Source organism: Falco rusticolus, chromosome 6 (assembly GCF_015220075.1).
Source record: "Falco rusticolus isolate bFalRus1 chromosome 6, bFalRus1.pri, whole genome shotgun sequence".
In the NCBI taxonomy this organism is placed as follows: domain Eukaryota; kingdom Metazoa; phylum Chordata; class Aves; order Falconiformes; family Falconidae; genus Falco; species Falco rusticolus.
The window spans coordinates 55529780-55601868 of NC_051192.1; positions in this window are offsets into that span (position 1 = coordinate 55529780).

A 72089-nucleotide genomic window follows, 5' to 3' on the forward strand; every position below is an offset into this window, starting at 1 on the left:
TATAATATTGGTGTCTGGTAATGTTGTAAGGTTTCTTCTGTTTTCCTGAAGCGTTCAGTAGGACTGATGGCATGACTGCATTGCTTATTGGTTGCACTGAAAAGTACACATAAAAATACTTTCCTGAAATGAAATTATTTTGGATTTTTATAGGAGTGCTCACGTAATTACTATCTCATCAGGGAGACCCTTGTTATTTTGTGCTGTTTTTTTAGCCACTATAGCATATCTGTCATCAATTTTGCAGCAAATTAAATACATTAATCTGGAAGATGCCGATGATCATAATAAATTCATCTTCAGTCTCCTGGTCAAGGAGCTCAGGACTTTACAAATCATAAGTACTATGTGCCAGAGTCCTAGTTCTTTATGTTTAGATTTCTCCTGAGGGTCCACTTTTGCATGAGAGATTGCCTGGATCTGCTTGAGACATGGATTTTAGGTTAAATTCATTTTCCACTGCATGTTAAAGAAGAATGGTCAGACCATTTAAGTTGCCATCATACAGGTGACCAGGAGTCAAAGTGTGCTGTGTACTCCGTGATCAGATGCAGGAGGGTGAAGTAGGAGCTCCAAATACCTCTGGAAAATAAGAGTATATGCTTAGTTGAAAACTACGCCAGGGAACGATGGCAAGGGTGTTTTGTTATTTCAAGGAGACCTCTTGATCCTTGAGATCAGATATAAGTAGAAAGAAATCACTGTAACGGCACTGGTAAAATAAAAAAAATATGATATTCATAGCTGCAGATGGACAGAAAATCACCTTCCCACAGGTGGATCTGGCCAGGCCTGTGCCAGCCATGGTGTCTGAAGTTATATAGGAGGGTTTTTTTGCTGAGTTTCGCCTCTTAGTAGGATTTTGGTCTTATCATTGATTTAGACATACACAAATATTTATATGAATTGTGTTGTCATATGAGACTTTAGTTTCTAGATATGAACTGGAATCCAATGATACTACTAATAATGATAAAGACAGTTATTCTTAAATGTGAAAATTATCAGATTATCTTCTCCTTAGAGCTCTTGGCCCTTAACAGCTGATATATATATATAAACTGACTATGCTAAGAAAGAAAAGCACCATATACTGTTCTGTTTGTAGAAAATACACTGGATAATTTCTAACCCTCATCTCTGAAAGAGCTGGGACATGAAATTAAAGGCCCAGGAGCAAGTATTTTGAACAAATCTGGGAAGATAAACCTAACACCTTATTTGAGAATAGCAAATTATCATCTATATTTAAGAAGGGATAAGAGGGAAGTGATCTAAGCCACCACAAGCTTGTTGATCTAATATATCCATTATACAGAAGGTTTTAGAATTATTTCTTTAAAAAATACAGAAAGGATGGTAAGTAGAATATAAAATAATGCAGAAAGCTAGGGTAGCAAAAATAAATCATGCCAGGCACTCTATTGAAATAGATTTGATAGTCAAATGAAAATATGGTAGCTTTAATATATATATGGATTTCAGCAAAGTATTTGTCATAGTGCCAGAAAGAAAATAAAGAGTTATGATAGCAAGTGAAGAACGGTAGAATAGAGGGCATTTGTTGGAATTGTAATAAACAGGGAAAATATTGAGCAGAAAGAAGTTATCAGTGGCATTTAGGATTTCATTAGTTCCCTTAGCAAAGAAGTGGGGGAGATATTGATAAAATTTACTGACATTGTGAGTTTTGGAGTCATCATTAATACAGAAGAATATTTTTCTATTGTACAGAAAGGAAGAGATGAGAGATGGCCCTGAGGACTAGAATAACAAGGATGGGATGAAATTCAGAAGTATAAAATACAAAGCCATGCACTGTTGAAATAATAACAACAATTTTGCTGTAAACTGGGATTTCATAATAACAACAATTTTGCTGTAAACTGGGATTTCATGAGCTTGTAATGATAGAGGGATAGAACCTGTAGAACTGACTGATCACAGACCAACTATCACCAATATGATGTAGCCAAGAAAAGAAAGCAAAGACCATCCTTGGATGTCCCAAATAAAATAATCCCTGTATCCCACAGGAGTAAAACTCAAATTAGATTAAGTGCAGAGTAGGGTATGTAGGAATGACTAGGAGACTGAAACAGCTTGGCTTATTAGCCTTGCAAAATGAAGGCTAAGTAGGATTATGCTAGTTTTCTGTAAATATATCAGTGATGATAAACATCCAAGAGGAGAAAGGCTACACAGTGCACGAATAAATGGAAATAAACTGGAACTGAATAAAATTTATGTTGGAAATTAAAAGAAGGTTTCTGAGAACCAGGTGTCTGGAAGAGCGTTCAATACAAAAGCAGCAAAAAGCTTAATTAATTTTAAAGTTTGATTAGTTTATGAAATGGGATGTATAACATAATTGCTTGAAAAGCAGAGACTGAACTCATTAATCTATGAAGTCCCTCACAGTACCATGTTTGTATTTGTGCTGAAGATGATGTGGGGTTTATGACATTTGATAATAATCCATTTGCATTTTTAATGGGAACAATCATGGCTGTATGGCCACATAGCTGATGTCCTTTCTTGCAGTACATTGAAATAATTCACAAAAAAATTAAAAGCAGCCTGGTCTGCTGGGTGCACACAATTTGTCATTTAGTCACTGGTTTGTGCTTCATTGTCATCATCAGGCTTTCCCTATCACAGAGATATTTTTATGGACAAATAAGTTAAAGCAAGAATGACAATATGCAAAAGAGATCAGCAAATAGAAGGCCTTTCTCCTCCTTTCTTTTAGTGTTTGGTTAAGGAGCATGTCACTGTGATCAGCACTCTTGATAAAGTATGTAAATGTTTAGAGCCTGCTATTTCTGAGCTATTACTTGTGTAGTCTTATCATAACAGCAATCTGATAGAAAGTGATAGGGAATAGTTCCCAGGAGGAGAAAGCTTAGAATGACTTTTTGGTTCAAATAGCACCATGACATTGTTAGTTCTGGCTTAATAACTGTGATGTGGTTTTTGCTTTCAGGTCACTGAGGTGTCTTCAACCTTGCTGACTTGTGGGGTTTTTTGTTTGTTTTTTTTTTAATAATGTTAAAGATTCCAAACTGTGCTCATGATTATTTTAGCATTTAAACAATATGGTTACCTCATGTATCCTCAAGATTCATGTAATAAGAAGTTCCTATTAATATTTTGAAGTTGCTACTTAAGAAGTAAAACAGGTTTGTGTCACAGGGAAAAATTTCCAGTTCAAGTGGTTTTAATCAAATCAGGATCAAAGCAGTTTATTTATTTATTAATACCACATAACTAACCAACATTAAATGAACTATACATTCAGGATCAGTATTGACAATACAAGGATAAAGTGCAATAATAAACACTGTTAAAAATAGCTAAATATCCAGCTAAAAATTTCTAAATGCTCTTCTGTAACTAAGCTTAAACATTTTTTAACTACACCCAAATATGCACAGGCTCATATTTACATCCACACATTCACATCCTTCACAGTTGTGTGGGTTTCTGGCACATACACTCTCTCTGGGGTTTGTAGTCCCTACTTGCATCCCCCTCCTGTTGGAGATGTGGATGCTTCAGCTGTACATGGGTCCATGATGCAATCCCCAATGTACATGTGGGGAAGAAATACAGGTCACACACGCACACCCAAGGGTCCCTGCATGCTACCCCCAGCTGCCCTTTGTTGGCCAGGTGCAGGCTTCTCCTGGCATTCCACGGAAGGACGCTCAGCCTGGCCTGTGTAGGGCAGTAATGCCATGGGGTGACCTCTGACAGGACCAAGTGAGATTTTGACTGCTTTTCTATTTCCCTCTCTCTGTCTCTCACTCACTGTTCCTCCCTACTGTTAAAAAAGTTATACTTTTTAATACCTTTTTTTCAAGCTGGTGGGGATTTTTGGGTGGTTTTTTTGTTGTGGGGTTTGGTTGTTTCCCCCCACCCCCGAACTGCTTTTGCCATTAAACCAGGTAATGATCATCTTCCATTTTAGCTTTACCAGCCTGAGACAAATGCTACTCAGGCAGCTTTGGGTATTTCAGCTACAGACCCTGTTGCGCTCACATTCCTGCTTTAACACAGTTTTTTAACCAGACTTTCCTTGGAAGGGCCAAACAAGCTCCCCTAGAGATTATAATTGCAATGCTAAATCATAAAGCCCTCCTTAATGTGTGTCTGTCATAAGCAGCCTGAATTTCATAATAGAGTTGAGTACAAACCCAGAATATTAGGTGCATCATGCTATTCTGAATTCTAGAAATGAATGTCATAAACAATCAGGGAAAATATTATGACTGAAACAGAGCTGCTTCTATAAAAGTCTGAATAACAAATGATCTGTTAGACAAGTATTGGAGTTCCAAACGTGGAAAGACAGAGTGCTGTTTTTTCTTGTAGTTTACACTTGAAATTCTGTGATATGAGAATTTACCAGTCACTCAGTCAATTAGTCAAAAGTTACTTATGTTTTCTGTCTGACAGACAGAAAAGTCTGACAAAAGTATGTTCTTTAAATTAGACTCCTTTTAAGAATAAGGTTAAGCACCCAGAATCTAATCTGCACTTCTCAAATCTTTATGGCATCGTCTATAAAGAACAAAACAAAACAAAACAAATTGATGAAGAATCATAGAAAAGTTTACTAGAACTTATGTTATTTTTTTTTTTCCTGATACTGAAAACTCTTCCTGACCTTTCAGACTGGGACTAAGAGGGTGATCCTGAATGATCATTTAAGAGAACACTTAGTCATTACCCCTTTTTTTACCATCTTTAGAGTTCTGGAAGAGGTCCGCTGTTAGACTACAGAAGAAGATATCTTCTTGTGAACAGGTTAAATACCTAACATCAGCACATTAAGCTCTAACAGAGCAGCACACATACACTCTTGAAGATGAACCTACAGCTGCACACCAATCTACTAAGAACAGCTAATTCCTCCCCCTAGGAACATTCTCCGCTACTACTACTGAGGAGCAAAAAGACTGTTAGCACTTTCTAAGCAGTTCCTTGTTTTTCTTAGACTACGTGAGTCATCTCTATGTCTGTATGTTCTTGCTTGCAATAGAAATGATAATACCCACCCAATTTAGCACCAGGGATAAGCCAGTCAAATAACTTTTCTGTTCTGCAAAGGGTTCTAGAAACTGGTGTTCCATTCCTATATTGTTCCTACGTTATTTAACAGGCAGCCCCTTGTCTGTGCCACATAATCATTTATCATTACAATAAGCTTTATGCTTATGTCCAGTCCTTTAATGCTATTTGAAGTTCTGCAGTCTTTTTATATGTTTAAGTCCTACTGAGATCAGGTGAAAAGCTGAGAGAGTCAATATTTATTCCTCCTCATTATTTTGTATAAAGTCATTCAGGTTAGAACTGTAACCTGGCATCTGTCTACCTGCCAAATTATGTCCTTCCTGAACTGATATAATAATTTGTGATTAAGTTTTAAGACCTTAGAGACTTAACAATTGAACAGAGACAAGGAGCAAGATGCTCATAAGTCAGTAGTGATTTGGGGTATGTAGCTCAAGACTTTTGTTTTCCAGGAGGACCAAGTTTCCAGTTCATAGAAATTTGTCCTGAAGGGGTTGCAGTTCTTAGCACTTCTTTTGCTAATAAGTTGGAGAAAGTGCTGTGCACCTCTCCTCAGCAAGTGATGTTGAAGGTTAAAGCTAGGTCTGTAGTAGCGCTGTTTAAGAAGAGAATCACACTTCAGATGGGAAGCCCAGTGCAGCTGTTCTCTCTCAACCTGTTCCCACTTAGGGTGTTTGATATCCTGCTTGAACTGAGGATTGAATCAAGACTGAAGATTTGAATTAAAAATCAAGATTGAAAATCAACCTAATTAAAATGTCTGAGAATAAATGTGCATTCAAAAGTGTGTTAAGATCACATGCTCTGGCCCTTTTGAACTTATTGGGGATGTTATGCTGTACTTTTGAACTTATTGGGATGTTATGCTGTACTTTGGGTATCATGAGTACTTATACATGTAAATATATATATAACTGGTCTCACTGGAGGCAATAGCAGGCTTTTTCATTGGTATTAGTAGGAATAAAATGATTATTTTCTTTTACATTTATTTCAATATCCTCCTATTTTACCTGCTTCTTGCCCTAGCCGTAGAGTCTGGATTCTGATGATGAGGTGCTCTACATTGCTGGTGCAGTGCTGCCACAGAGGGAAGGCTCTTCTGCTGGGGCCATTAGCTATTCCTGGGATACAAACTGAAATTAAACACAATCAGGCACAATTATTGCCATATCCTTTGTAAGATACATGCATATTGCCTGAAAATGATTAATAAGTTGCTGTATTAGGACAAAGTAGCCTGATGTGAGGGAAAGATAAATCTAAACCCAGAAAAAAATACTTTGAAGTTACATAGTTTGACCTCTCTAACAATATGAAATTTAGGGTTTTTTAGTTCTCTTGGCTCAAGACTAATGCATTACCTTTTCCAGAAGCTGAGACCAAAAGCACTCAGTCACACACCCATCAATGAACAGATACCAAGAGGAGAGTTGCCACATAAGGACTTCTGGTGTAGGTCTCTGTTTGCAGCAATAGTGTTCCCACATCTACTGGAATATTAATTAATGTTAGATGAAGACAATGTATAGCTCACCCTTAATATACTACATCATACTGTAAGAAGTTTATGACATTCTTTCCTCTTTCTTCTTATACATTAATAATAAATTAAATTTTGTTTAAGAAAACAAGATAACAAAGTGAAGAAATATTTTTTCCTAAATGACTCCCTTTAATTCTCTTCTACGATTACTTCTGATATGTGTTAAGGAACAAAGTCTGTCTACATTGGTTACAAAATCCTTTTGGGGTGCCCAGCTGAAAACCATTCATGTAGGAAAATAGAATAATTAATCTAAAAGATAAATGTAAAATGAATGGATCAAGTAGAGAATATGTGCATTTTTTCTGATGAAAAATCAATCTTTCCTGTGACATTTGCATAGAAATGGCCTGAATATGTATATTTGGGAATATAATCCATACTGTTCAGCATGGAATGTTTTATTAATCATAGTTCTTAAAGACAGTGAACATGGGAGGGGATAGATCAGGAAATAAATAATACATACAACAGAAATGGCCCTGAGATGAGTGGCTCTTCCCTTTATAAATATTACAAGCTTCCCACAGTCCCCCAGGTAAGAAAACAGTATTCAACAAGTTTAATGTTGAGCATCAACAAAAGAAGAGCATTTTAATTTAACATGGGAGGTAGTTCCAAATCTATCTTGGCTATCCTGAGAAGTGTATTACAGCTCTAATATAGTTATATAGCAAATTCTGGTATATTTTTATCCTTCATTACTGGAAACTGACTCATGCAGTAACAGCTTCATATCATATTATCAGGGATGAAATTATCTGACTTTGTATGAATCATTGATATCAAATTAAAAACTGACAGCAATGAATTTTGTACCATACTGCGACTTGATACAATAATGGTGCAAATAATATCTGAAATTAAGACCTAGTTCCCGCTCAGCAAAAGATGATTTCATAAGGGGTGGAGAATACTTTTTAATTCCTGTATTCTTCTTTGGAAAACTGTGGTGGGTTGACCTTGGCTGGATGCCAGGTGCTCACCAAGCTGCTCTATCGCTCCCTTCCTCAGCAGGACAGGGAAGGGAGAAAATAAGATGGAAAAAACCCTTGTGGGTCAAGATAAGGACCCACGAGTTTAATGAAGCAGCAGCAAAAGTTGTGTGCACAGAAGAGAGGGAAAACAAAATATGCTATTCTCTACTTCCCATCAGCAGGCGATGTTTGGCCACTTCCCGGGAAGCAGGGCTGCAGTACACGTAGCAGTTGCTCCCCACCCCCCACTTCCTCTTAGCTTTTAAATCTGAGCAGCAGTCATACGGTATGGAATATCCCACTGGTCACTTTGGGTCAGCTGTCCTGGCTCTGTCCCCTCCCAAGACCTTGCCCACCCCCAGCCTATGGGTGAGGGCCAGGGGGACAGTTGGAGAGACAGCCTTGGTGCTGTGCAAGCGCTGCTGGGCAGTAGCCACACACTGGTGTGTTACCTTCACCTTTCTAGCTACTGATGTGTTTTGGTATTGGGTCTGGCTGAGCCTCGTAGCAGCCCCCACAGCGCTGTGGGGCTGCTACGAGGCTCAGCCAGACCCAATACCAAAACACATCCCTTTTCCAAATAAATGCTTTTTTGAACATAAACACATTTATTTAAATTAAGTCAAAAGCAAAGTGTGCAAAAATGTTGAAGAGCCCCGATGTGGTCCCAACTCTCCCCCCACTGACACTGTAGGGTCAGTGCCTAATTGAGGTGTTCTGAATCATGCTGCCAGGGTCTTGAATGTACATTTAAGCATTGCAGTAACATCTAGAGTAGCTGGCCTAAATCTCTTCCCCAGAGGCTAGCACTAATTGTGTGAACATAAGAACACTGTTATTGGGTCAGGGCAAAAATCCAGCTAGCTCCTTCTCCAAAACTGACCAACATCAGATGCATAGGGAGGCATGTAAGAACAGGGCAACATATGGTGACATCTCCCTGGTACACTCCTTTGCCAGCAGTGACTTATGCCTCTGGGTCTTCCTGAATGAAAGGTGATGCCTTTGCATTTAATAGAATCCTGTCAATTTTATTTCATTAATTTGTCTCATCACTTTTGAATCCAGATAAGCTTTAGGCATCCATGATGTCTTGTAGCAGCCACACATATAAGAACATAACTCTATGGCTTGATCTTAATCTGTTACTTGCTAGTTTCATTTGATGGTGTTAGCATAGATGAGATAGTTTCTATTCATTTCACCCACTCTGTGTTACTGCTCTTTTATAGCCATCTGCCGTATCCTTTCCTCAGTGACTTCTCCAAAATGAGGAGTGTTATTACCTTTAGCTTTTCACTATCATTGTCCCTCTTATTGTCCATCTCTGTATCTTTCCCAGTACTCTGTGTTCTTTTGGAGACAAGGGAACACCGAACTGTATTAAAGACACCTGAGGGATTTAAACAGTGGCATTACAATATTTTCCGTTTTGTTTTCTATTCCTTTACAAGTAATTCTTAATTCTGCCTGCTTTTGGCATCCATTAAATACTGAGCTAATAGTTTCATAGAGCTACCTGCTGTAACTTCACTATCTCTTTCCAGAACAGTAATAGCTGGTTCAGAATCTGTCACTGTGAAAGCAAGATCTCTTTGAATGCATAGTGAAGATTTCTCTCCCACAACTCTGCTTGCCTGTCACATCATTTTTACTAGTGAAGCAAAACATGGACAGAACTGCTTTTGCAGCAGACACAGCCCTACAGATTATAAGATAAATATCTTCTCTCAGTGGCAGGGTCTGTTCCTTTGGAGCCTGAAGAGTCAGAGAGGAAGATCCAAAATGAACTTTTTGCATCTGAAACAAAGTATGTCAAATGACTGAATGCACCTTTGTGGCAGAGAGATGGGAAAGGTAAACAAGGAGGAGCTGCTAAATCATTGAGATCTAGAGAACAGTAGCCTATCCATAGCTATTGTATCAAAGGAACAGGGAGTCACCAGAGGAGAAGGGGCAGAGGTAGCCTGTTTAGACTTGCTGAACCAAGAGAAAGAGGCAGAGCACTGAAAATGTGTTCTTACCGTTACTCTACATTCTCACAAAGGGAAGCTGTACATATTGCTAGTCTGATCCTGGAGACCTTACAAAGTGGGAGAGGTATTGCAAGTGTGGAGCTGCATGTGGCATGACGAAGCCACTCTTCTCTTGCCAGCACAAGCCTGTTATTCAGGTGTAATGACTTTCTTTAGATATGTTGATCAGATATGAAATATGAGCATCTTCTAAATACAAAGAGAGGGTGAGGAAGCCTTTTATGGCACAAGACAAAAGAACATTTGATGAGGGTGGTACAGACTGTTACCAGGACAGCTTATCCATGATAAGGGTAGAGGGTGATTTCACAATGATATTCCTGGGAAGATTTACAATATATTTACTCGGTGGAGTATTGAAAACTGTCACTGGAAGTGATCTTCCAACCTCCAGGCAGGTCTTTTTCACCTAAATTCCACAACTAAAGAATTTTAGTATCTAAAATTCCACAACTGAAGAATTTAGTACCAAGAAATTCAGCCCACATGTCTTTGTACAGGTTCAGTTTCAAATTAAGACATTTAAACAAAGGCATAGACATATGTGCTTAGCTCATACTATAGTCATAGTGGAGGATAGTGAATGATCCCTGTCAGTGACCAAGTAGGTACATGCTGAAGCTACCCAAATATAGGCACATGGTGCCATATGAGATGCCCTCAAGTGTTCACGACACCATCACTGGACTGGTAGATTTGACAGGGACTTCTGGGAACTAGCTGGAGGCCAGGTAAGATACTCTTCGGTGCCTAAAATAAATCCTCCACCATATGCTTAGGATATTGAATCCCAGTCTTAACCCATATGGTGTGAGGAGATTGGATAACGACAGTGTATCATTCAAATGCTTGAAGAGATCTGTTGAATCACAACTGAGGTGTGTTCATTTTCCTGCTTGGCCACTAGTCACCACTCCTCAGGCCTTGGATCTAATGTAGGTCCTGTGTGTTGTATCTACCAACCTTGGGTGAATGTTTTGCATAGAATCATTTTGATTGGAAAAGCAATTCAAGGTCATCCATTCCAACTATTAACCCAACGCTGCGAAGTCCACCACTAAACCATGTCCTTAAGCACTGCGTCTATGCAGTTTTTAAACACCTCCAGGGATGGTGATTCCACCACCTCCTGGGACAGTGTGTTCCAATGCTTGGCCACCCTTTCAGTGAATAAATTCTTCCTGATATTCGATATAAACCTCCCTTGGTGCAACTTGAGGCCGTTTCCTCTTGTTCTGTCGCTTGTTATCTGGAGGAAGAGACCAACCCCTACCTAGGCATGTATTAGTCTTTCTCAAATGGTGTTTTGTGCCTGTGTGCAGGAAACTGAATTGCACCCCTAGTCACTTGTCAGAGGAATCTCCCCCAAAATCCAATGACTGTATTGACTGTGTCTCTATTGATTATGTGGCAACTTAGACACATAGCTCACCTGCTGACACATTCCTTTAGACATCTGTATTTGATGTCTTCATTTTGCACTGAATCCACCCCTCTGGTCTGTCTTCCTGCATATCAGTGTTTTCTTTTTACTGCTTTTTGCAGGTGACTTCCTTTTACACCAGTGACACAACTGCAGCATACGCATTACTTCTCTGCAGAGAACGGCATTCACAGCAGTGTATGTATTGTGATGTTAGCCTTAAATTTAGTCTGAGATAGGAGGCACATCTCAGCTATAGCTGATGTTCAACAGCTAATTCTGCATAACTCAGTAGACAGAAAAAACATGCTGCATATGGGCTTCTGCCAGCTTCTGGAAGATGGCACACACACACATGCACATCGAGTAAACCCACATGCTGCTGACATTCTGCCAATTCAGTTTTGAGATCCCGTCTTCCCGCAACTTTTCTTAAATTATAATGTGCTGCTCAGAGAGTCAGATGCAGGTTTATACATTACGGTGACCCTGTCTGGCAAGATCAGGACTTTTAGGGCATGCAACACATCAGTGTGTGGTCTCGGCAGCCTTCATCTGATGGTATTTCCAAGGACCCTCCAGCAGACTTGAGAGCTGGATCCTTCCAGGAGAGTTTTCCTTGCAAATCCAGGGCTGGGCACGAGGAGGGAGGTAGAGTTTACATTTTTATGAGTCCTGTTAGCACTGGTTAGGTTTTCTATTATTTCATCAATCCTTTCAGAATCCCTTTCTCTATCCTTTCTTTTTCAGTTCCATCAGCACACGAAATAGCAGGATGCTAAATGGGTGCCTTGGGTCTGGGCTGGTTTCTTTTTCTTCCTCCTCTCCTGTTTATCTCTCTAATGTTGACACTAATCTAGTGCAAGTAGTTGCTTCATTTACACACATAAAAAATTATCAGATTGTGAATTAGGTAGAAAAGTAGGGATATTGTTCAGAAAATTACCTTCTATTTCAGCAGCTCTGTTGACTCCCACATTTACTGTGGATTAAAATTCATGCTACCCGGAAAGGCAATTTTCTTTTTTAGTCTTGTGACTCTTCCTGCTAATAACAAACATATTCAGATGTATGCTGAAAAGCAAACCAAACACTCAACTTACTCCAAGTTGCTTGTTTGGAACGAGTGCCTTCCCAAAATTTGTCGAGAAGAAAAATAGTTTTCTTATTGCCAAATCTGAAGTAGCTGTTCTACTTTTTTGCAGGGTTTCTGCTTATGAAGATTTTCTTGTAGGTACATTCCTCTGAATAATTGTCTATTTTAGGTTCAAAAAGGAAAAACAGACAAAATCCCCTAGAGGTCTGCTTAGACAAACTGAGCTGGTTGTGCACAGTACCTAGCACCATCAGAACATCCCAGTGAAAATACAAAGACTGATAAATATGAGCATCCCATCAAGGGCCTTATTAGTGACCCAGTCCAGAGCTGAAGGCAAGGGAAGACTTATGGTGTAAATTTTTTTCCAATGTGACAGATGCACAGGTGAGGTTTGGGGCAGACAGTATCTCAAGGATGCAGCAAATGTCATCTCCCCAAATCCAGCTGAGTGCATGGTATGCTGATGCTACCTTGTCACCCTACAGAGCCAGACCTCAGCCATGTCTTCACCTGTGTCTGTGTTCAGATACGGTGTTGCCTTGTTCTACACCACAGTAGGAGAGAAAAACTACAGCCCTGCAGTTTTTCTGGAGATGCAGATCTTCATACAGCAAATTCAAGAGAATAAGGGAAATTAGTACTTGTGTGTTTTAGCAAGGGATCAGTAAGTTGAATCTGCAACAGGGAAATCCAGTACCATGTGTGGTACCCAGTAACCCTTTTCACTCAAAACTGCTCCAGTTGTAATCCTGCCTGTATGTGCCTGTTGCATACAAGCTTGGCAGAGAGAGACAGAGAAGCACCACACAAAAGGAGAAACAGGGAAGATGCTGTTTGTGGGAATCATAACTCCCTATCTGTTTCTTACTTGAAGTTGTACAACTGGGAACACCCTGTATTCAGGATAGATATCCTGAGCTTTAAAAATGACATGAATAAATGTTTCACCTCTACTCATTTGCCTGGCTTTGTGTGCTCCTCAAGAATAACGACAAAAGGAAATGTTCCAAAAAGCATTGCTTATGAGGATTTCTCTGGGGTTCCAAGGTGTCTGATGCTCCCCAAAATGAGGATGCGTGATTAATTTTTGTTGCTAAGAAAAGCTATCCTTTTAACTTGCTTTTATTTTCTGGCAAGTCAGCTAAGGGGTAAAAAAAATAATAGAGCTGGTGGGATAAAGCCTCAGCAGAGTAAAATCCATTATATCTAAAAAGAAACATGGAAAGATCAAAGAGGGAGCTAAACGTGTCCTGAAGTACTTCAAAAGGTGGCTCACTTAGGAAGTATTGATCATCTCAGGATAGAAGTGGAAAATTGGCCAGCTGTTGTAGAGATGGAAAAGCAGCAAGTCTTTTAGTCTATATGTAGGTTTATGTGCTGATAAACATTATAGCTATTTGCAGCTATGGAAATTAGGGTATGAGTTAGACATTACCTTACCAGTGGTGTTTTCAATTGCAATCCATTTCATTCCGAGTTGAAGATTTTAGCTCTGTTAGTGTTCCTAAATACAGAGTTCCTTTGTTTTCTAATAAAGTACAGGTTTCTGCATTTCATTTATGCCAAAATTTGTAACAAGTTTAAAGAGAACAAGTTTCTGCTCTTGAATATGAAGGACAAAACTAGGACTGTAAGAGGTAACCAGTAAAACACAGTTTGTAAAAAACTGCAGGTTTTATATATATGTATATAGAGAGGTACATACATAAACACATAAAAATAACCAAGTATAAGTTGCATGTTATATATCTAATGTAATATTTGATATTTGATATATGATATAATGTAATTATACATAATATAGTGTAAGAGTATTTGCCCTGAATTAAAACAGAAGAAAAAAAGAAAAGAAAAAGAAAGGAAAAAAAAGTAAATTACAAAAAGAAGGAAAAAAAAAAAAAAAAAGGTGAGGAGCCTAGAGACCTGTCAGTTTGATTTTTCCCAGTGGAAAAATGGAATATTTGTTCACAAAATAAATTTAAATTAAAAAAAAAAGTCAGTTTTGCAAGAAGGGCATGTTCTATCAGAAAATCCTCTGACTGAATGTTCCCAACTAGCTTCACTGACATTTTGTATCTGCTGTGGAGGCAGCATAAAAGAAGTGCAAAACATGCACTCTCTGATGATATGAGAGTCTATGGCTGGGAATTTAAGGCATTGCTCAAGTACTGCTAGTACTTGCTACCTTTTTAATGGTCTATGTGTTTGTTCTGCCCCTTATTTTTAAATTTACCACACTCCACAGCATGTATGAATACACCTCTCTATCTCCCACTTAAAGGTGTGACTGACACTGTGGAAACTGTATGATTTGGACAAACAAAACCCAGTTTAAACAGGATCAGGAAGCCAGAAGAGGAGCCACTGTCAAGGGGATGATAAGGACTCCCAAAGACCACACAGAGGCTAAACTTCCACAAATGGAAACATGAAGCCCTGACACAAAAGTATCCAAGAAAAAAAGTCTGATAGTCTAAGAGAAGAGTGTGCACAAGAGTTTCTATGCAAAGGTGTCTGGTTAATGCATAAAATAAATAAGATGACCTGTTTAAGGCTTTTGTGCTGTGTACTTCCAAACATGAGCTTGAGCAATCGTAAGAATAGGCTGAGTGACTTCAGTGAGTGGAATATTGCTTCTGACCTGAGCAGCAGCTTGAGGAGATTCTTTAAAAAAAAAAAGATTTTTTGCACTTTAGAAGACTATTTGAAGTGATGCATTTGGATTATCTGGTTAAGTAAATATGGGGTTTCTATGTCAAGCATTCATAAATATTCTCTTTCTCTTTTATCTTTTAATACACTTTCTTTTATATAGAACCCAGAGTAAAATCAAAAATGTCAGAAGAATTACTTTTATTTTTTAGCACTGAAAGTAAAGATAAACTCAGGTCCCATTTACTTTAACAAAACATGGAAGCCAATTTTTTGTCTTAGATAAGTACATGAAATGCTCATGATTTTTCAGGTGCATGCCCTTGACTGCAGAGTTAACCCAGTAATATTAATGAGAAAAGAATGAACACAGTGCCAATAGAAAAACCATAGCAGCTTTAGCCATTTAATGTAAGCAAGAAAGAGCACAATCCTGATCCCAGTGGAGTTAATGGATTTTTACAGGATTAGGTTCTTAATTCCAATGGAGCTGAATGAGCAAGAAAGACATGATGCACTTTGGGCTGTCTTGACGACATTAGTAGTCATCCCTGTGGAGATGGTGTGTACATATATTTTTTATATATATACACACAAACACACACATATACATAAACACATGTGTGTGTGTGTGTGTGTGTGTACTTACAGAAAGAATCCCTTTGGTGAGAACTAGGAACTTTATTCTTCTCTCTGCAAATATTTGGTAAGATAGAATCTAATCTGAAAACTCTCAGGCAGCTCCTTGGTTTGGATATTCCATATATATAGCTTTGACAGTTTAAATGGGAAATTTTTGGTTTATAATATGTGGCATTTTAAAAAGATTAAAGCTTTCCACAACAGCTTTATTAAGAAAATAACCAGTGGCAAGTGTTGAGCTACTTTTTAATGTTTCCCATAATAATGTCATTAAAGCAATATTTAATTAAAATCCAGTTAGTGTATGATGATAAAACACTATTTTCAATACTGAATTTAGATTATTACTTTTCCAAGTTTCTTTTTAGCATGAAGGCAGTTAGAGTCAGCATGCTATTCTACAGTGGAAAAGAATTCTTTTTTTTTTTTTTCACTTTAGAAGACTAATTTTTTGAAGTGATGGATTTGGATTATCTGGTTCAGAAAATGTGAGGTTTATATGTTAAACATTCACCAATATTTTCTTTTGCTTTTAAAAGTCTTTAAATTTCAAACTAAAATTAGGCAGCAACAGACCTGAAGTTTTGTGGCTGTGGGAAGAAACTTCTCATATTCAGGACAATGTGTTTAGCATCTTTCAGGTCTATAAAATGGTAATTCTGCTAGCCATTGTTGTTATTTATTATGTTTTATTGCATTTCACACAGCCTCATGAGCCCATTCTGATAGAGTTATGTACTGCTGGAAGACAGTCTACCTTTGGAAAGGCTCGTATTCTAAATAGCACAATAAATGAAATCAACATACAGGGAATTTGAGCAGAGGAATAACATGCAGAAAACTAAATTTATAGGCTCAGTATTATGTTGATCATGTGAGACAGAAAAACTGAGTGCTGACCTCTATTTTCCAGAATGTTTCTGGATTTTGCATAAAAAAGCAATTGTCTAAAAACTGTAAACATCCCAGGGAAGAAATGTTTTCCTCATGTTTGCAGGTGAATGTCCTGCTAAACAAGGTACAGTGCTGCTCTTGCTCTCTCCTTTTGTCTCAGGACAAAGGTGTTACCTCCTGTTCTTCACTTTTCTTTTCAAATACGGTCTTTAGCTTTTATATTTCCTATTTTCAGTCTCAGAGAGAGAAAGGCATTCCAATACAGGGAATAGCCACACCAAAAAGGAGAGAGTCAACAGGAGGCAGACAGCACAACCCCAGAGGAAAGCTTGGTCAGCTCCTTCCCCTCTGCCTGTGCAGTAAGGTGCATTGTAACTGAATTCAAACAGGCATCTATCAATATGGTTTTCTTAAAGATGCCTGGCGGAATCATACACAATACCTCTCTCTGAATAATGCATTCCTACTCAAAAAAGCCTGGATGTCTTTTCTGGAGAGAGGCAATTCAGCAGATTTAGTTACACTTTCTACATTCCACTTCTCCATTAAGATAACAAGGGAACACGCTTTCACGATTTACAGTTTTCCAATGATCTATATGAACTATTGGTCTACACTTCAGCTTTAGTTTTCTTCATCCTCAATCGGCCAGTGTGAAATCTGCAAACTTTCTACAATCACATCTCATTTGTCAGTCTCTGTCCCATGCTGGAGAGTTCGATGGCTGGTTTCTGCTGCCCCAGAAGCCCTTCACAGCTCTAACTGTGCTGGTGCAGCTAAAGGTGATGTGATCTATCAAGGACACATGTTACATACGCTATTCCCATTATATGGCTGTCAGGTCTGAAAAACTTTAGCTGCAACTCATCTATGTATTAAGTCACTGGCAGATGCCAGCAGGAGGTCTGGAAGCTCTGCTGAACTTCTAAGCAGGAGGTCAGCCTGTCTGTGTTCACTGCTTTTTTAGGACTTATTCAAATGCCATTGCTTCCTTTACCTTCTTTTTTTCTTCTCATTAGAAATCATTGAGGAAACAACCTCAATAGAAAACTACTAGTGTCATTTGGTATCGCCTAGAAAAAATGTAACATATAAGTAAAATGATTGACCATTGTATAAAAGTCACAGAATCAAAAAATGGTTGAGGCTGGAAAGGACCTCTTGAGGTCTTCTGCTCTTGAGATCCACTCCTTCCTGCTCAACCACAGTAAACAAGAGCAAGCTGCCCAGCACTGTGTCCAGTCAGGTTTTCCCAACTCCAAAGATGTCTCCAAGGACAGAGACTGCACAATCTGTCTGGGCAACCTGTTCTAGCACTTGATCATGCTCACCATAATCAGAAAAAGTGCTTTCTTCTGTTCAGGTGGGATTTTCTGGTTTTTAATTTGTGCCCATTGTCTATTGTCCTGTCTGCAGGTACTACTGAGAAGGGTCTGAGTCACTTTACTTCATATCCTTCCCATTAGCTATTTAAACACATCAATAAGATCCCTCCTGAGCCTTCTTTTCTCCAGGCTGAACTATCCCAGCTCTCTCAGCCTCTCCTGATATGAAAGATGCCCTGGTTTCTTAATAATCATTGTGTCCCTGTGATGGATTTGGTCCAATAATTCTGTATGTTTCTTGCACTGAGCAGCTCAGAACTGGACACAGCACTCCAGATGTAGCCTCTCCAGTGCTGAGCAGACGGGGTGGATCACCTCCATCAACCTGCTGGCAACACTCCTCCTAATGCAGCCCAGGAAGCTGTTGGTGTATTATTTTTTCTGCAGGGATGCACTGCTGGCTCATGGTCAGCTTGTTGCCCACCAGGACCTCAATCCCCTTCTCCACAGGCCTGCTTTCCAGCCAGCTGGCTTCCTGGGTACTGGTGCCTGAGATTATTTCTCCCAAGATGCAAAAGGACTAGCGGTTAGCCAACCATAACTTGGGAATACTCTCAGACTGAACAACTGAGATAATTTCGTTAACATTTTTCTTCATACTCAAGACCAGTGCAACTCCAGAAGTTACCACTTCTAATATTTTCAGTGATGGATCACCAAGGAGGTTCTGGAAATTTCCTACTAAAGATACCATGGTAGAATTCAAATTCGTCATCTACCTGGACTTGTGCAAAGCATTTGACACTGCCCCACACAACATGGTTGTCTCAAAATTGAAGAGACATGGATTTGACACTTGGACCACTGGGTGGATAAGGAATTAGCTGGATGGTTGCACTGAGACTTGTGGTCAACAGCTTGACGTCCAAGTGGAGACCAGTCATGAATGGCATTCCTCAGGGGTGGGTGCACCCTCAGCAGGTTTGCTGATGACACCAAGCTATGTGGTGCACCTGACATGTTGGAGGGAAGGGATGCCATCCAGAGGGACCTTAGAGAGGTGGGCCCGTGCGAACCTCATGAACTTTTACCAGGCCAAGTGCAAGGTCCTGCATGTGGATCAGGACAATCCCAAGCATGAATAGAGGTTGGGCAGTGAATGGATTGAGAGCAGCCCTGAGGAGATAGTCTTGTGGGTGTTGGTTGATAAGAAGCATAACTTGGCCCGGCAATGTACATTTGCAGTCCAGAAAGCCAACCGTGTCCTGGGCTGCATCAAAAGAAGCGCAACCAGCAGGTCAAAGTAAGTAACTCTCCTTCTCTACTTCACTATGGTGAGACCTCACCTGGAGTACTGCACCCAGCTCTGGGACCCTCAGCACAAGGAAGACATGGACCTTTTAAAGTAGGTCCAGAGGAGGGCCATGAACATAATCAGAGGGCTGGAACACCTCTCCTGTGAGGACAGGCTAAGAGAGTTGGGGTTGTTCAGCCAGCAGAAGAGAAGGCTCCAGGGAGATCTTACAGTAGCCTTCCAGTACCTAAAAGGGGCCTTCAAGAAAGCTGGAGGGGACTTTTTATAAGGGCAGGTGGTGATAGGACAAGTGGCAATGGCTTTAAACTGAAAGAGGGTGGATTCAGATTAGATTTAAGCACGAAATTCTTTCACTATGAGGATGTTGAGGCACTGGCACAGGCTGCCCAGAGAAGTTGTGAATTCCCCATCCCTGGCAGTGTTCAAGGTCATATTAGATGGGGCTTTGAGCAACCTGGTCTAGTGGAAAGTGTCCCTGCCCATGGCAGCAGGGCTGGAACTAGGTGATCTTTAAGGTCCCTTCCAGCCCCAACCCATTCTGTAGAACCATTCTATGCTTCTATTCCAGATAACTACACAGTAAATGTATCAAATTAATATAACTCAAATTAAAAAAGTGTTTGTTAGTTCTCCATGATGGTTAGGTGGATTGTGAATGATTTTTCCTACATCTCCAAGACACTGACCCACAATAACTGTTCTCTTTTAAGATCTTGATGCAGGGATTTTTCTTTCTGCTTTGCGTACTACTTACCAGTTTTGATATTGGTATTATTTGTACTCCTGGAAAAGTAGTTGTGTAGATGAAATGCAAGTAGGAAGAAAAGACACATGCTTCATTCTCTTCTCATGCCAGTATAGTATTATTCATTTCAATGGATTTTGTTCTGAGCCACTGCAGTTTAAATAAGAGTTAAAAGAAATGTGTAATCTATCTAAAGTGTGGTAAACTGGTATATGGTGTTTGATGCCATGAATACAGACAGGAAAAAGAGTTGAAAATTGTAAACTTTTTGGAAAAGGCATTGTATCTTCCTTTAATTTGTGTAGACTTTTATTTGTTTCTGATGGGAGGTTAAGCTATGTAAGGAATGCAGTAGTGGGCTCTAAATCACCTTTTAGGAAGCCTATTGACTGTTGTTCTTAGAGTAGTTGGTAATTTACTTCCTTGTCTTCAGGTGGATTGGTAGTTCAGTGCTGCAGCTCTTGATTTGCTCTTCCTTGCAAGAAAGAGCAAGAAGTATAAAGAAGGAGTCTCTGGCAAGCAGTTCACTGCTGTTCTAGTTCTTTGTGTCTTATTGTTAGCAAAAGTAGCATGACCTTACATAATGTGACACATGATAGAAGTAATGTGACAAGACATATCAGACAGGCGGTGCTGCACATGAGATATATGACACATCTCATCTGAAACAAACATTGCACTTAGCAAAGATAGTACTTTAAAAGGCACTCTTCTCTCTACCCTTCAGACTGTTGATATAAGGGTTATTACAGAGACTAAACCTCCGTCCTGAATAACACCAGAAGTCCAACAGATTGCTGAAGCTAATGTTTAAAATTAGAAGATTAAGATTAGAGATAAAACTAAACACAACTCTGTTAAACTGTGTGGTCTGAAGGAGAAGATGGTAGGATTTTTCTCCCCATTGACTGTCAGATCAATTATACAACTAATAGCACAAGGCAACAGCTGTCAATTGGAAATAACAGAAGTGAGATTTCATTACTTTGGGTCATTGTGGTTGGAAAACACTTGCAAAACCTGGAGTTCTGTGAATTGGTAAAGAAACACATGGGAAATTTTACCACATATTGTACTACATGCTTATCAACCATAGTTAAAATTTGTTCAAAGTTTATTAATGTATATTTGCAAAGATGCTGTAGTCTCAGTTTTTAGCACAAGCACAATAGATAACTAAATAAAGTACAATAAATAGATTGATATTACATGAGACCAAGCTCCAGTGATTAGCTCTTGCACTACTGCATAGAAGCTCCCATGCTTGAGAAGAATGCTAAGATAGAGGAATTCTTTTGTGTCACCTTACATATATGTGACCATCTTTTTCTAAAGAGTGGCAAGAACTTTCTAATAATGAATACATGAAAATTCAAAACATGCTTGGTTATTGAAAATGCCATATTATTTATTCCTGCTTGATGGACAGGTGAGCTGGGGCTCAAGGAGACTAAATAAACTGCAGGTGTCATAGAGAATTGGTGACTAAGTCCAGCGTGCTTCCACGCTGGCTTCCACTTAGGTCAGATCACAGAGATGAAAACAAGGGCAGATATGCTGGGCGGGCAAGGGGGCTATGTGAATTGCTCAATCCTTAATATTGCATTTTGGACATCTGCTTTGTACCTGTTAGGACTGTAGCTAAATGAGTTGGCTGCTGAATAGGCCATGGCCTGAGGTTCAGTTAACTGAACAGGACATGGAAAACTAGTGGATGTGACATGAGGAATCACTGGATGTGACAGATAATGAAAGAGTCTGACAAAAGTTACAGATGGATCCATGAGGAATAAATGGACTTCATGTGTACTTAAGGGGGAGTTACGTGAGAAAGAGCTAGACCTCACATAGACTTGGAGACCCTTGGGGACCCTTTGGTGAGCAGCACATTGCAAGGGGAACCCTTGAAAGCACCTTGGTTAATATATCATTAATACCATATATGGCTCTGATTACCTAGGTAAAAGTATCAGAAACACCAAATTTAAACATAGCTGTAAGGAAACACATGAGCAAGCAAAGTAATTAGTGTATCTGGGAGGAGAATAGCACAGAGATAGGGAGGTGCAAGGACAGTGAAAAAGAGGATCAAGAAATAAGAAAAGGGACGATACAGTATGTAAACCATGTGACCGATGCTGTCCAGGGGTCCCTGCAGGCAGTCCTACACTTGGTCACCGCAGCCTAAACCATGACAATGAATCAAATCTGGTTTTCTGGCAATGCCATTCAAATCAAACCTGCTTCTGCCACCAAGAGGACTTGGGTGATCCTTACCAAACTGGGTGCTTTCCCCAGCTGGTAGGCAAACACCCAGATGGATGTATCCAACTTTCTGATACCACTACGTTATATGTATATATACAGTATATATGCCCCTACAGCTGATCTTCATATCAAAAGTTTTATTTCTTCTTCTCAGGTGAAAAGTCCTTTAGTTCATTCCTTTCTTTCAGGTAAGATTCCTTTGTGCTCCATGAACCCTTTTATGCTTCCTTTTAGTTTACAGTTTTCTGACATATACTTGATTATAAATTCTCTTGTTTAGGCCTCTCTTAATCTAGCAAAACACACTTCTGCTCATAAACCAGTCTTTTCTTCTGTCGTCATTTCTAGTGTGCTTTTCCATGTGGCTGTTTTATGACCAATTTTCACATTGTACAAGAACCCATAAAGTGAGGTTGGTAGTTTCTCATTGCTTCACTGCAAATGGCTTTTTATTGCTCTGGATGAGACATTGGTCTGGATTTGAGAGATATGGATATGAGTTCTGGCCATAAATGAAAGTGGTTGCACTAATGTTTTTCTCAATGGGTTCATTTCTGGTTCACCTGGTGCTTTGAATGATCAAAGCACATCAGCTCACCTTCTGATCCGGGTTTGCCTCCCTTGTTTGTAGACAGGGATGTGAAGCTTTCTTTGAGGAATGTTTTGTGATTTAAGGGGTGAGAATAAGATGAGAACAAGGCATGTAGTGGTATGTGTTGCTTTATTTATTGCTATTTATTTTTCCCATTATGAGTGGAAAAGTTTTGGGCAAAAATGGGGGAGAGCTCTTTATGAGTTAATATTTGACAGTTCCTTACCAAATGGACCTCATAAGGAGACTTTTATCGGGTGCCAGCACTGTTCAGATAACGTTTCAAAATGCAAACATTTTAGAAGAGGGATTATCCAGAGAAATCATTCTAGTTGGATTAAAAGATTTACAAAGGAAGAAAATTGAACAGCAAGAAACACATGAAGCTATTATTTTCTTTTCAAATGTGCTGCTGCTATCACTGGTTTGGCAAACTCCTGTGGGTCACATCCTGAGTACAGGACAGTACTCCAAAACACCTCTACTATTAGTCAGTCTTCTGCATGATATACCTTTCCAGTTTTTTTGTTATTTCTTTCCCTGGTTTTAAATGGTAAAATTTCACTGATTTAAGGGAATCAGTGAAGATGATGCTGTTTTACATCAAAAAAAGTGAGCAGAAAATTGGACTGTTGACTTACATTCCTTATATTAGCTCCCTACTTTTGCTCAAGAAAATATGTACTAAGTGAGAGCACATAATATTTTGTTATCTCTATACAATAAAAAAAAATAATTCTGGTATGTACCAGACTGTATTGCCATTTTTATTAACAGCTTGAGCCAGTTGTCCAATTCTAATAGTATATGATATGTTTCTTTTGTGTGTGTGTGTGTTCTTTCTTTCCTTTCTTTACTTTTTACATATTCTCTTGAAGATGATTTTGCATACTTTTGTTATGTTTGTTGCTAGAATCAGTGGAGTTAAGGTAAAGAAAAAAAGTAAAAATAGAAGTAAGAATATAGTTTTCAACTGGTATAGAAAGGTAATTAAACTATACTGCCTTAAATTATAGCTCTAGGTAATTTATCTAAGCTAAACTCTCAATAAACAAGAAGAGAAGAGAAAACCATGCTTCACTTTTGCGTACTCAAGGCATAAAGGCTGTGACTGGGCAGTCCTTACCAGAACACAATATTGATTATAGCATCTGTTTTCACATGAGTTCTGCTCTTCACTGAAGAACTCATTTACCTGCATGCTAATTCAGATGCAATGACCTCCAGGAACACCTTAACCAGAGAGATATTTCCAACGTGAATGCACAATAGCGTGGGTAGCTTTGGACTTGGCTTCGTTTGCTCTTGACATAAATGTCACATCGAAGCACCATCTCTCTTCCTGAATCTTGGGAACCAGGGGTTATTTAGCCTGACAGTTGGCAGCCAGATTCACTGTCTCAGAAGTCGTCGTGGAGTGGTGGCTTTTATTCTTTCTTTTTATACAGCTTCCTTCTTGATTCTTTTTTTCTTAGCTATATGGTATTCTGTCATTTGAAAACTGAATGACACATTAATTTCAAGCACTAATGGGAAACTTTCAACTTGAAATCTAGTCAATTTAAAGGAAGTTAAATGCAGTTTCTGCCAATGCATTTACCTAGAGACATCCTGCCAATGTTATATTTTTGCATTCACGTTTTCCTATCTTTAAAACGTATTTCTTTTTCTCTGTTGCTGTGTGAAAGACAAAGTCACTGGAGGATGATAGTGACAGAATGAGTGACTATACAAAAGGTGCCCACAGAACTGTCTCTGAACCATAAAGAGCAAGTTGAAAATTTGGCACATTTTTTCTTTTCCAGAGGAACTTCACATAACTTGCAAATAGACATTTATTTTCGAAGAACACCCACCATTTTTGAAGAATTTGTTACAGAATTTAAATCAAACTTTGTCTTTTTAACAAAAAGATATTAAAAAAAAAATCTGTAAAAACACAGCTGCAACAGAAAATATCTGATCAGCCTTGGTACAAAAGGTCTTTGCCAAGTGTATGGATGAGAGAAAGAAAGGCAGAATTCCTAATCTTTTCCAATGCCTGACAGTAAAAGATATTACTTTTTATAATGGTGGTTAAAACATTTTTGGAATGAAATATGATTTTTATGTTAACAGTTTCCCTTTAATTAATTAAGCATAACATATTACCTCTGGCTGGATAGTGCTGACTGCAGCTGAGAACAAATTAGTTCCTACCATCTGAGATATATTCCTGCTATTTACATGGTTTTGAAGCCATGAGACCTTCTGCTTTTTCAGTGCAGAGAATTTAGGAGCTACCACCCAAGCACTAACCTAAGGTGTGCTTCACAGATTAATACTTCTTTTGGGGGACTCATTTAAGCCAGCAATCATACACTACTCACAGATGTGCAGGTTTTTTCTAGTCTGTCCTGACTTGATTTCCAATGTGGTCATAAAGTCGCCTCTTCTCAAAAAGGAGGGAATACTGCAGTGGTAGTCAAGAGTCACAATCTTTATCATAGGTAATGGAATGAAGGTTACATGTCCCAGGACAAATGCAAAGACCTAGAATTTATTTTAGGTTTTATTCTTTTTAGGAGACAATGCCTACAAGAATCCAAGCTGAGATGTCACTGCATTGGGCACCTTCTGGCAAGCTGAACTTGCTCCCTGCAGCTCTCTGTTCTTTTAAAACTGACCTGTGCAAATTAAGATATATCAGTGTAATTCTTTAAATGTAACCAAAACTCTTTTTCTTTTCTCAGATTTTCTGCAATTCAAACTGGGATAAACTGTCCAAAAATAAAGCACAGCTCCTTTCTAGTGTTTGTCTATCTAGCCAGTATAGATACAGAGATGGTAAGATCATGGATCTTGCCAGTTTAAGCCCCAAAGCACTAGATGATTAAATCTATAAAGAGAAAATAAGTTAACAGAAAGAAGTGTATATGCATAAGTTAGTAGTGACATCAGTCCTAAATCTAGTGACCTCAAGACATACTGCAATAAATCAGTAATTCAAGTTTATCCACTTTTTTTGTTTCTATTTCAGACACATGAGGTATTCTCTGTCCTACGTCATTTTCCCTCTGAGAATGAAGAGAGCATATTCACTGAAACTACAAAGACTCAGATCATGGGCAATTTACTTGCCAACAATGATGTCCTCCAGCTAATAAGTACTCTAACATATTTGGATGACTTATCCCTCACATGACAATAAACATTTAATGCAGAAAGATGTGGGGAATTCAGGTAGCTTTATTTTCACTGGCTTACGAACCTTTTGTTGCTTTGGCTTTCTTGCTTTTTAAATATATCCAGCCACTACTTACCATATATCAGCAGCTATCTCATTATCAAAGCTTTTCTAGCTCAGGATAATGAGATTGTGCTTTTGCTTTATTTTCTTGGTTCCCCTGACAATGAGCATAGGCAAGAACAGCCAATTTTTGCTTTCCATATTTTTTTTCAACTTCACTGAGGAAAATATAGCAGTCTGAAAATGGAAATCTTTGTCAGGTCAAAATTTGTGTTGAAACATATGACATTTCTTATGAGCAACTTAAATATAGGCAGAGTGGCTTTCAGCAGAAGAAGAACCTGGGCTAGGCAACCAAACAAAGGGCTTGACATTAAGGGAAGGCATAAATCTGTCTCACTGGATCACATCAATATGCAACGCGCTCTGTGTCAGGAGGTGGTGAGAAAATGAGAGAAACTTTACTGAATTTTAGACAGCAACTATCTCCCTCAAGGGCACAATGTACACCATAAGCTATAAAATTTTTGGACGTTGTCAGCACTTCTAATTTGAGAAAATTATGACTTTTAGTCCACAATTGGTTTTTCTCGATTGTCTTTTGAAATGTTTGCTAAAGCTAATAAAACAACTCCCCAGACATAGAGAAGGAAAAGTCTACAAAATTAAACATTTGTATGACTGATACAGATTGCTTTTCATACAATTGCATTTTTCAAGATTCTCGATTTGCATTCAAGTTTTCATTAGATTTTTCAAAAGTCCTAATGAAGAAAAAATGTGTTTTTTAAAGTTTTACTCTGCTTTTCTTTAAATCCCATCTCCCTTAGTTTGACCTCTTCTTATTTCTCTTAATTGCCTCAAAACTTTGCATCAAAATTTGTCTTTTAGCCAGTTGTAAGCAAGACTTACATTGGTGAAATGACTATGTTCATTTCACATTACATAATCCAAAATCTGTGGTAGGTCTGGACTTCTTACGATTCCCAAACGTAGTGTGCAAATCTTATTGAAAAAATCAAAGAAGATCCACAATTTTCTCAGCCTCCTTCAAGTGGGAATGTCAAGGAAACAGTTTATGTTTTGGGCTGGGTTACTGGCTGGGTCATAGAAAACTAGAGATCTGAAATAAGGTAAAATGTACTCTCAGCAAAATATTAGAATCCTTAACATTAATCGTATCTGCTTAGAGCACATGTATTGTTTGTCCAGACCCAGCTATAACTTTCTGCCAAGGAGTTTTGTGGCTATTTTTGGTCTTCTCTAAAGGCCAAAGGTGTGGTAGCCATTGCAACAACAGCCATCTTCACTTTGCCTGAGAATGCCATCAAGCCCACCAAATGTGTACAGCAGCTGGTTCTGAAAGGGGTGGGAGGATCATATTTAACCAATTGAAAGATCACTTCTCTTTGCCTGACATCCATCTGCTTTTAACTGTGCTTTGACTTTTTAAACAAATACTGTTTTGCTCTACCTATGGGCTTTCTATCAATCATGTATACGTGGTCAGCTTAACAGTTGAATTCGATGATCTTAAAGGACTTCTCTAACCTAAATAATTCTATGATTCTACAATTCTATGTCTATCTTCACATGTCATTGGGACCTTTTTTCTTCACCATATTGATCTACATCCTGACCATTTAATCTTTTTCTATTTTTGCTACAGGGCCTTTGACAAAAAATGTGTTGCTGACATTCTAGATGTGAGTTTCTGTTTCTAGCAAGAGGGTTTTTTTTCTATTAGTCATTCCTAAGGAAAGCCAATCCACAGTATTTTACAGCAGGGAAGTAGATTGCAAGAGTGGTGAGAAAGGTGAAAAGGCAGATGCTTTGTTAATATCATTTAACGTTTTCCTTATTGACAGAGATGGGGATTACCGTATACTGTTTGAGTTTCTGCAGAGGCCAAAGACCATTCAAATTACCCTTTGAATGACTTTCCAGTGTTAAGCTTGACCAGCTGCAGGGTTGACAGTTTTAAAGATGGTTTCTCATTCCCATCTGTGTATAATGGTGGTTTTATGCCTACATCTGCTTCAGATAATTTTTTGTTTACCATTTGTTTTTACGGACTGAATTTTATTAGAGATACAGTCTTCTTCCTGAAAATCTGTCTATCTTTTCCCCAGTGAGGCCAAAGCTGGTCTCTGGGCAATTCCAAGCCATCAGCCATATTGTGTTAGATTCTGTCATGTCATTCACAAGCCATTGTGTCTTTTACTTTGTGTCAGTCCTTTGCAAAAAGAGGGAAAAAGGCACATGAGAGAGATATGGCAGAGACTGCAGGGCTGCAGATGAGAGGGAGAGGCAATTCAAAAGTGGGAGCAACCATAAAGCTCATACTTCTTGCATGAAAGAGATAAGTAGGTGTAGAATACTGTACTGTATTTAAAGTCTTGCCTATGCTAAAAATGCCCTGGTTGCTGTTCTCCTGCAGACACAGAAACCCAGCAGTACAGATTTCAGTGCTGGTACAGTTTATGTTTGTGATGCTTTGTATGGGACTAGGCAGAACAGTCAAACCAATGGAAAGTTTCATGGTGACTTCTGTCTCATACTATTTCCAAATGCAGAATTAGGACAAAATTGCCAGTTTTACCCTATTTCCAATATTATTCATTATTTTATGTTATTGATATTTTTTTTTATGATATGTCAATTCTCTAGCCCCTGGAACAATCTTTCATTTATACTATAAGTTCACTGTGGAAGATTCAGGAGCACTTACAGCAGTGAAGATTATAGATTAATGAATGATATAATCTTAATGTTATTTTTATTTTAATCCAAATTATGGAGTATTTCTCAGTTTCAGCTCTCCTTGATAAAACATAATTAATGTGAAAAATGCCAGTCCAGCTTCAGTCTCCCTAGGATTTATAATTAAAAAGCTGACTCATGGACTACACTAGTGCATTTACAGTAAGACAAATCAAGAGAAATTGAATTGGTAGTGATTTACATACTTTAAGTTTACAATGATATAAGTGAGAGCAAAAACTTGCCCAGATCCCTAATGTACTTTGATTTATGTAAGCCATGCAACACACTTATAAAGCTCTCTTTCTAAGTCATTTTAGTGATAAGGTATTGCATGACTTTCCTACAAAAGCCATAAATGTCCTTGAATTGACATTGAGGAGAGTTTGTAAAATGAAGAGGGAAGAATGCACCACTCTGAATTCAGTAGTGCTTTAGTTCAAAGTTAGAAGCGCATCATCAGTGACCATGCTGAGGGAGATGTTGCAGGTAGGTACCTTGACCTTTCTTAGTGCTAAGGGCTTTCCACCGGCAGTACTGCTGCCTGTTTGCCCATAGCAGCTCGGCACCCTTCACCCAAGCTGTCATGGCAGGGCTGTCCCAGAGTCTCTGTGGCATCATTTTCCTCTTGTCATTCTCCTGCCGCTTTTCTCCTGTCATTTTCCTCATGTCACTATTCTGGTGGCTGTGTGCCTGCATACATTGTTATGAGAAGTGTTTACCACTACCCTGAGAATCATCCCATCCTTGCCTCCTTTTCCATCTCTTTGGTCATAGCTTTTGAGTTTACCTTAAGGACCCTAGTAACACAGGACCATAAACCATAGTAGGCATTCAGCATGTAGCCACTGTTGCTAATGAAAATGTGCTTAAGCATCACAAGCAGGAATAACTGGGGTGGGGGTGGGGGGTGGGAGGCTTGAGCAGGTCCTGATTAAAACTATACTGTTACTGTGGAAAAATATTATTGGGATGCCAATTGCACTGGATGGGAACCCAGGGAAGGATGCTCATCTGGGAAGCACCATTGTTTCTCTTCTTTCTCCCCCCCTCCCCCTTTTTGATTTTTTTATTTTCTCCAGAACTACATTTCATCTTTAGAGCTGATGAATGACATCAAGTATGGAGCCTCCTAATAAGCCTCCATGAGTGTGAACTTATCTCAATCTAGTTTGTGCAACAGAGGCACTATAAAGCAAGAAGACTGAAAATAATAGCCTACCCAGTAAGACCATGCCTATACTAAGCAACACAGAAGTGCCTGGGACTGTTTCCTGGCCTTGAGGCCATCTGTCAGAACTGATCAGTGTCCACATAACTTCTTCCACCTGATCAGCATGGGTGCATCTGTTCTTCCTGTTGGGAACAGCCTTGGTGTGAGCTAACAGTGACTCAGATGCCCTCCAGTCCATCAGGCAGTAAATCAGCTAACTGTTCAGTGGACATCGAGGACTTGCTTCAGTTGTACATGCACACACCTGGTGCTAGCCGAGCTGCCTGTGAGTCCAAGATGTCCTCATGGGGCGGGCAGACAGCACAGGGGACCTATGAAGGCACCATCCCATCCCAGGCCAGGAAGGACACCTCAAAGCTTCTCAAATGACACCTGGTTCCTACCCATGAGCAATAGTATTCGGTGCTTGTAGCTGGTCAAGGGTAATTGTTTAGGATTTACTCATTGTCCTTTAACTCTCCACTGACCACACTGGGAGCTTAGAAAACTATGCTGTGACTCAGTTACAAACACAGACAGCCAGTGTTGGGCTAGTTTTGTTCTGGGGTAACCAAGAGATCTCCAGAGATGTGACAGGTATCATGAAGGATCTACAAGAGGTATGGTCCTTCTGGAGAAGCAGAAGAGAAAACACTGGGAAGCTAAAATGACACAAGACTTCTTTTTAGGTAATTAAACCTTCAAGTGCATGGGCAAACAAACTGAAGTGCCTTAATCTTGCTTTGAATCCTGCCTTTGGGCACTATGATGAGTGACTACAAAAACCTTTAAATATAGTGAGTGCTTTCTGGCATTCTGCAGCGTAAGATGATATTCTGCATGAGTAATACTGGTATAAATGACCTTAAATTCAAACAAAACAAACGAGAGAAGTTGTACATTAATTAACAAACTGAAGTTGGATAAAGTCTGGTTGTGATAGACTTCCATCTGCTTTAATATTTCATTCTGTGTACTAACTTCACATCATGAGCACATGGATAAAGGTATTACAGTCTAAATAAACAAAGCAAGAAAAGCTTTTTGAAAAATCTTTATCTTTTAATAGTTCTTGATATTTTGTTCCATTAAGCTTTGCTACTAAATTAAAACAATCTGCCTCAAATTAGGACTCATACCTAGGGTTATTATTGTATACCTTAAAACTCTGACCATATAGCTGATAGCAGATCAATAATTTCATAATTACTTTTTTCCCAGAATGCTCTAATAGCTTAATACTAGGAATAAACTACACACATATATACCCTGCTTTCACCATGCTTTTTATTTACCAACAGGGACATCAGAGCATTTTCATTGTGTTCTCATATGCAAGGCTGTTGAAAGAGATTGAAAGATGAAGGAAAAGGAGATCATGAGAAATGAGAAGGATTATAAAAGACTTAGAAATAAGCTTCAATTTCATTGAAACAGGTACCTATATTGTTTGGCTTCAAGGAAGTTTTAAAACCTTATCTTAAGGATCCTTGTCACTGCAGAATGAACTGATGTTACAATGATTCAGTGCCATGAGTGACGTTTCTGAGCTCAAGTGCTCTGCATGCGTTGTCTGTGTCAGGCAGGGTTGAGAGATAATAGGCAGCTACGGAGAGACCAGCATCCTCTTGGAGGTGCTTAGTGAAAGTTTTCTGAACTCTTTTTTTGAGCTTTGAGCAAAAGCAAACAGTAAAGAGTGGGAAATGGAGAAGTTGGAAATATGAAGAGTTAGAAGCAATGAATGTGAAACAGAGGAAACAGAAGCTTTAAGAAGTCAGTGGTAATGAGATGGATGGAAGGAATGCAGGTTCTGAGAACCACTGTTTACCCTAGGAGATGCACAGGGTAATTTCATGCTGAGGAGGCTGTTATGCTGTTAATTTTTTGGAGGGCGCACCATGCTTGGTGAACCTCCAGAGCTGTGCTCAGAACTATGATACTTTACAGTTCTGCTTCAGCTCCCTATTCTCAAATCAGAGTCACATCAGTAGATTAGTTTCTTTCCCATTCCCATTTCATTTCCCTTGGTACCCTTGGGTGAACTCCAGTGATTATGAGGATAAGGGATTGTTTACACGCTCTATATCCAGGCAGAGATCAAGCTTTGCAAATGTTTATTTTATAGTCTGCAAATTCATTGCCTTTTGTGACTTGCATTAACCTAAGCAGTGATTAGCAGTCGTGTTATTAACCTATTATATAACCTATTATATAGATAATATCAGCCTGGATAGTACCTAAAAGCTTCAAGCTCATTTAGCATGCATTTTTGGGTTGTTTTGGGTTTTTTTTCCCTAGTAATGTATTAAAGGTGTTTACAGGATTTTAATAACCTTAGTAGATTACTCAAAAAAAAATTGCTGATTCCACAAAAGGTTTGGTGATTGCTTACTGTAGTTAAGGGAAATATTTCCATTTAACATTTTTCTGATTTGTAAAAATGATCATTTTCTACTGAGAGCTTGATCAGATAGGGAGCTACTTTTAATTAGGTAGATAGTTTAGGAAGCAGGTAAATAGGGAAATCAAGCAAGAAACAGAATGACTTCTTACAATACGCAGTAGAAGACTGTCTTGGTATTAATGGATTATGATCTTATTTAATGTTTCTGAAAGATAGCAAAATTTCCTGAAAAAATGTATTATTACAAGTCCCAGTTCTTTGTGGGATGTGAAATTCTGAGTCTGAATCAAAGCATTTTCTTATGTCCATGACCTATTCTGGAGAACAACAAGTAAGTTTCTGAACAATCTATAACCTGTTCTAAATAATAAATATTAGCAGCTGGTCATTTTGACAGAGTATGGGAAATTTGAAGAAGCAGTTCAGAAATGGTCAGAAATGGAATAAAAGATTCTGTGTCTCTATTTTTCTCTCCCTTTTCCCTCAAATTTCATTATTTGATTTTTTTATTGCAACTTTGTTTGCTTTAAAAAATACAGAAGGAGCTATGGAGAAAGGACTCTTGAAAATGTCATCCATGTTTTAAAAAGGGGAAACTTTACATTTACATTTTCATTTTCAAAATCTTAGCTTTAAAAGGTACATAGTCTGCTGGGTAAGGCAGAAAATGTTAAAAGCAGACAAAAGAAATAACCTTAAACATTACCGAGTTCCAGTTTGCACTTGAACCTGTGCCTCAGGCTTTCATTTTATATTTAATACTGTTTCCTGGTTCTAATTGCTCCAAAGAAGCAGTGATGAAAGCTAAAGAAAGACACCCTATAACAGTAAAAAAATCTGCTTGTGCTTATACCTACCAGTTAAATCCCCCTCTGTGCAGTTCATTTGTTGTGAACTCCTGAAGAAACAAGATGTTTCACATCCACAATGATCTCAGAGGTTACTAGTGGGTACCATCAATAAGAATTAGCTGCTCCTGACCAACTTGTCCTTCACTCCACCTACATTTTCACTCCAGCTCTCCATACCCATGCACAGAGTGGTCTCAGTAGATTGGAGCAAGTGGTGCAAAGCCAACATTCTTACACCTTTGCCAGGTTTCTACCCCATATCTGGAGGTAAAGTAGCCATGCACAGTCCATGAAGTTCTGTTGCTGCTGCAGAACACATATAACAGATTCAAGACCCAAGTTTTTGAGGACACCTACACTTTCATATAGTCTGTATGGGGCAATGAACCCTTAGGGCTTCAAGGCGAAGCAGAAATACTGATTTATATCCCTCATTCTGCAGCTGCTTTTTCACTCTTGAGCAAGTTCTGACTTTGCTTATCTCTCCATAAAATGGATTATGACAGGAATTTCTTGTCATCAAGGCGTGTTATGTGCCTAATTAACTTATATTTGTAATGTCTTTTTATGGCACTTGTATGAAAAAGCTTACATTGCTGTTGTAATGAGTTCGCTTTCTTCCTGTCAACTGCAAATGAAGCAATGGCTGTTTTAACACTGAAGCATATTTCTGCTCTTAATTATGGGCTAGATTATTATCACTTTCAGCCCAGCTTGAAGGTACTCTCTTCTTTGCGATATCCATTTCTTGGGTTTGTGCTGCTAGGTTCAGCTAATTTATTTTTGTAATTGGAAAGGAAGTAAGTTTGAGGAGGCATCACTGTGCTTCATCTTGCCCATCAGGACTGAATAGCTTGTGGTCATTTGAATGTGTTAAGCATCCCGGAGTGCAGTTAGGAAAAGTACTGTAAAATGTAAATTGCATTGCACTGAAAATGTAGCAGCTGTTAGTAAGAGTGAAGAATGGGAGGGAAAGGCTGGTGAGCCCCAGCTCAAAGGGTGTGCTCAGTGCCACAGTTGTCTCAAACAGGGCACAAATCCATTTCTGACTCCTAGTATTTACAACATCCTATTACAGTGGTATTATTTAGAAGTTAATTACAGGGCCCATCAGCTCTTTTGGCTCAACAATATTTCAGTGAAAAGTATTCAGGCATTATGTGACTGGTTGCAAGGGAGATTATCAAAGAGTCAGAGAAGTGTAATAATCAAGGGATTTCTTTGTTAATAAAGAACTTGATGAAAAACAAATTAGTTAACACTACACTGAGCTGAAATCTTGCTGATGGCAAATTTTGAAATTAATTTGAAAAAAACAAACTTAGAAGTCATTTTAAAGTTTAGCGTAACACCAAAATCATGCAGAAAATTTGCAAAAATTTAGGTCTCCAACTCACTTTCTAGGTATGCAGATGATCCTTATTTGCATAGCATCTTAGCACTTCTGTCATGCTGTTTTTAAAATCAGAAACCATTTTGTTTAAAATGAAAAACTCAGTTAGTCACATTGAAATCCACATCTACCCACACCTGCATTAGCTCTTACTCTGACTGTTTAGGAATCACGTTAGGGACAAGCTACAGCCTCTGCCTTATCTGCACTTTGTCTACTGAGAAAAGAAGCACAACGTGGGCAAGTATGCCAAGAAAGAGGCTGCAAATTATGCCAGATACTCAATATGGGGCACACCTAAATAGGGCAGGCACAACTGGGCTGGCATTGCCAGGATCATACCTATAGGACACAATTTTCCAGTGTGAACTGAAATCTGGCTAGATTCATTCAAAGCTTTTCACAAAGCAGTAGCTGGAAATCGGCATATCATCCTGTACCATTTTGCTGACTATAATGCATGACTCAGAGGGACAAACCTTTCCTCAACAGCTAGCAAGAGGCTTGTTTCCACGTTGGTTTTCTCCAGCATCAAGTATTTGTTCCCTTGCCAACTAGTGTGTATTTCAACCAACACGGTGTTTGTGGGCTGAATAGAGAAGAGCTCACTTTGTATTAATGTTTGCATTGTGATATGAAACATTCACACGATAACGATAATGCAGTATAGGGAAAATTGTTTTGCATTTGCTTTCCTTTATGTACTCTGTTCATGGATTTTGTGAAGATTTACAGTGTATGCATTCAGCATGAAGTCATGCATCAATGCCAGAGCATTTCCTTGATTCTGTCTATTATACTTTTCAAATGAATAATATAATGCATGTGTATTTTGCCTTTAGAAAGACAAATGCATTCTCACAAGCCCAAATGAGTAAGTGTATTTTTGTCTTAGTAGTTCCAACCGTAAATGCTAAAACATCATGGGTCAGGTCCCCAAAAGTCATGAGGGTGACTTAGAAATCATGAGAATACGTAAAATTGTAATATCTTTCAAGTCAATCAAAGTGGGGGGTGCTGTTCTTTTTTTGTTTGTTTTTCTGTTTTTACTTTGAGTATTGAGAGATACTTGGGATATATTTTCAAACTTCTTTTCTTTAAAAAACATGGACACTAGAAACTTGTTTTTTTAAAGAAAAACATTCCAATACTTAAGTGCTCATTTCACTCACAAAATCAGATTTTAATAAATCCATCATTATTTATTTTGACCTTCATACCAAGATCATGATTGTGGCAAGGGGGTTGTCATATTTTTGCAGGCATAAAAAATATGGCATATAATAACCAAGGCAGGGATTTCTAATGAAAAATCTTCTCAGCAGGACATGCAATTGCCTTACAGTCTCTTGGAAATGCCAACTAGAGGTGAGTTCATTTCACCTAATTCAAGTTTGTTGTTTGGGATCTGTAATGGAAGAGATTCATATCACCTAATTCTATCTGTCTTGTAGGTGTCTAGCCTAAATGAGCTGCTAAGGCACCTCTTATAGTTAATGGAGAGTGACAGGAACCTCCAGACTGCAATTCATTCCACCTGTCATAGATGCCTGTCCCGGGGAAGAGCAAATGTTTCTGCAGCCTCCACTGATTTTACAGGAAGCTTGAGACAGCTCATTGCCACCCTGATTTTTCCGACAGCTGAGGTTATGAGTGAGAGATCTCACCACAAAGTCCCTTTCTAAGCACCACTGCCCTCACATGTGAGCTGGGTTCCCAGTCTGTACCTGAATCAAACCCTGAACACTATGCACCACCCTAGTACTTCGTAGTTAAAAAAAATGCAAATTTTTTTTTGTGCTTCTATGCATTTGACAGCTTATGAAACAATTTAGTTTGTAATACATTTGCTTAAATGAAAACCTGATTAATTCCACTGTACTGACTTATTAGAACTAATAGGTTTTGTTACATGTGTTGCAATTTAAGCATTGTTAATTATTCAGAGCTGAATATCACAAAACATTTGTCATGAATATTTGCACACATTTTAAACAAAATTGTCCTTGGCAGTGTTTGCAACAGTTAAATATTTGATTTTCATGTATATTTGGGTGAGACAATTTTCTTTTCATGAATATCAGCAGAAAGGGAATCTTACATAAAAATTCACACAAATACTTAAGTGAACAGTTGTACCTGCAATATACTTGCCAGCATCTTTGAGAGTCAGCAAAGTGAATGGTCATGCAGTTGGCAAAGCAGTTTGAAATATATTAATAATAACTTCTGTAGATGTCACTAGGAAGAAGATGGGAATGAGAGTCATTGTGCAGCACCACATTCAATTTGAAAAATGCCATAATTGCCATTTGGTGATATCTCAAGCACATAATAATCCAGAATCTCCACATTCAGGGAAACAACTCTGGACGTCTGCGATTGACTGCCACTATTGGGACATCCACACTGTACACTACACACTACGCTGGGGTCCTGCACTGCCTTTGCACCAGCTGTGCATCTCTTCTGTTGCCTGGAGTGAAGCTTGCAGTGTTCCCATCTGAGGCAAAGGGAGTGGGGGGAAGATTAAGCATGTCAGAGAGAGACAGCCTCTGAGAACAGTCTTTTCTATGGCACATTGCTTGACATTCATCCTGCCAAGCTCTGGATTTCCACAGCATAGGTATTTACACCTAAACTAGCCTAATCTCTTTAAATTGAATAGAGAAAACAGGCTCTTGTACCCAAACCTGTAGCGGACCTTATGAGAGCGAGTTATGTTTTGTAAGCGTCTCTACACAACATGTGTTCATTGACATGATCAAATAACTCAGCTTTCCTCTTTGCTTCCAGAACCTGTTCCCTTCTTCATCTAAGCCAATTAAATGTCCTTTCACCTAAGCTTGTTGTCTTCCAAAATGACACCTAAGGTCAACCTGGGGATAGTAAGCCCCAGAGACAATTTCATATAAGCAATATGAGATTGCGGTGAACCCAGCTCCCATGTCCAATAGGACAGGCGTCACAGCCCCAAACCACCTTGCAGAGTGCAGAGCACATACCATCACCCTCCTGATATTAAAGCACCATTCCTTGTGACACAGCCACTGTGTCATTTCAGTCACTTCGAATTGGAAAAAATCACACAAATAATCACAATTTCCTGGGGCCAAATGCTCTTATGTGTAGAAGCAGACTGTTTCTGCTAAAGTGGGCAGCCCCGAGTAGCACGGACATGCTGCCCCATGGCACTGAAGTACAACACTCCTCAGCTGAATAAGTAGGGCTATCACTCCCCTCTTTTAATAAAGTGATTCTGGGCATCTGCATTATTAATATCTAAGGACAGAGGAGAAAATTTCCCCCTGCCTTGGATGACGTCTCTCGGTTTCTGCCCTTTCAGGAGGAAAAAGGCCATTAGGAAGAAGATCAGGCCAGTGGGATGAACCAGCAGCTGTTGAGAGGAATGCACTGGCAGTTCTCAGGACCAGAGCGAGCTAGTGCATGAATCCAATGCCTGCTGCTCTTTGAGCTAGTGCCTGGACCAATAAACCTCCTGTTAAAATGAGCCTGCTGTGACTGTTTTGTTGGTATTTTTAATTTAAACAATAGCTAATTAAATATGAAAGCAATTAGTATTTCTGTTCAAACAGCTGTCATGTAATGTCTGGTGCTGCAGTTATAATTCCTTAGCAGTATTGCAAATGGTTTAGAAGCAAGGGCTTTTGGGGAGGGGAAGGGGAAATAGAGCAATATTTTCGATGGGCATTGAAAACCGCTGGCAGGTGCATTTAGCTTTTGCTGTTACAATTCACAAGCACGTGGGATGCTTAGAAACATAAATAATCTTTGGATTCTGGTGGAACTTTAGGCCGCATTATAATATACAGCAGGGAGAGAAATACATTTGCTAATGCTGTTTTCCAGCTTTAACAGTGGAAGATTTTCTTATGCAGGGTCTCAAAACCTCAGTGGACAAGGAAATTACCATGGTCTGCCTCCACCCTTGAGGTTCTTTGTACAGCCCAGTTTGATGACAGCAAAAAAAAAATGAGGATCATAAGGAACTGGTGATGCATGAAGTCAGCTGGAATTCCTGTTCTCCTCTTGGCAGCAGATTGTAGTTTACATGGGGAAAACCTAAGGCATGCTTAGGTTTCCTACACTTCCTACCCTGCCCTGTAAGACAGTGTAAGTGTAAGTGTAAGACAGTGAAGCCAGCAGTGTTCTCTAGGGATCTGAGTTTACTGAAGACACCCTGGCAGTGACAGAATCGGCAGTGGCCTGGGTGCAAGCCATGAATGGAGCTCCTTGTGTGTACTCTGGCAACGTGCCTCTCATCTTGCACTCTTCACAGCCCTGCATATTGATTTCGGAAGCCCAGAGGTTGTGGTGCAATTGCCATCAAGTATGTCTAACAGCAGTCTGGGAGATCCGCAAGTCTTCTCTGTGACATTCTTGCCCAATGTTCCCGCATTTAATTGTGCTCTTGCAGCATTTACAAAGTCCAAAGTTGTACAACTGCTACATTTATTAATTATTGGGGTCTAGATCCTGACCCACTGGAGCTATAGACTTGCCGCTCCTTTTAGCTATAATTCAGCCTGTACTTTTGTAATCTGAACTGTTAAATGTACTTAATAGATACACTTTTCACAGATAGCGAGGGATCCACAATATTTTAGGTTCTTATTAATGTCATTATGGCTTTCTCTGTTGAATCATATACTGTCTTACTGATGTAGTTAAACAGAACTGCTATCATGACAAATTCCATTGTTATATAAGAATATGGAATATTCTTACATGTATATATATATGAAAAGGGAATATTATTTTATATATATATAAGAATATGGAATATTCTTAGATAGATAGATAGACAGATAAGAAAAACATATTAAAGCAGACCTTTAGCTGGCGTAAATAAGCACAGTTTCCTACAGATAAAAAGCTCCATTTCATTGACTGTGGCTGAGAACTGGGCCTACTCTTGGTTTTGGTTGGCACGAATACAAAAGAGCCTCCTTACTTCCAAGTTTTTTATTGTGAATAAATAATTGGCATTGATCTATGTTCACTTGCTTTGTATACATTATTAAACACTTGTTTACTAAACAACTTTTACCATTTAAAAACAACAACCAAAAACTTCACTGAAAAATACATCATATCTCAGTATAAAATCAACCTAAGGAGTTTAGAAGTAAGGTGAGTGAAGTTCATTTAATTAAAAGATTGCTAGAGGGAAGACATTGGCAGATCAATTTTTTAAGTTTGTGTAATTATGCACTGATATGGAAGTTAAAAGCTGCTGCTTCTGATTGCAGAATATAACAAAAGGGAAACATTATATATTTATGAACTATTCAATATCTTCCCCCTTTTTTTCAGCTGGCTTATTGGAAAAGAAAAAAAATATCTATTTCAAGTTGTGACAGCCAGAGTTAAACAGACATTGCCAAAATATATATAAGAAGGTGTTAACATACATTTCAACACAAAATTCTAATTGAAACTTCCACACAGTGGGAAGTCAGGGAGTAAGTTTGACGGCCTGGGGACATGCAGAAACTGCTTTATAAGAAATTGCCTTTTTGATAATGAATATTAACTGATTGTTTTTTAGGTTCATGATTTATTAAAAATGTTTCTACCGTTGATTTGTACTTGGGGATTTTTCAGAACTTCATGACACTTTGAACCTTTTGGTTCCTCATTAAAGGGTCTATGTTAAAAAATATACATAGTGGAAAAGTTAAAAAAGTTTTAGTAAAAAAAGTCCTTTTAACTAGTCAGTAGTCTCAGGACCAGAGGCTTGTCGATGCATATCCTTAACCTGTCTTAAGAGTTGAAAGCATGCAACACACTGAGATCCAAAGCTTTTTGAAGAGTCTATAAAATCAGTAGCATCACCATAATTGTGAAAAATACAGTATTTTGGAATTTTAAATATTTGTACTGTGATCATATAAATGGCCTTTTTATGGGTTCACATAAAACTGTGGTTTTTTATTAATATTATTATCATTGTTTATTATTATTGCAGCATAACGGAACACTTACTCTAGTTAAGGGTCCCTTAGCATTTCCATTACATACCCCATTTTTGGAAAGGTTTATGACTCAGTCATTAAAATTCTCTGCAGGCTAGAAATTGGCAAAGGAGCTCACAGTCTGAACTAAACTGTTTAATGAAAAAAATGGAACAAAATCAATCTGGTTGGTTGGAAAAATGGTTGGGGAAACCCGCTACTCCATTAAGTAGCTCCTGAAGTTGCTTTATTATAATTCTATTTTTTAAAAGCTGTTGTTTAGCAGCAAAGCCATGTGCCGGATTCACTGGTTCTGATTCAGTTTTTGCCCGTATACTAGGAAGTGACTTACATCCATCCAGACCTGGTGCAAAACACTTGTTTTGTATTGATGGTGTCTTACATGAGGCTTGCATATCTGGGTGTTGAATGCACAGGAGAACAAGAAACTGGACCTTTTGACTTGTGGCTAGACGGTGGTGTGCTAAAGCTTCTATTTCACAAATTGAGCAACTGCAACATATTGGAATAAAAGGCAGAAATCCCAGAACCAGCACTGCTAGAAATCCATATGTCTGTACACGAAGTTTATTTGTTCATTGCTTCTTTAGTGTAACTCTACATTTTGTCTGACTCCTAACAACAGTTATTTCTTCTTCTCCTATAACTCCTTTGGTGTGGATATATGTAACGTTTAACTGATGAGGTTTCCAGTTATATAAAATGATGATATTGTTCAGGTTGGACTTCAGGTGCCTCTAGTTCAATCTTTTGCTCAAAGCAGAGTCCAGGTGTAGTGTCCAGCTAGGTTACTGAGAGCTTTGTCCAGTCAGGCCTTGAAATCCTCCAAGGACAGAGACTGCATGGCCTCCCTTGATGGCCTGTTCCAGCACTGACCTCTGCTTGGAGCCATTTCTTTTTGAGATTGAACAAGTCCAGCTCCCTCAGCCCCAGCAAGTGCTGGAGCAAGTGCTCCAGCCCCTGATCATCTTCTTGGCCCTCTGCTGAACTCACTGCAATTTATCAATGTATTTATTTTATTATAGAGCCCAAAAGTGGATGCAGATTTGGGCTAACAAGTGCTTCTTTCACATCATCCACAAATCCAGCCATGCAGTTTATCATAGAAGGCACTCAGGGTGGTCAGGCATTTTTTATCGTTGGTAAATTCATTCTGACTGTTCCCGGACACCTTCTGACTGGGAACTGTGATTGTCCCCCTCTACTCTGCTCTTATGAGGAGGGCCACAAAGATGGTCAGAGGGCTAGAGCACTTCTATGAAGACAAATTGAGAGAGTTGGGGTTGTTCACCCTGCACAAGGGAAGGCTCCAAGGAGACCTTAGAGCAGCCTTCCAGTTCCTAAAGGAGGCCTGCAAGAAAGCTGGAGAGGGATTTTTTAGAAGGGCATGTAGTGATAGGTTGAGGGAAAGTGGTTTTAAACCAAAAAAGGGTCGATTTCAATTAGATATAAGGAAGACATTCTTTACTGTGAGGGTGGTGAGGCACTGGCACAGGCTGCCCAGAGAAGCTGTGGATGCCCCATCCCTGGAAGTGTTCAAGGCCAGGTTAGATGGGGCTTTGAGCAATGTGGTCTAGTGGAAGGTGTCTCTGCCCGTGGCAGGAGGGTTAAAACCAGGTGATCTTTAAGAACCAGGTGAACTTTAAGATCCTTTCCAACTCAAACCATTCTATGATGCTATGATTCTTCTCCTTTATCCACCCAGAAGTGTGTTAAAATAGCACTTGCTCAATGATTTTCCTAGGGACCAAAGTGATGCTGTCTGTTCCCAATTTCCCTTCTGGGCTTTCTTGAATAGGGAATGTACAGCTTTTCTTTTTTATAAAAATGACTGCATAAGAACCATAGCAGCAGGCTACATCTGCAACACGACTTAAATAATTTGAAAATCAGTATCTTTTTTTTTTTCTTTTTTTCTTTTTTCAGATAAAGACTACTGTAAGGAAACAAACCTTCTTTTTCTCTATTGTGCAGGAAAGAAGACCACAGTATGTGACTGGTATCGCTCAGGCTATTGGAATATATATTACAAGCACTGAGTATTACTGATGGCAATGGCATTCATGTTCCTGGACTCAAAGTACCTTTGTGAATTGGAAATAAATTAATGTTTGTGTACCAGAAAATCTATTTGTGTATATGCGTACATGGTTAAAATACTTTGCTTTCTGTCATTTAAAGACCTTATTATACCAGTAAGAGGAGAAGCCATTTATTCTGGCTTTGAATCTAAGAACATTGGGTTGAAGAAGGGGCTTTGGCTCATGGTGTCCAGCCCCTTGGTATCGTAGATGTCACATCATATCATCACTTCCATAATGTGATCAAACTCTTACATTATTTTACACATATCCAGTGGTTTTGATATTTTTTTCCCCCTACAGCCCTTGTGTGTAAAGACTTACATCACCTGGAATATAAATATTGTTCATCTAGACAGTAACTTCTGTTCCAGTTTCACTGCCTGTTTCTTCAAGAGAAGTGACTAAACATCTGAACAATTTCTAGGTGAACACTCAGGCCTCAAACACTAAATTGAATGTTCTCTTTTCTTTCGTAGATATACCTATTATATACCTGTATATATGCCCTGTTATATTCTATGGTACTATATTGCTACCTCATACTTTTCCTGTGATTGACCAGAACTCCAAGGTGGTTTGCTTCCTCTGTTTTCTAATTGGTGCTTACCCACTTTATGGAAGAAATTCTTCCTGTTAAACTGTAAGTGCATTATCTAGCATTTTGTACAAATTTATAGCAAATATTTCTCATTTCATTTAGCACAGTCTTCACTCTCTTTTTATCTATAATGGCTTCTAAAATTTTTCATTAGCAGCAGACTTATGCAAATATCAGTAATGAAGATATTATGATCAATTTCTTAAGCATTAGTTCTGGAAAAAACTAAAGAGTAATACTTTACTCAACTTTAAAGTTATCCCTAATCTGTTAATGTCAATAATACTTTTTCACTACCCTCTTACGTTGTTCCATATGTTTGCATCTAATTCTTATATAATCTACATCTTCTGCAGTTTAACCAATGATTTCCCATATGGCAAGATGTCAAATGATTTACTGAAGTCCAGGCAAATAAACCTATTGCCTTTCCTTTATCTAGAAATTCAGTTAACTCATCAAAAAGAAATATCTTCTAAGGCTGATGTTATCTGTCTTTGGTGAGTCCATGTCATGTTTTACCCTGTTTCCCTTTTACTTCCATATATTTAACTATTTGTCCTCTTAAAATATCTTGAATTCTGGATAATGTGGCAGTCAAATTAATGGGTGCACAGCTGTCCAGATTATTTTCTTTCCTATTCTTAAGTCCAGTGGTAGTAGAAGTAGTATTTATCAACATCAATATTTCTTAAAAAAAAACCCTGTGACATTTCCAGAACAGCAGATTTAATGAAAGTCCTTACCAGTGGTTTCCTGCGATGTCTGCTGACTAGTTTAAATCACAGAATCATGGACTATTACAAGCTGGAAAGGATCAATAAGGATCATCAAGTCCAACTCCCTGCTCCTTGCAGGGCTACCTAAACCCAAACCATATGACTAAGAGTGCTGTCCAGATGCTCCTTGATCTCTGACAGGCTTGGTGCCATGACCACTTATCTGGGAAGCCTGTTCCATCATCACTTTAAGATGAACTGATGATACCAACACATGTTCTGAAGACAAGACAACTGATTATTATTATTATTATTATTATTATTATTATTATTGTTATTGTTATTGTTATCTTCAAGTTAAACAAGCATAATACCGAGATATTAGACCAAGATATCATATCTTTGTGACTAAATCTGCAAATTTATAACTGTAAATGCATATAATTAATCTACATCAGAAAGTAGAGGACAAAACATATTTTATTGCTTTTTCCCATCCAAAGTTTTGTTTAGATTTAAGTAAAAAAACTTCATCCTACTGCAAAAATCACTCTGCATGTTAGTTTCAAGGGATATTTAGTATATTACACAGCTGCATTTGAGCAGCCTGTTCTAGCCCTTGGAGATACAGCACAATTCACTCTCCAGTAAACTTTCTGCTTCCTCATAAAATTAGTAAATAGTCATAGGTCCCTTTGTATATAATTACATTGACTGTAATGTGTGAATGATGGGGGGACCAACATGATGTGAGGGGTCTTCTATCTGCCAGGTCTTAATGCATGCCTTGGCTGTGTCCCATCTGTGTGTCCAGATAAAATGTGAGTATAAATTATTCCTCTTGCTCCCTCAAACTTATGCTTTCTGTGACAAGGAAACCCAGATGCATTGGTCAGAAAGGATATTTATGGAGCAATCATGCATAAATGGCATTTTATGGGTCATTTAGGAGGATAATGGATGAAAATATGTCCTAATATTACTGGCAACTGCTCCAAACCTGCTAGGAGAGTTGATGCAAATTAATTTGTTGTCAGGATGGTATAGTGATAGGGAGGTATGAGGAAAACACCAGAGCAGGGATGCGGTGGGAGCAGCATCCTCCATATAAACATACCTTACTGCAGATCTGCCCTTCACAATCTGAACTAGTTTCCTGGATCTTTACTCCTGATATGTGGAAATGGCGTAAAATCTTTTTCGTATCCCACTGGGTGTTCAGAGGATAATTGCAGTGAAGCTTGAAAAGGCTCATATCCTGTCGCAGTACAAGCAGTTAAGACATTGGGAACATTGTACAACGTGATAAATATTGACCTTTTAAGTAGCATTAGCAGTACAATCATTCCAGTGTGTATCCAGAAGAATGTAAGTCAACACACTGGAAGGTGTTCTTTGAAATACCAGACTGCACATTTCACCATCACTGCGTTCCGCATGTTGGTGACTTTTGTTTACCAAAAGTCTGCAAATAATTTGTCCCCATAAAAATAACTTATACTCAAAGTGTATACAAAATGCTGTGTTAATTTTGGGAAAGTATTTTATTACCCAATGTAATAAGTTATCAAAATTAAGAGAAACAAATGTTCCTTATGAATTTAGGCCTGGTGAGTTAATTTGACGGCTGGAGTAGGACTCATGGTTACAAACATCTTGGACAGAAAAAAAAAGGCACAGATGACATACCTGCAAATGAGAGAAACAAGACAAGGATGAAGTCATATGCAATGCTTGTGCTTGCTGTTAATCACTGACAGTAAACATACTGTATCAGCAGTGCTGCTGTAGCACACACCGTCAACACGCTTTACTTCCCAATCACAGCTCAAGTCCATGGCCTAATCTCCTGACCTGCTGCAGGCATTTGCAGCTTTCTTTAGGGATTAAAAGTATTTAAAAGCTATTTTTAATTTTTTCCTGTGTTTACTGCCAAGTTAAAAATAATTCAAGTTTTGAGTCACCTGCATTTCATAATAAATAGAGTTGCAAGCAAAAAGGGCATTTTCCCTTGCACAACTATAGTAATATGTTTGATTGTTTTACAGCACTTCTCACCCAACCATGATGCCTGAATTAAACAGAGCAGTGTGTGTACCCTTTCCTTCCACTCCTTCCATTACTGTACCCCCCCAAAAAAAGACTAACTCATAGAAAATAACACTATTGCAAAAAAGTGGATAGGGAGAAGATGCAATCAGACTGGCAAGCTGATCAGAGAAGGACTTATTCTGATCTACTCCTGTAAAGCATTGCATTTAGAAATTGCCAATAATCTTTATCGTAGAGTGAGTACTTCAGGGTTGTTTTTTTTTTCCCGCCAGGAAATTCATAGGCAGCCTTCATATTCTGTGTCTCAGAACAATGACGTTTAATTTAATCTAAAACCAGATATGAAGCTAGCAAAAGTTGCACTGATTTAATATATTCAAAATATTCTTTAAAGTCATGCTGCTATGTGTACCTCTCCCACATCAGCTAAAGGAGAGGAAGAAGAAACAGGAGGGAGGATTGATTTTTATCTCACCTGAAGAAACACATTTCTGAGGTTGGATTCCCTATGGTTACCTCTACACCACAAATTAAATGTTCTTGGGAATATTCCTGGACAGCTGGCAGGGAGTAGCCTACATCTACCTCAGCCTCTGAAAACACAGTGGCTGCATGCGAACTGTTTGTTGGAAATGGTGCCTAGAAATCTACAGTTCCCAAGGACTGGTTAGGAAATTTCAAACTGGGACAAACCCAAAGCAAGCCAGAGACTAACTATTTTACAGTTAAGTACAGATAATATAGATGATTACATTGGAGAGCCCAGAAAGGTACTGGGTACTCTTTAGACAGCATAGACATAGTCCCCAAGTGCCTGTAACAAACAATCAGAATTTAATTCATGCTGCATCCCAGCTGAAAGATCTGAGATGTATGTAATATTCAGAACATGTCCCCAGTCATCCAGCAGTAGGGTGATCATGTGAACCAAGGAACTGCTGGGTCGTAGGATGAATGATTTGTATTTTCAGTATTGGTTGGCTTGACACACAGGCAGTAGTATGGCTTTTTCAGAACTCGAAAGGATCCTACTTTAATTTCTAAAAGGGTAATACTATAGCAAAGTTCCTAACTGCAGTGTCTGCTAGAACTGAAACATTTAAAGTCTGGGGAAAAGGAAAAGCACTTTTGATTCTGCCTCTGCAAGCTTCTCCTTCTCCAAAAAAAACAACCCAAAAACAAACAAACAAAAAACCCCCACCAAACCAAAACCAAAAACCAACAAAGCAAAAAAACCCCAAACAAACAAAACCCCCACAAACCAAAAGTATAACACAGAACAAACAAGCCACCAACAAAAAAAAAACAAAACAAACCAACAAAACCAGAACAAACAACACCCCCCCACCCCCCCAAACTAGGCAAAAAGCTGTGTTTGGCTGTAAGCTGTAAGCAGAAGTCTGAACAGGTTTTTTTGGCTTTATTTATTGCAACAGTGAGCAGAAAGATGACACTACTCCTTGAAAATTGCATATTTGGAAGTGTCTGCATGTAGCAAACAACACAAAAAAAACCCCAAACAACAACAACAAAAAAAGTTTAAAAAAAATGCTAAAGCATCAGGCAAAGATAAGTGATATTACAATGCCAAGTCTCATGGAGGTCAACACACTTTAGCAGTAACTGATGAACATTTATCTTGACCTGAACAAAACAACTATCACCGCACGGGCAAGATGCAGCTGGTAATATCACACACAATAGTCAATTAGATGCATTGATAACTTGTTAGCCAAAAGAACTGAACTAAATCCTTTAGGTTATGTGAATTTTATTTCCAGTGAGTGTCACAGTTGTGCTACAGTTTTGATTAGAGGCAGAACTTCCACTGTACAGATGTGTGAGGAGCACAACAGTCACTGCTTGGTTCTGTTAATAATTAATGACCAAATACTTACACTGCCACCCACAGGCACTTGATAATTCTCCTGGTTACTAAACAGGTTCCCACTTTACATTCCTAATCCAAACAGAACTGATAAGCAGTTTTTTTCTTCTACTGGATTAAATCACCCTATGACCAACTTGATACCCTGCCCAACTATTAGAAGGTAAAACAGAAAGAGGAAAAGAAAAAAAGGAGGAAAGAGCAGAAATATTTTCAAGTGCTATCACTGTTTTCAAGTTTAGTGCTGACATGCCTGCCTAAAGCTTTCTACTAAACTGGGATGAGTAGGCAACATCTGTTCTGAATTATTTATTTATTTTCAATTGCAGATAATTGGCAGCTCCAATGTCCCTAAGAGAAGGATAATTGTAATTATCTATGATGTTGTGAAAACTGTTTCAATGGCTCAGCGATTACTGAGGGCCTGGGGTTTTTTCTCTCCTTCCAACATATATATTCCAGTGTGTGTATAGATGTGGAAAAAATAAACTTTAGGGTTCTTTTTGTAAGTTTTGATTTCATCTTTTACCCTCCATACCACTTTGAATAGGCTTTTTGCTATTTTTTTTTTTTCTGATTAGGGGTTCCAGAACACGCACTTCAAATACACCACTTACTGTTAAATCTGATGAAATGGTTACTGGTCCATGGTTTCCATCCTCCAGTATGCTGTGTTTGAAAGGGCTGTTGCACCTGTGTTGATCCCAATGGCTCTTCAGGGGGACCTTCAAGCCAGCAAAGCACTGGAATGCCTAATATAAAATATCTGAAAACAGTGCAGAGTCAAATATTGTACTAAATTCTAATAATCAATTATATATAATTAGCAAATGAGTAAAAATGCTGATCTCTCATTTCTGTCATTCTGCAGGAAGAAGAAAGGATCAAATAACTAATCCAAGAAGAGAATAATTTTCTCAGAAACCCATTTCTATTGCCATTTGAAAGGAGGAAAAGATGAAATGAATAGTGAACCTTCCATTGGAGCTTGTGTCTCCAGCTCATCAAATCACGAAGAAAAACTATTGGAATTCTTATTGCCTGGCTTTAAGTCAAAAGTAGTCAGATTGAGAAAAGAACTGCTTGTCCTGGAACTAAAGGAAAGAAAAATGGGGAAGGTATTGCCTTATATATCAAGGAAAAAAATGCATCAAATCTGAACACAAAGAAAGTGAGATATGGAATTATTAAATATTCATGGATTAAGATAAAAGGCACATATGACTCCTATAGAGCACCAACTCCAGAGAATGTGTTGATGGGGAATTATTAACCATGTAACAGCAACAGCTAAATGTAAGGTCTGATGGGACTGAGGGATTTGAGCTAACTTAACATCTGATAGATATAGAAAGTATCAGGAGGTAAAGGCTAGATCTGAACTAATAAACTGAGCAGTGCCAGAGTTCATTCTCTGACATGAAGGCCAATTGGCACAGTCTAGTCACATCCACGCTATTAAACTCTCTTAGCCTCCAGCACAATGTGATCAGATCTGCACTGCCATTTGGGAATGGTCCCTGACTGTACTAACTTCTGAACCAGATCCAGAAATTATCTGGCTAGCTGGCCTTGGCCAAAAGCATGGTGTTGTAACAATCCAGCAGCAGACACAACTGAATTCCAGTGCTGGTTCTAGCTCTAGTTCCTTGACTTATTATCTGTGCACAGCTGTATTTTCAAAAAATCTTTGGATTGTATTAGGGAGAAAGTTTTATTTTAAAATGTGCAGAAAATAGTTAAGTGGTACACAATACCAAAAAGATCATATTTTAAAGACCTTTCTTTTAAATAAGTTTGTTATGAAACCAAATTTTTCATGGCTAAGATAACCACAGAACAGGAAAATAGGCCAAAATAGGGAAAGAAAAGGGCAGAGTTACTTGGATAAGCTAGCTTTCCATAGGTGAAAGATACCCTCAAGTAGTTTAAAATATTAGTCAAAGCACCAACAATTATTTCCTCAAATGTATGAAGTGCTGATTCAGAGAACAGGGGAAAAGCAAACAACAAAATACTGATATTTAGAATGGGAGAAAGGAGATTCCAAGGACTTAAAAAGCATTTGACCTCATTTTGATACCCCAAAAGATATTGAAACAAAATTGTTAATCTGTTTTTGTGCAGCTGGTAGATAATAAGGTGCTAAGAGAAGGGCAATATGGATTTGTCAGGATTTGACAAAACATGCCAAGCCAGTCTAATTTCCTTCTTGACATGTTAACTGGCCAAGCGGATATGCGCAAAGCACTAGATGTGTTTGATAGCCTGACTTCTGTAAGTCTTTTGATGTGATTGCATGGGGCGTTCTTACAAGCAATTTTGGGAAATGCAGTGTTGAACAAGCGCAAGTGATGCAGAACTGGTTAGGGAAAAAAATAAAATACTCAGAGCAGAATTATCACTAGTCTGCCAGACTAGGAGGCTTTTTCAAACTGGCCTCACATATGGCAGTTCTGGGACATGTATTATTTAATCTTTTCATTAAAGACATGGATGGCAGAACAGTGAGTATACATACAAAAATTTGAAGGACTTCAGGCTGGGAGGGGTTATATCACTTTAGGGGACAGAATAGTAATTCAGAGAGGTTACAGTATATTAGAGAAATAGTCTGAAATTAATAAGAAGAAATTTGTGAAAGACAACTACAAAGAGATATACTGAGAAGGAAAAATAAATGCTAAAAAAAGGGAAAACAAAAGAGTAATATAGAAAATGGGAATTGTAGTTAACTATAAATGGTGTATGGGTTAAATAGATGATGTTATAACAAAGACCATGTCATTCTAAAGTGTAGTAAATTCAGGGTTGTATGCAGGACTTTAAAAGGTAATTATGTAATTCAGCTTGAACTACTGAGGTCTTTGATCTGGTTCAAGTTTCTAGAATTTGCACTACTCATTAACAAGCAGGCTGGTAAACTCTGTAGAGTCTAAAAGAGATCAACACAGATAATAAAAAATCGTAAAAAGATAAATTGTTAGAAAAGGATGAAAAAGCAAATGTTTAGTCCAGAAAACAGAAAATTAGAAGATTTAAGCTGTATTCAAATCTATTAAACACGCTCACACAGGCATAAAAATGGTTTCTGAGTCTCAAATAAGATGTCATTTCATCTATTTAATTTTTTTAATATGTATGTAAATCCAAGGTTTTTTCAAGTTTTTGATGAATCAAAAGTTCTTCAGACTGTGCAGCTGCACATTGAATTTGATGCTATTTGTCAGCTTCACTAGCAGTATCAACTTCCAGGGTCTTTGGCTTCAGGGCACACTTGGCAAAATTGTCTGCTCCAGAGCTAGGTATCCATGACTTTGAGCACACCCAGGACAGACCAGCTACTCACAAACTCCTCAGAGCCACAACCTACTTGGCTGCCATCATCCTTGGCCCTGGGGCAGACTGTCTGTGCTACCCCTTAGTATATGCACACCCTTTAAATGTATCTCAGCATTCTGACTTCTTGATAACAGGGAAATGAATATAAAGATTGGTATTATGTTTTCCAGTGCTGAAATTAAGTTTATATAGCAGTTAATTGCTACTCCTTGTGCTCATTTACAAATAACATTTCCCCCTCCTGCAGGAAGAGCAGGAAAAGAAGCAATCCCAAATGTTATAATCAGCTTCTCACAGTACCTGATAGATAGAATGCAAAGATGGTGTTACACTGCCAAAGCAAACCCAGGTGCTGATTTTATAAGTGGGAGGTTGGGAGGGGAAGGGGAGAAGCGGCAGTTGCATTTTCTCCGCAAACCCCTCACCAAATGCAGCACAAGTGTAAAGGATGAAGGACACAGTCACTGCTGTGTAACTTCACTGTCCATTGGGCACTGCCCCTCCTAACACACAGGTCAGATTAACTAAACTGTGAAAAAAAAATTAAAAATATGTGAGGAAAACAAAGACATGACATCCTATTGCTACAGACTGAAATATGCAGTTTGCTAAACCAGGAAGAGGAAGGAAAGGAAATATATTCTTGAGGGATATACTCTCCCTGCTTCAGGGATTTAGGAGCAAGCACTGTGTACCAGCAATGTGTGATACAGATGGATCCCTGCTTATTTAACAACATTTTTTCCTAGCCTTGAGGTAAAGGGTTTGGAAATCTTTGAGTATGGGTGTTTGTGAAGAGGCAGGATCCATGCTTAAGGCATAGATTTAAATATATCTGTGAACTGTACTCCTTTGGTCCTGTGATTGTACTCCCTCCATGCCAGACTAGGGAGGAGGGAGTGCAGGCCATGCTGGGTAAATTTTTGTAGCTTCAGACCCTTCATCCTCTGTTACACTGGTGAAATTTATGGCTGAATCAAGCCCCTGTAGTGTGAAATGCTAATGTAACCCAAATACATGAGCTATAATCCATAGCCTGGAGGAAGGTCTCTTATCCTTACGTCTGGGAGTGTGCTACTTTTGTGCTGCTGAGTTGGTTTTGCTAGTAAAATAAGGCAGCTCCTGCCTCCAATCATAGGTGTAAGTTGTATGCATGCTACTCTGCTGAATTTTATATACCCTAGGGTTCTTCATGTTTTAAAAAAAAAATAAGGGGATCAGGACAATGCTACAAGGTGATACCTGATATGAAAATCTAGCAAACTTTGGTGATGTTAAAAACAACTAGATGAGAAATTGTTTTGACTGAAATAAACATGAACAGTCTCATAGGTTTAAAAGATGAAAGGATTTATCAGACTCTCAAGAAAATGATAGAAGTGGCTAGTGTTCTGGCCACCTGCTGTGTCCTTAGTGAAACAAGATCCAGTTTAATTTTGGTTTCTTAATTATGGCAAAACTGTTTTAGCTTTTCAAAGTCCAACCTTTAAGAGTCATAAAGCTGAGATCCTTGTGTAAACACAGGCACAATTCCACACAAAAGAGCAGAGAAGCAAATACATATAAGTCAACTGGCATGTTGCAAAATAATTCAGTTTTCTTCTATAATTTTTATTTGTTGAGAGGCAGTGGTTAATCCCAGATAGTTTTTACCCCCTTAATAAGGTCAGAGGGAAGGCAGAGGGGAGACGAATAAAGAAATACATCTATAGCTAATTCCATGTTGAGCTGAGCTTGTTAAACCAGATACTCTGAAGCTAAAGAGTTTCACAGAAGAAAAGAGGAAAGAGCTTTTTCAACTTCCAGAGAGAAGGTAGCAATAAACTGGCTTGATGATCGCTGTTGTTAAATTGAGCCCCTTGGGATGCCAGGTAATTTGCTAGTAACGCGAAAGACTTGGTCTTTAGCAAGTGTGTTTGAATGACTGTCTGGAGGTTCCATCTTTATAGTTTCAAATTCTCTAGCACCTTTCTTTGCAGGGGGACCTATTATGCTGCAACAGTCAGTTGATGAACTGCAGAAAGTTAGAGAAGGCAAAAGGCCATTTTCACTGCATGTGCTAGATTCAAAAGCACTAAGAGTAGCAGGCTGAAGGGAGAAGAGATGCTTTATTGTTCATCCCCAGAGCAATGGTGGAGTCACAAAAGAGATCATCCAAGAGAGAACCTGTATTTAGAGTGTTGGGAAGTTTTTAGAGATACAATCTGTTTCTGATAAAATTGCTAGTTCATCAAAACTGCAGACAGTTTCTAGAATTTCTTCATACTCTGGGAGGTAAGTAGCTTAACTCGTTTGTTAACTCTCCACCTATAAGTAAAAACTATTTTTCCCCCAATCGCTCTGCAGAGTGACTTAGTTTCAGAGTTCTTTGGTTTAACAAGTTAATACAGATACTTTTCTTTATACTTCACCACTCCATCCTTATAGAAAGGATGAAACAATTCAAGTATCTCACTGGATTGTTGCTACTTCCAATTGTCACCTTTTTCCAGAAGTGGCAATTATGTTCTACCAATAATATTAACTTCCTATTTTCAAGGTCACTTGTTGGTTGGGGTTTTGTCTCATTAATCTGGAAGTCTCAAGAGATTCCATACCCAAAGCCTGTTTCTCAGAGAAGGAAAAGAAGGTACCTATATTGCCACCTAACCATGACTAACATTTTCCATTCCAGCTGGCAAGAGCAGAACAAATCTGTCTCGCATGCCATGGCTTCTGATCCCTCTGTTGAGAATACCTGTGCAACAGTTTCACCTTTTCATTGAGAATGATGCAATAACAGATCTTCTTCGCTCCTGAGTGACAAATGAGCACTGACCCAATCTAGCAAAGAGAACTAAAATTATAAATTAGCAAAGAAAAAATGATGACATTTTAAGATGATTTGATTTACTGACATAGCAATGGGTGACAATATTGAACGAATACTTAGGAAATTTTTCTGTGGGTATGCACTCAAGTAAAATAATTGAATTCTCCACAGTGGCTTTTTTACTTCCTTTGTGTTTGCCTTTTGTGAATATTCTATAAAGTGAATTTAATGGCAGAATGCATGTGATAATAGTCAGTTTTAAGCAAATATTAGAGAATATTCTAAGCCTATAAATACTGAATTTGGAGATGCAAATATTAGCAGTGTAGTTCTGAATATTTTCAGTGAACTTGGTGTTAGTACGCTTCCAAATGTTTTGGGTTTTTTTCCACCAAAACCTCATAATTTCTACTGTACTCTGGAGGAGTGAAAACTATTTCCCTCAGTCTTTGACAAAGTAGGAGTAGCATGGTCATGGAAGACAAAAGAAATATTTTTCAACAAAAACAGATGATGTTGCACCAAAATAACATCCAAATTCATGTTTGTGATATGTGGTCTAGGAACTGGGACAGTTAAAACCCTGCATCCTGCTGTCTGTGAGCATCCTGGATAACTCTTTATGCAGCCGCTGCCACCACCCCCCACCTGGAAAGTCACAAAAATCTACAGTTATCAGAAACGCTGTTGTTGCACTGTTCAGGTCTACTATTGAAAAATAGTGCTAGGGGTTTTTAAGTCTATTTATATATTTTCACAAGAAGTGCATGGGTACCTGGAATCTATGAACTTTGAAGGTTGATACAGGGCCACAGGAATTACTATACTACAGCAAATATTGTCCAGGTAGACCGATATATTTCTGACAGAAAGCCAATTTCAAACACTTCAGATAAAGAGAACAAGAAATCCTTTTATGTACAATTATGTTATAACCTGGCCAGTCCAAAACTCTTTCATTTAGTGGTTGTCTTATATTCTGAAATGTTTGCAATAGTCAGAGGTGACCATTCCAAAAGTCAGAGTTGTAAAATCTTATTTTCCCTTCTGATAGTCTGGACTTTCACTAGTCTCAAGAAAGATTTGCAAATTGCATTGAAAAGAAAGCAAACCCAGAAAACTTTGTGTGGAAAGTGCAAGTCCTTTCTTCATTATTTTACTCTGTAGGGGGTGGGGTGATGTAGGAGAGAAGAGAATAAACCCAAAATTTTCAGGTAAGCAAATTTCATAATACAATTATTTTAAAATTTCTGGAACTTAAACTAAAAATCTGTTTCTTTAAAAATTTTATATTTCAAGCTATTAAAAACCCTAAAGAAAGTATTTTTAATTGACTTTTAAATAAATCCTCTCTTTAAAAGAATATTTTTCAGACTAAAAGCGTTAACTTTTCTTTATGATTAATTCAGCTGCTCTTCAGTTTAAAGGATGATGGCTCCCTCAGTGTCTACATAGAAATTTCTTGCTGTTTTTCACATCTAATCATTCTCACCTCAGAATCATCTCAAGAATTTTTTCACATCATGAATTAATCTAACACACAAGGGAATCAAAGCACTTTTTTTTACTTTTGCTGAGTTTAGGTTAAATGTTTGCACAGGGTGGGTAAGATACATTTATGGAACACAGATTACCCATGAATTCTCTAGAAATAGCAGTCAGTTTTCAGTAGCTGTCTGAAACATAGTATTAAAATAGAATAATGGGATGTGTGATTTGCAAGGGAAAGCTTGAGTCAAGTTATCTCCTGTAATTTTCTGGTTTCTTACAAATATTGGGTGGGTGGTTTGTACATGGAAGGATCTATTATCTGCTCTTTAATAATGTTTTTGTTTTTCAGGATCTACTGCTCTACTATCTTTTTCTGATATTTACTGTATCCAGTTACCAATACATGTCTTTCAAGTGTTCTTTATAACAGCAGCAAGTGTTAATTATGTCCCCAACAGCCTCCTGTATACAGTTTATGAAGGAAAAAAGAGAGAACATAAATGCACTTACAGTATTACATTAATTACTAGGAGAGCAAGAAGCCCATATGCTTTAAAATTTGTACATATGTTCCTTGGCTATTTGCTCTCCCCAGTGCAAGTGTTTCTATTAAAGCCAAATTTGTCATTTTTTTAATGTTACTGACGGTTGGCAAGAGTATTGTTCCTCCTGTCTGAGGATTGCCAACCTAGCTACTCAGGGAGAAGTAAGGACCTCTCTCAGTGCTCTTGACGGGAGGATGCTGAATTCCCTTTTCCACATATTTAAGATATATATAGAAATACATTCTTTCTTCCCCATACTAATTAATTCCTTCCTGCTTTCTTCCTGGTATATCGTCTCTGTGCAGTAGGCAATTAATGACATTTATTAAAGAAGATCACCTCTGAAAGCTGTCGTCTTACTGTATATCCATATACCTTTTACAAAATCCTTCCTCTCTCCACCACTTTCCTCTGTAAAAGCCTGGTTACAGTGACAAGTATCACACAAACCCCTGAAGAATGATCAGCAAATGCACTTCTGCATCTAATAATGATCCACTTAAATTTCTCTGCCCCCACTTTGAGTTGTTTCTTGGAGGTGTTATTTAAGCATCTTACATGAATTCTTCTGCCACAGAGACAAATTAGGCAGCCAAGATCCAAAGTGAACAGGGAATGCTAATAAGGCAATCCTTTGAACATGCATGGATGAAAACAGGATAACAATATAATTTTCACCAGTGCACCTAGCCAAGAATCTGCTTGCTCGGTGATTAGGACAGTGACTGTTGAGCATATAGGTGTATTGGGGATAGATATTGTTCAGTCATTTTGGGGACCATGACCATCCACTTGTCATTGACCCTACGCAGACCAATAAAACAGCACTGGAGCTTGTTCTGCTGCCCTTAGGCCAATTGTCATATCCTAACTGTGTCCACACTCTGATAGCCTCGCAAACTGCCTATTAGCTGCAGTTCTTGAGCAACAGTAACTCTTATACATGACTGAGGAATTGTGCTGGATCTCAGACAAAACTGTGCCAGGAGCCTTTCCAGTAATTTACCAGAATGGACAAATGAATGCGTTGCCTATGCCTGCACCTGATTTAATTTTCTGCCATGTAAATGCTTACAATTATACACCCTTACATACTTATATGTACACACATGCATATGTGCAGATATGCACAAATATGCACATACAATATAAGAACTGTATGAGAATAGTCTCTAACGCTCATAAAACTCAGCCTCAAGCTCCATGTCATGGTATCTTCCCTGGCTAAATTAAAGACAGTGTGAATATGCTGATACTTGCTGCAATCACACAGTCTTACAGTGTAGACATACCATAATAATGAGTGTCAGTTCAGGTCTTGGTTCAGCTCTAATCATTTTGCACTGCTCTGCAGTACAGTGAATGCATTTCATCTGCAAACGAAGAGTGCTCCCAGCAGAGGGAAATTCTCTACTTGTCTAAAGTCAGCACAGCTGATTCCCACAAATACCTTGTCAACCCTGTGGGATGGACATACACAGGATGAATAACAGAGCAGAATGAGCCTTTCACTGGTCTCATAAAAATGCTGTAAGTTAGAAGAGCTCTCAAGCTATTTGAAATGAGGTCATACAACCACTGGCTTCTACTGGCTTTTCTATCTTCCTTTATGAGTACAGGAATATGACCATGTTTAATTGTACAATTTTTGAGAATGAAGAAAAACAAAGCAAACTCTTGTGTATTATTTTTTGGCCATGGTGTGCTGAGCAGAAAAGAATCCATGGCTTATATCTTTTGTGGAGAGGAAAAAGGCAGGATAGAATACTTGTTCATGCATAAAAGTATCAGTTACTATGGATGTCCCTTTTTTTGATGCAGAAATAAAGGGAGTAAGGTAGGGGGGAAGATGCTGAGAAGGCTGAGGGTGTACTGACTCATTCAGAAAAGCCCTATATTACTTTTATGATTCAGACGTATTTTCCCTTGAAAATTCAACCGGGTTGCTCTATGAACAAGAAGAATGAACTCAGGTCTTCTGTGCGTTGCTGTTCTGTATCCACTGATCTGTTCACCACAGGTTTTACTACTTTGCCTCTATTTTCCAGATGCTCATTAGCCCTTCAGAAGTTCCTTCCACCTGCATTTGCATCTTTAACCTTTACCTCTTCCATCTGCACTGTCCTATTGCTCCTGTTTCCTCTGACTCCTGGCAGTGAAGGAGATGGCATGAACAAGCTGCTTCTGAGTGGTACAGGGGCTGGCCAGCCACCCAGGATTAACAGGATGACTGGCTAACAGCAGGCCAACCAAGCAAATCGATGCTGAGTTCTTCTCGAAAATTTCCTGGCAGCAGGACACTAATGTGGGCCTTTCTCCTTGGCCAAGCTTCTGATTTTGCTGGATATGTAGGAATTTTATTATCCTCCAGGGCTCAACTCCTATGACAAATGTTGAAAACAGCTAATGGATTCAAAAATTATTAGGCAGTTGCACCAGACAGCAGATAGTGTGGTCGTGTAATTTTTTATTTCTTTAGGAAACCAAGCTAAACATGGATTTGCATTTTGTACGTTACAGTCACAAGACAGCAAGATAGACATTACAATATAACATCAGACTAATTGTCTGTTTTGTCTAGTATCCAGTGCCAGTGCTATTTGCTTCAGATGATGTTGCAAGAAATACTGTAGTGAGCAATTAGGGATTAACCTCTCCATAACAGAAGTTTCTTAATTCCCATCAGTTAGTGATTAGCTTATGCTCTGAAGCATGAAGGTTTATATCCCTTATGAATTTTTGTTTAATCTAATATAATTGCAGATGTTCTTGTTATCCATATAGCTGCTTATCCTGTTTTGTGGGTTTTTTTTGTTGTTGTTGGTGGGTTTTTTTCCTTTTGATCCTGCTTTGTTCTTGGCCTCAGTGACATCCCATGGTAATAAATACTGTGGAAATAAAATCTCTATCCCCAGCATTGTCCCTTATTCTACAGTATAATTACAGAGAACTCTGTAGAAAAATGGATGGTCATGTAGATGGGAATATATACTTTGTATATCGGTATTGTTTTCTAAGCAGAGCTGTATGAACTCATCCAGTATCCAAATATCACAATACTAGATTGCTTTGTTTACTACAAAGGGTAGGATCCACCCTGCCACATCAGTATCCAAATTCATCACCTCAGACTCTATTTTGTAGAGAAAAATATACTTTGGTGGGCAATATATCTGACCTAAGGTAGACATACATAATAATAAGAGATGAAACGCACCTTGAAAGTATAATTTTCACTCCATTCACTATGATATTAGTTTTGACAACTATCTCAGGTATAGAGGTTTTTAATATAGACATCTATTTTCAGTCAAATTAATACTTCTCCTGATGAGTAGTTAAATTCTCAAAATCCAGTGTAGGGCCTTGGGTACTTCCAGGCAGTCATTTTGCACAATAAAATCTGGCTCTGTAGGAACCTGTCTCCACTGACCACATGCAGAGTGCAACACAAATTGATTCCTAACTTCATGAAAGTCATCACAGAGGTTTTTGCCTTGCCCAATCATGCCAGCTTTCCCTATTCTCAATTTCTTATATTTTATATATGCATGTGTGCACTCCTTGTGGCAAATATAAAGTGAATATTTTCCTCAATTCCTCGCTTAGGCATGACAGTCCGTGGAGTCAAGGTGTTTTAAGGTTACTCTGCCTTAAATTCTAGGAAGAGAAGCAGTGTACCCCTACTGTAAATTTATCCCAACTTTGTGTGAGGAACTGAAGGAAAAGTAAAGACAGAAAACCAGATAAGTAAAGGTTAGAGATAAAATACCCTTACTCCTAGCATCAACAGGGAACAGGGTGGAAGAATGGCATGGTAGAAGGCTGACCACAGTGTCAGTAACTTCCTGACCATTCCTTCTTCACCTGGAAAGAGTGAAATGAGGATGACAGTGCAGCAGCATCCCTGGCTTTGAAATTCTAGTAAAAAAGACTTCGAGAACCAAAGATTTGTGAACTTCCTGTCATCACAAGTGCCTCATTTCCCTTTTACATCTTGCCTTTTACTTTTTTTTTGTGATTTGAGACACATACTCCACTTTTACTCCTTAATTAGAGAATGTGAAAGTGTAACCTTATGCATATATGTGTGTTTGAGCAGCTTTCAAGTTCACAAGGAAAGGATGCCAGAAAGCAAGCTTTCCCAGTTTGAACAGTAAAAGAAAGGCCCCTAAACTCATTCATTAAGGGTTGTGATTTGGTAAGAGAAATAGAAGGAAAAACCCCCAAAACTATCCCCAAGACAACAACCAAAAACCCCCACCCAAAACAAAGAAACCCAGAATAAAATTATATTCATACTTTTCTACATATTTATTCACTGACGTCAGTTCACTAAGGAGTCAGGTGTTCGCTATAGACCAGGAAGGAAGATGTAGAAGATAATTTTCCTGTTCTGGGAGCCACTAGACCAGTTCAGCTGCCCCACCTGAGAGCTCCCAGGGACCCACAGAGGATCACCTTTGGGTCCTTAACTACCCATGGATTTCAACAGCAAATTAGAAATTCAAACGGAGATTAGATAAGTAAATACCTTTGTGGATCTGGGCAATAGATGTTAACATGACCTCTGTGCTTAGACTCAGAAGAAACTTGAGGTCATCAGTTGTGACTTGCTATCAGAAGCTGTCAGCCTGTCATCTACCACACTGCTCCACTAACATCCCTCCTGAAGGATCTCAGAAGGGTAGGCAAGAGATAGGTTTGGTGGTGCATTCTACCAGAGCTAAAATGTAAGATGGAAATGTTGTAACCAATATTTTTTTCCTATATTGCTGTTCAAAGAATATAAAAATAATTTATTTCCAGAATCAAAATAGTGAAATAATTAACTTTCTCCAAAGCTTTATTTCATTTCCTGTGATAAAAGTCTGTAGTTGAGTTTAATAATTTACACAAGTTGTCTTTATTGTTCTGCTGCTTTCAGTTACCCAAGGATTGGAAAGTATTTTTGTTACAGACAAATAGATGGATTTGATATTGTTACAAGCCTCTCAGTTTACCTTTTTAACTCTTAGTTATTCATTCATGTTTAGGTTTACAATTGCTGTCTCATAATTTTAATTCATATATAATACATAGAAATATGGATTGTAATGTCATTTGATTTGACTGATCATGACTCGTTTTGTTGTCAGTGAGCAACAAGGAACCAGGATTATTAGAAATCTACAAGGACACTAAGTGGTGAACCTGGAAGTCCAGCTGGCTGTTCTTCGTTTATGTTGGGTCTCACAATGCATAGTGGAGATGGGTGAGAATCGTGACCACAGCTTTGTCCATTTTAGTTGTGTCTCTTAAAATGAGAGCTAAAATGGCTGACAACTCTTAACAACGTTTTGCAAGGTAGTATAGTGCTTTTTTTCCCAAACAGTAAACCCCATGCTCCTGTGGATGGCTTCAGTAGGAGTGGCTCAGTGATGGTAGATTTTTGTTTAAATGGATTTGCTGAAAGATTGCTTGGATTAAGTATGATTTGTTCTATTTTCAGCCAAAGAAAATAGCTGTTATTTTGCAGTAACATTTAATAAAGGCTTTCTGTAAAACAGTCAAGGGTGTTAGATTATATCTCTGTTACAACATTAGTAATGGAAAACGACAACCTGAAAAATAAAGTGAAATCAAGATGTTTTTATTTAGGGGAATAATTTTGATTCCAAGAAATGAATAAGCCCATCACTATATGTTGCTTCGCATTTACTTCTGAAAATGTAACATAATAATATTGTCTGTGTCTGCTTAATTCTTTTTGACAATAATAAAATAAATTTGCTATCATGTATTAGAAATTTTCAGAGAAGTCAGCTAACTTATCTTTGATTTGAATTTCAAATACAATGTTTTTAAAAAACATAGCCAGAGGTATTAATCTAAAATATTGATAAGAAATTTACATTTGAGAATATCTAATTGTTGTCAATGCTCTCACATTAACAGTCACTTCTTGTTTGCTTTTTGGAAATGAAAATTTTTATTAGAATTAAAATCACAATGAGCTGACACTCAGGTGTATTCCAGCATATGTCATTTTTGCATAGGAAAGAATGCATAGAGGTATTTGAAAGCAAAACAGAACAAAGCAAAACAGTATCTTTTTTTTAGAAATATATTTCATTGTTCACAGAAGTAACAGCTTCTTGATCATAGAGCCTTTAGGCACATGAATTAGAGCAATTATAGCTAACTTTTAAATAATACCTAATTCAAGCAATACATCATGGTTTCATAAATCTAGAAGCTTTATTACTAAAACATATAAAAAAGGTTTTTTTTACAATCACTCAATTAAATAAAATTTTAGTGGTGGAAGAAGAGGTGGAGGAAGAACAAGAAATACAGCCTACTGCCATACAAGGAAGATCACATTTTTGTCTTAAATATGTGGGGGATATTGCAGAGAAGACAGAGCCAGACTTTTTTAAGAAGTGCATTGTGGTAGGATGAGAGGCAACAGACAAAATTTTCTGCAAGGAAAATTCTGCTAGATATTAGGAAGTTTTTTATTTCCTTTTATTTCCTGCCCGCCCCGCCCCTCCTCCCCCCCCCACCCTCCCTCAGTGAAGGGTGTCAAAGAGGAAAAGATTGCTCAGGGAGGTTGTGGAATATACATCCATGGCTAAGCAAGGGTCAGAGGGATTTAACTTTAACTTGGAATTTGGGCCTAACTTTGAAGCTGGCCCAGTTTTCAGAAGGAAGTTGGATCACATGACCCCTAGATCCCATCCCATCTAAATTATTCTGAGTTTATGATTTCAAATGAGTGTAGCCTGAAAACCAAAATAACAAATTGCACGACAACTAATTATTAATTGAAGTTCAAATAAGTGGTATGGGATGTGCAATTTAAATTAGCACCATGTAAAAAGGGGCAATGTTCTGTTCAGTCTTAGTCTCATGCTTAACTTATTGCAGTATTGTCTTTTCAAGTGTACAGCCTGCTGTTATCTGGGAAAATTCCTGAAGTTTAGGAATGCAAAGTATGTATGTTTGGTAATTTACTTCAGAATTCCTTTCTTCCTCTGCAGTGCTAAAACCCATTCCCCCAAGTTTTCCCTCTCAAGACCACAGAGATAAATTACCAGGTTTTGTGAATAAAGGGTCCAGATTTGAAATACTTCTACAAAGAGTTTCCACGTATAATATAAAATCTGTAGGCAACTCCCAGGTGCATTTATCAGGGTAGTGATTATATACACTGAGCATGTAGGAAAATGGGGTTAGGGGCAGGCAACACTGGCTGAAGCACGATTAGCTGGTCATGAATTATAGATTAAATATGCGTGCAAATATTTTGATAAATTTGAACGATACTCCTTTATTTGTCTAATAAACCTGGAATTAATTTGTTTATGGTGGATATAAGTTGAGTAAATCCACTGCTTAGTGATAAGAGTATTTTTCCTTTTCAAAAACTGCAGACAGAGAGTTATCTTTATGAAAACCATCAGAAAAATATCTGGATATCAAAGTGAAAAATCATGACTGAAATTGATTGATTAGAAGTCATTTTATTTATGGTGCTTTTAGTTTTAACCATAGATTTAACACGAGTGGACAAAGCAATCCAAGTAAATGAAAGAATCAGATCTGTTGCATTCGGTTCAATGTACATCTGAAATGCCAGTGTCTTTTATTCAACATTTCAGATGTTATGAAGCATCTTTCCAGAGCCATGATGTGAAGTTATCATGCAAGCTAATGATCATTTTGACAAATGTCTTTACATAACTGCCATCCTTCTTTGAAGTATCAGGTTCTGGGATTTCTCAGGGAAAAAAAAAAAGAGTTTGATGTTTTGTTCTCATCAAGTGATAATGGGAGATGGATGGCTAGATATTTATTGAATATACATTATTGTGTATATATATCAGAGATTGTGTTCAGAACCCTGTTTATTGAATTGTACATCCTGGATAACCTTTGAAGAATTTTAAGAAATATGATCACTTCTATTGATTTTGGAATACAAATAAAACATGGTTTCCTCATATATTTTGTAGAATAATGTTCTAACTACTGTTACTGAAATATATTTAGTGAATCACCGTTCCGGCCCGGGTCAGCCCGAGCCAGGGGTCAGTGTTACATTCGCAGCGAGAGGAAGATGCACACAAGGCCAAAGGCCACCAGTGGCGGGGTCTGTGGGAGCCGGGGGCTGGTCAGAAGCAGTGGCAGGGGAGGGTGGGGGGAACAGGGCAGGAGGAGCCCCCGCGGCCACGGGTCAGAGCTGCAGGGGCTGGTGGCCACAGCAGGCCCAGCAGCAGTCCGGCGGCCCACAGCTCCGCACCTGGTGGCGGTGGGGGTCTGGAGATCATGGCCTGCTGCCCGGTGGCACACACTGCTGGCAGGTGTGGGGGATGCCCGTTGCCTGGACAACGGCACGTGGCTCCTGCCCACCCCCCAGCTCAGCATGCTGGTTGTGAGGGGCACACATGGCAGCCGCGTGGCCCTTCATCATGGGTGGTGCGTGCCTCGGCGGGCTGAGGCAGACGGTTGCACCTGGACACGGCCCCCAAAAGAACATGGTGGCACCTTAGCCCCCGAAAGAAGATGGCGGTGCCTGGGCCTGGTCGGTGCTGGGGTGCAGGTGGTGGTTTGTCCCAGGGCTGGCCCGCAGCTGCTGGGCATGGTGACAGCACGAGGGAGCCTAGCGCCCAGCCTGGCGGGGACGGGAACACACTGTGAGGCACATAGCTCGCAGCGCGGGCTCCCGCAATCATCAGTGATTTCCATAGAGTTCTGAGGTGATATGAATTCTGGTGTTTTATTGAATGGGCATGAGTTTATCAGGTTGTCATCTTCCAGGGCTTTTCTAAGTACAACAGAATGGTCAAAAGGCAGGTGCAGCTGTTCAGAGAGGTAAGGCAGGAAAACTAATAGTGTTTTCCTCAAGAAAAAGGTGGTTGTACATTGGTGGCTTTCTGGACCTTTGAGCTCCACATTTGGCAGTTGCTTGGCTTCCACAAAACCTCCCAGTCTCAGCATCAAGTCTGGTGGTTCTCATCACATGAATCACACGATTTATGTAGGAAGTGTTTCTCAGAGTGATTTGGTAGTAATCCCCCCTAGCAAAAAATATTTGTAATATGATTTACCCGGAATACTATATGAAAAATACTGATTTTGCCCATTCAACTGATAAGAAAATTGCTGGATGAAGTGGTAATTGGCACCGCCACCCTTAAGTGCTCAGCTGGAGGAGAGGAATTCATCCAGGTTGATGCATGTTCCTTAAGGTCTCTCAATACATAGAGGGTTATTTGGTGTCTCTACTGAGATCAGCAACTCCCACCATGCTAAACTGTAGAAAATGCATGGCATTAAGAAATGTAGAGGATAAAGGACTGAAGCATACCAGAAACCCTGCCTCTTGCCTTTGGGAAGTCAGAGTTGGGTGCTCCCATAAAACCGGAAAATTAGAGACGTGGACAGCAGGTCAGATCTTCCTTGTAAGGAGGTTGTGGTAGCAGTTGCATTTTGCTTTTGAACAACAATTTAGATTAGCTTTTCATCCTGGAAGGTTTTGAATCTATATGATGAATAAACACATTAGCCAGCTGGCTGGGGGGTATTATAGGAGAAAGTATGTCCATTCCTCCCATTAACTAGCCCCACTGTGCAGACAGAAATGCAAATCATGAAGTCACAGACCAAGCAAGGAGTATTTCTCCAATCCGTTGTTAATTCATTCAGCTGATTGTGAAGAGTTCTAGGCTGTTTATACATTCAATACCAGCAAAACACTCATAAAACCTGCCAAAAATAGGACACCTTCCTCACTCCTGCCAAATGTTTTTTTCAGAAATGGCTGAAAACCAGATAAAAGACTTATTAAGAGACTATGCCTAGTGGATCAGGATAAGCAATTCTGCTTCTAGTTCGCTATCAAGCTACAAGAAGATCAATGGAGGACTATAGTTCAGTAATTATTTCTTCTTTCTGAATCCATATTCCGTTAGCTGATCAATGTATTAAGCTAAAGTAGCTGATCGGCAAAGAATGATAGATGCATATCAAGAGTTTGTAAGGTAATCTATGAAACTCATTCACACCAGGATATGATTTACGAGGAGTCTATTGATTGGGAAATAAATGTTGTTTTACATTTAATAGAATATATTTCAGTAATGCTGTAGCTCCAGCTCCTGGGTTTTGAAGAATCCATTTTTATTCAATACAAAATCTGCATGTTTCCTAGTTCTTGAGATTGTATTGTATCATGCATACCACCCAATAAGTACATCAAAGTTTCTTCAGAGCTGTGACATTACCCATTTTACTTGTAGTCTGAGGCAACTACAGTTAGGGGTAGGGACCTTTTAAGTCTTTGAAAACTGCTGTTTTGGGAACAGAACCTTCACTGCTTTTAACCACCATAGATCTATATAGATCAAAGGCAAAGAAGCCAATTTGCCAATTAACACTATGTAAGGACTTGGACGAGAGCACTGTCCTTTTCATATAGCTCATCCCACAGGAGCATAGGACACACTATGCCTTGCAGAAATCGGAAAGCCATCTCAGAAAAGTGTGTTAAATGGCAGTGAGAATTTGTCTTGAAGCTCACCAATGAATTCTTCCCTCAGTATCCAACTCATTTAATGTATTTCTTGTGACTTTTTTTTCTTCTTTCAAATAAGGCAATATTCTTCTCCTTACATAGTCCAAGGTTAACAGTATTCCTTATAGCCTTACAATATTTTGCTGATTGGTTATACACCAATCAATTTTTTCCGCAGGAAAACCTTCAATTAACCCCCCAGTGATTGGGAGGTGGAATTTCCAGATTAGTGTTGGAGAGTTCCACCTCCTATCACCAGGGGTTTAATTGAAAACTTTTCCGAGAAAAATTAATTGGTGCAAAACCATCAGTAAAATAACCTAAAATGCAGGGGACACCGTAAATTTCAGCCTATTTAAAGGAAAGACAAAAAAACCCCAAACACCCCAACAAACGAAAAACAAGCCCCAAGATTAAATAGGAACATTGAATGAGAAAAACAAAATTATTACAGCAACACTGAGATTAAAAGGAAACTTGTGAAATGGACCTGCAAAGTTGCAAAATGCAGGAAAACTTACCTTTAATTTAAATTACAATATGCTAAAAAGAAACAAGAGAAATTAGCTTATTTTAGAAACTATTTCACAATCAGATGATTTACTTCAGATTCAGAAACATAAATCACATTTTAATAATCTCTTTCCCAGTATGAAGTCTCTATACAATCTGATATGTAGATTTTTATTTTTTTTTTAAAGTAGGTGTTTTATTTGCATAACAAGAAACTACAATAAATTAAATGTAGCCCAGGAAATCTTATAATGCAGCTGGGTAATGAAAGAGAAGGTGCAATTTGAACCTACTATTGCAAATATATATATCTTTGCTAATAATGAGAAACATCCAGTGTGAATTGATGCATCTGTGTGCAATAAACCTGCCTGAATATGGTATCTTTAATACTGCCCAGATATATTTTTTTTGCATTAAGCATAATAGATTTTGACCTGCAAATTATGAAAAAGATTAAGATATGCATCAGCAGAGAGATTTATGTCTCGTGTTGACAAATTATTCATTAAAGTTTTATGTAACAGGCCCAGAGAGAGTATTAAATAAGATTATTATGGCAGTTCTTATAAGTGTATTCATCTTGACTAAGAAGAGGTCGTGATAGAGTTTAGGACTGTTTACTTCCAAAGCTTGTTTAATTAGGAAAAATAGAAGCAAATGGTCCTCATTTGGCATCTTTCACAGATTTTATCTTTATTACTTCCCTTTCCCAATATTGTGAAAGATCAACATCAATAAAAGTAAATCTATTACATGCAATTTGACAAATAGTTTGCTTAATAATTTCTAAATATAGAGACAGATATAAAATTTCCTTCTGAAATTAACAGCACTTTTTTCCTTGTGAAAATCCTATTTTGAGCAGACATAGCTTTGTATCTGGAGTGTTCATTAGTAAATAAACAAGGTAATGATCTCTGAAAGGAGTTAGTTTCAGTGAAAAACAACCTTGTATTCCTACTATAAAACAAAGCACTTTGTGTTGTACTCTGCTATACATTATATTTTTGTGCTGTCAGGTGAAAATTCAACCAATGGCTATTTGATTACTTTGGAAACATTTGAATTGATTTTTATTACCTAATTGTGTACATCTGTAAGGAAGATGTATGACCACTCTTGGAAGAACTAAAAAACTCTCTTGCTTTTGATGGAACATGTAACACAGGGAGGTAGAAGAGAGAGAAAAACACATTCCCAAAGGAAAAAGTGCTACTGAGTTTAGGGGAAAGGAGGACAACGTTACTTTTTCAAAAGGTTCTTTCTCAGTTTGCACCTTGCAAATGTTCAGAGGAACAGGAGCTTCTTTACTAATCCCTGAATACCTCAAGATTACCTGTAAATAGTAATATTTGCAGTGATTTAATTATTTGTAGCAATTTTTTTAAAATGCTTAGTGTGCATATGAACTGTAGAAAATCAAGGCTTGATTTTCTTTCTCTGAACACTGGTTGGTCATCTTAGCTGAGACTTCCATCCAGTAGCAGTCCACATAATTCTGCCTGTTGATTAAAGCTCAGAACTATCCTGTTTGCATTCAGACTGAAGGGAAGACTATATAAGCATAACCAAAGAATAAATACTACTGAGTTACACTCTGCTTCCTGCTTCTGCTTTAGCCCAGCAAGAGATTTTTTTTTCTTTTTTAATTGAGGGAAATCTTTCTCTGACATATATTTTACTACCTGTACACATTTAGTGCAGAACCACAAATAGAATATTAAAATATCCTCTGAAAGATTCCAGTGAGAAGGATGAATCTCCTCAGCATACAGAAATTGTTTTCCCAAATGCACCATGGATTCCATCCTACTGCAGAACTAGCCTGTACAGGCACTTTAGCAATTGCTCGTAGGTGTTTTCAAACAGAAACTGGTGCAGTGTGTTTTGGACTATGCTGTTGTGAGTGGACCCACGACTGAATTATTTTAAACAAATGAGATAAGAGAGTGGCTATACCTCATCACTATTTGGGGGGGGGGGGGGGGGGGGCGAGGGTGGTGGGGGGGGGGGGTTTGGTGGGATTTTATTTTTTTTTCCTGAGCCTTTATATTGCCTTTACATGTTTTTAGACTAAATCAGTGACTGCCATATGCTTAAGTGTGAAGTGTTGCACATGGGAAGATTGTCACCATATGCATGAAAAAGATGGCATCTCCTTATATTTTTCTTTCTACAGTAATACTGAACAAAGCAGGAAATCAGAACAAAAAGGCTTCTATCATGTGTTTATAGGATGAATTTACAAACTTAGCTTCCAACTGCACAGCAGTATGCACTTTCTTCATGAATTCAGTTGTAGGAGAATAAAACCCTTTGTCCAAGTATTTTCTTGAATCCTTTCCTTTTCTTTGCTTTCCTTTCCTTTGGGATTTATAACTTTTTAGGACAATTATTTATTTGAAACCTAAAAAGCAATAGAGGGAGACAATTTAATAAGCAAAAAATTCCTATCCTTTATGAGTCTAGCAGCAGACCTGGGAAACTCATGCAGGTTATAGTAGATGCACATTCCTCCATAATCTTTCTTCACTGTTCCTGCAGCTCGGCTTCAAAGCTGCATGGAAAGCAAAGATTTTACAATGAGATTCCCCTACGCAAAAGCCTTTTCATCAGGAAGCATTTATTCTCTCTCTCTGAACACCTGATTGTATGCTTGGGTAATTATCACACTATCCTGCTCTTGTAGTTCCATAAGAACGATACACAGGAACAACCATGCATCTTCTCATTAAAGCTGACTCATCTCAGCAGCTATGCATTTAACATAGTGGCAAAGAAAACTAAACTGATCAAAATCAGGCATCCCAGGCCTCATCCTGCAGTTATCTGGAAGCCTGAGTGGATGTATTGGTAAAATAGCGTAACTGAGCCCAGGTATTTTCTCCAGCTTTATTGTGATGGGAGAAGCTGAACAATCAGAGACGTCCAGCAAGGAGGGGCAAAACTTACATTCTGGTGTAAATCTAAGCTCCACTGAAATAAATTTAGGCATTTCTATGTTAGAAGAATATATGTCTTGGAAGGTCACATACAAGTCATATAGTCAAAACCCTACTATTCTTCCCATGTTAATATTCAAAAATATTCCAGTTGTGCCAAAAACTATCTAGCACTGAGTTTATTCATTTTTGTATGATGTCTGTCATACAGCCTAATTCTCACTATCAAAAAGCTATCTATTTTTTGTATGTGCATTCTTACTTCTGCTTCTTATTCTATCATTTCTTGCATTCTAAACTACTCTTTTGGACTTCCTCCCTCCATTTGCATATATAATCCTTCTCATACTTTTTGTTCTAAATCAATTCCTATAATCCATTACTATATAATAGCATTTGTCATCAATAGAAATGAAATCCCCAACACATTGCAGGAAAGAGAATTTGCAGGTACTGGTTTCTGGCAGCAAGTTGTAATAGAAACAGTAGGGAATCCTATTTGCATAAAAAGATCCATATTTGATGCAAACTGATGCAACTTTCATGATGGGTATAAAATTTTCCTCTACCCTTGCGCCATGGGCACAAAGCAGATAATACTCTACAACAGTGTTACAGAATTATTTTCCATAAGCTCTTGTCTGAGATGTGTAATAAAGGTAGGAGTGTCTTTTGATAATTACTGAGGTTGGTTCCAATTCTCCTACTATCAGCACTGTAATATTAGAAATGAAATAAAATGCTACAGTTCTTGACCACAGAAAATTCCAGGATTTGGAGAGGAGAGAGACTGAAAGCACTTCATTGTGAAAGAAAAAGCAGAACTGTTTCAATGCAGTTTTAATACAATACAATAAACAAGAAATTAAAATAGTGTTGAACCTGACAGTCCAGGTCCTCAGGTCATCCATGGATTCTAATATTTGTGTATTTTGTATATGACTTACAAGAGGGGGAATCTAAGAGGCCAGGGCATATCAGAGCAACAGAATAATGGACATATACATAGGGTATGCGGAAGAGTCCAAAATCACTGAATTTATGAATACACACTTCAACACCTGACCAGACTAAAAAAGGTGATCTAAAAAATTCCAATTTCTCAGTTCCATGTCAGTAAAGCACTGAGATTTTCTGGCAGTCTCATGGTGTGATTCCCATATCCTCGCATATGGTAAAGGAAATCAGGTTTCCCACTGAATGCATCAGCAGAAAAGCAAGCAGTTTCATTAAGCTCTGGCTGAATTTCACTGGGTGTTTTTCAAAAGCAATATATTCCTAATAAGCATTTTAGACTTGCTGAATCAGCTGCTTCTGGGAAGAAAAAATCCTAAACAACTTTAATCTGTACCCAATAGGTATTTCACCTTGAGGATTTGTCAAGTTAATAGAGCCTACCCACTTAAAGAAAGAGGAAGGAGGCCTTTCTAATTGGTGCCTAACAGCTTACACTTAAGGGTCATTAAAGACGAAATACTAGAGATAACAGTCTTAATGGCTCCAGCCCACTCTCATGGGGAACACTCAACTTAGCATGAACAAAAGGGAACAAGACTGAAAGACCCAAAGACACAGCAGGATCTGGGCTGGCTAAGAGGATGCAGATTGATTTAGTTCTGCCCCAGTAACTTAAGAGGAAAATTTATCTTATTTGACTTGTAGTGAAACATAAGATTAGCTGTGAATAACTACAAGATGGATGGAGAGGTAGAATATAAAAGGTATTCATCATTGTTTTAGAATACATGCTTTCTAATATATGTCACCAAGTGCTAAATAGGATTTTTTTTTTCTTTTAGAGAAGTTGGTCATAACGACCAGCTGAAGCTCCTGAATGGAATAAAACATAGCTGCTTGAAACCCATTTGGTCCATCCCACAAAGTGAAAAGCATTTAAAAAGAAGAGCATGACCCCATCTAAAGATTGCAGTTTCCATGCTGTGAAAAGAAAAGCCAAAGATGGTTCCCCCTGAACTCCCAGGCCCTACCTGCACACTGGACACTGAAGTTCAGCTCTGGAGCTGTCTCGTGGCTGCAATATGAGATACAACGCCTTTGGTAATTAAGGCACCTCAGCTGCTCCGGCATCATACT